This window comes from Callithrix jacchus, chromosome 4, assembly GCF_049354715.1.
Source record: "Callithrix jacchus isolate 240 chromosome 4, calJac240_pri, whole genome shotgun sequence".
In the NCBI taxonomy this organism is placed as follows: Eukaryota; Metazoa; Chordata; class Mammalia; order Primates; family Cebidae; genus Callithrix; species Callithrix jacchus.
In genome coordinates, this window is record NC_133505.1 from 175,806,383 (window position 1) to 175,878,471 (window position 72,089).

The 72,089-nt window shown below is 50.9% G+C and overlaps 1 protein-coding gene and 1 long non-coding RNA gene across 3 annotated transcripts; both read right to left on the minus strand.

Moving 5' to 3' along the window:
- Positions 1–1,237: 1,237 nt before the first annotated feature.
- On the minus strand, positions 1,238–44,020 carry THBS2 (thrombospondin 2). Of its 2 annotated transcripts, none has more exons than XM_035297220.3 (22): positions 43,926–44,020; positions 41,220–41,293; positions 39,088–39,644; positions 35,709–35,793; positions 33,503–33,699; positions 32,039–32,179; positions 31,221–31,317; positions 28,316–28,483; positions 27,866–28,042; positions 24,044–24,217; positions 19,946–20,073; positions 19,720–19,872; positions 19,076–19,294; positions 16,713–16,820; positions 15,515–15,674; positions 11,403–11,521; positions 10,393–10,627; positions 8,550–8,777; positions 7,560–7,831; positions 6,228–6,325; positions 4,978–5,117; positions 1,238–2,964 (listed from the first exon to the last, which is right to left on the minus strand). In XM_035297220.3, exons 2-22 carry the CDS (start codon positions 41,269–41,271, stop codon positions 2,957–2,959), a joined length of 3,516 nt encoding a protein of 1,171 aa, XP_035153111.3. In that variant the 5' UTR covers positions 41,272–41,293; positions 43,926–44,020; the 3' UTR covers positions 1,238–2,956. The 2 variants fall into 2 exon arrangements, with proteins under 2 accessions (XP_035153111.3, XP_035153110.3); XM_035297219.3 differs by having other exon boundaries at positions 28,316–28,486.
- Positions 44,021–46,149: 2,129 nt separating this feature from the next.
- On the minus strand, positions 46,150–51,796 carry LOC144582378 (uncharacterized). The gene is made up of 3 exons (XR_013534980.1): positions 51,128–51,796; positions 49,818–49,909; positions 46,150–46,947 (listed from the first exon to the last, which is right to left on the minus strand). It is a non-coding gene; the product is annotated as an uncharacterized LOC144582378 (long non-coding RNA).
- Between the last annotated feature and the right edge of the window lie 20,293 nt (positions 51,797–72,089).

Sequence of the window (72,089 nt, forward strand, 5' to 3'; positions counted from 1 at the left end):
TCTGTCTCCCCATCCCTCTCTTCCCCTCCTGCCCTCCTCTGTCTCTCTGTGTCTTTCTCTCTCCCCATCCCTCCCTGTCTTCCCCTCCTTCCCTCCTCTGTCTCTCTGCCTCTTTCTCTCTCCCCATCCGTCCCTGTCTTCCCCTCCTTCCCTCCTCTGTCTGCCTCTTTCTCTCTCCCCATCCCTCTCTTCCCCTCCTTCCCTCCTCTGTCTCTCTGCCTCTTTCTCTCTCCCCATCCCTCTCTTCCCCTCCTTCCCTCCTCTGTCTCTCTGTGTCTTTCTCTCTCCCCATCCCTCCCTGTCTTCCCCTTCCTCTCTGGACCCCTTCTTTCCCTGTTGTTCTTCTCTTTGTCTTTCCTGTGTCTGTGGTTCCATTACTCAGAAATCCCAGCAAGAGCAGCTGGAGATTGGAAAGAAACCCCAGCGTCCTGTGCTGCTGCCCTTGCCTCCTCCAGCTGGTGAGCCTGATGTGCCCATTTTTAGGCAGCACTGTGGCTGGGAACTGGCCTTTCCTCTGGAGTCGGCTGCTTCCCTCCCCCTGACTCAGAAGAATGAGTCAGGTGGGAAGAGCAGCTCGAGTTAGGGACGGGGTCCCTTGGGCTGTTGCCTTTTTCTGAATCACTTCTATCATGTTTGCCAAATTCCCTACGAAGTTCTAGTCCCTTGTTTGACACCAAGCGGAGGCAGGAGGGATTAATTGCGAAATGGTCGGATCCAGCAGGGCTGGGAGGCTCAGCAGAAGGAGACCTGTGTCAAGCAGGGCTTCCTTCCCCACCAGGCCCTTCAGCCTGCATTTTATGCCACAGGCCTACTTATGTTACAGGAAGCAAAATGCCAATTCAAGCAAAATGCCAATTCCTCCTACCCCTCCCCCACCCCCACCCCCTGGCATAAACCCTGCTAATTCTTTTTAAAAAAGGGAGAGAGATCATGTGTAGAAAACCTTTTTTTTGTTTTTTTTTTTTTTACAATTTATTTCCTGTTGTTAATCTTTAAAAGTGAGCTTCTGGCTAAGTGCAGGGTTTCAGTGGTGAAACTTTGCCCATGCGAACACATAAATAAATAGTTACAGTCTTTGGCAAAACACATGACGTTTCATCAACCTATAGAGAAATTCGTTTAGAAAAACATAAATAACTTACAAAAAATATGGTACATTGTAACTATTCACATCATCGTCATTCCCACACCCTTCGCGGTCGGCCCCGCAGCCCGGAAACAGAAAACCTGCACGCTGTTGACAGTCGCTACATTTAATGAAGGCTCCAACGCTTCGTTGGTCTTGGGAATACAGCGCCACACAAAAAAGTAAAAAGTGCAGCAAAACAACAACGCAACAACGAACCTCAAGGGAAACAACAAAAATAATTTTATCAAAATGCAAAGTGTACATTAGGACTAAAGTTACTATTTGGCATAGAAATGTGAACACTAACAGAAAGGGGAGAGCGACTTGCCCGCTATTGGGCAGGCAGACTTCTCTTACCAAACCCTTTATGTGGAGTGGGACTATTTCCTGCAGAAAGTTCATGCGACTTAAAGCAAACAAACAACAAACAGACACGAACACAACAAAACTTGTGCATATTACACATGACTGGTTACTGGGTGTGTCCGGCAAGAATCAATGCCGATTGCTTTTCAGCGTTTGAATTGAAAGAATTCCATATACAGCAGATAGATAACAGTAACAAATATTGGATTAAAATCACTGGCGACATTATATATTAAGGTTCCATTATCAACTCCTCATTATTCTCTACTGATTCTGTTACAGCTCATAGCATGCTTCATTGTGGCAACCTGATCGCATAAAGCCTCATGTTTTCACAGGATTATATACTTGTTATATGTTTGTTCCTAGAAATTATACTACATATGTGTTACTAGGCATATTTAAAATAAGTTATCGGTAAATGGTGCTGCATTCTGTATTCATTTAATAAATATTAACAAAACATTTATAACTGGAACCTTAATGAAATGTATTATCAAATTACATAAAAGCAATTCTTCTGCAGTTACCAAAGCCTAGTTGTGAGTTTGATGCCAAGCGCCTTTTCCGGCTTGTGCGTCTGCTTTGCCTCCTCTGGGGCAGCAAAGCTGGGGAAGGAAACTCAGGCAGGAGGCCCCACCCCGGACACCGCGGCAGCTGAAGCGCAGCACACTTTGCTCTGCTAACCTTTCACTTAACTGAGGTTTTGCCAAATCCACATCTGGAACCGCGTCACACCCATTTTGCAAGGATATTTTTTCTTTGATGAAACTGCATGTCTACTGCACGAGGGCTTTTATTGTCGGATAAGAGAAGAGTGGGGAAGGGGTGTTCGTCTATTTCTGTAACTGTTTTACAGGTTCCCACTAGTTAGTTGGCAGCTTATGTCATTCGCTACGCCTCTTGTCTTCTAATCTCTCCTTATTATACCATCACTTCAAATTTGAACTGAACCTTCTTTATAATTGATTTAACAGGATTCGCGTGTCATTGTAGAGCAGCTCTAATTCAAGAAGAGTGACAACTTTAAGCAGCAAAAGTAGTTCAGCAATATTTTCCATGCTTAATTTCTCATAATGGCTTATGCACAATATTCCCTTCAACTCCATATACACATAAATACAATAAGTAATTACATTTTATATGTAAACGTCATTCTTTTTAAACAAACAAGAAAAAGCAATGGAATAGCATGCCCAATTTTCACTCCACATAAAGTCTTATATGTCACCAAACTGGATTCCTCTAGTGGGTTAGATGTTCATTTCTGAGTTCCATTGATATTTATCCTCTGAAGGCACTTGGGTCTGGGGCTGCTGACAGGAGGTGAAGAACCATCAGAGTTAAGGTCAAGGGACAGGAGGTGCTGCTGGAGAGAGAAGCCACAAGGACCACGATGAACTGAGGTGTCTAGGGACCACGGCATGCACAGGGCATTGCTGGAAATGCAGCAAATCTTGTTTAGACATCTACAAAAAAAAGGAATAAATAAACAGAATTAGGATAACTGGACCATCTGTAGTGTTTTATTTTACCTAGAACCTGAAATACAATTACTTTAATTAAAAATGAGATCTACAATATGGATCAATGAATGGATGGATAGATGGATGAGATAGGTGGATGGATGGATGGATGGATGGATGGATGAGTGGGTGGGTGAGTGGATGAGATAGATGGATGGATTGATGGGTGGGTGGGTGGATGAGATGGATGGATGAGTGGGTGATGGATGAGATGATAGATTAATAGATAAGATAGATAAGTGGGTAGAGGTGGATGAAAGGATGGGTGTAGTGGGTGGGTGGATGGATGGATGGATGAGATAGATGGGTGGGTGGGTGGATGAATTAGATGGATATGTAGATGGGTGGGTGAATGGATGGATGGATGAGTGGATGGGTGGGCGGGTGGACGGATGGATGGGTGGATGGATGGTTGGATGAGAAAGGTGGGTGAATGGATGGGTAGATGGATTGGGTGAATGGATGAGATGGTTGGCAGATGGGTGGATGGATGGATGGATGGGTGGATGGATGGGTGGGTGGATGGATGAGATTAGGTAGGTGGATGGGTAGATGGATGGGTGGATGGATTGGGTGAATGGATGAGATGGTTGGCAGATGGGTGGATGGATGGATGAGATGGATGGATGGATGGGTGGATGGGTGGATGGGTGGGTGGTTGGATGAGATGGGTGGATGAATGGGTAGATGGATTGGGTGAATGGATAAGATGGTTGGTAGATGGGTGGATGGATGAATGGGTGGATGGATTGATGAGTGGATGGATGGGTGGGTGGATGGATAAGTGGATGGGTGGGTGGGTGGGAGGATGGATGAGATGGTTGGCAGATGGGTGAATGGATGGATGGATGGATGAGATGGATGGATGTGTGGATGGATAGATGGATGAGTGGATGGGTGGGTGGGTGGGTGGATGGGTCGATGGATTGGGTGAATGGATGAGGTGGTTGGCAGATGAGTGGATGGATGAATGTGTTGGATGGGTGGGAGGAAATCAGATGCCTTAAAAGGCATCCTAACATAAGAAGAAAGTCTCCACAGAAGCAAGCAGAGAAATCAAGGTTCTTGTCTTATTCTCTTTACTTCGTACATGATTTTCCTTTTTTTATGGAGGATGTCTCACTCTGTTGCCCAAGCTGGAGTGCAGTGGCACAATCTTGGCTCACTGCAACCTCCACTTCCTGAGTTCAAGTGATTCTCCTGCCTCAGACTCCTGAGTAGCTGGGATTACAGGTATATGCCACCACACTCAGCTAATTTTTTTTGTATTTTTATTTGTATTTTAGTAGAGACAGGGTTTTGCCCTGTTGGTCAGGCTGGTCTCGAACTACTAACCTCAGGGGATCCACCTGTCTTGGCCTCCCAAAGTGCTGGGGTTACAGGCATGAGTCACTAACTGGCCCAATACGTGATTTTCATCGTGTGATTTTCAAGAAGCATCCTGAGCTTTATTTACTGAATCTGTGAAGGGAATGTTTCCATATCCACTTGAAGGTGTGGAATTAAGCAGACAGATTCAAGTTCTTTTCCAGGTCTGTAATATTTTGATTCTAATATACTTATAGGGAGATAACTGTGGAGAAGCCCTTCCTTCTTCCCTTCCTGCCTGGCTGCCTGCCATTGCTAACACAAGAGGACCAATCAAAAATGGTTTCAGGAGTCTGGAAGGTGGAGAAAATCGGAGAAGATCTAGAATATGGCACAATGAGGATGGGTGGGATTGCTGATCATTGGAAACTGTCCAACCAGAGGCATCCGAATGCAATTAACAACCAGAAACAATCCAGGCTGAGCAAATGAAACGGCTGCTTGGAATGTGCAGGGTGCCCTGCGTGTTACTGCAATCAGGTTTTTCCTCTGAGGTCCAGTTTTTGTAATCGGAAAAGCACACTGTGTACCCCTTCCCTTTCTGGGTGCTGCACGCCCTCCCCACTGGCCGGAGGCGCTGACACTCACCTCTGCATTCGTACTTGAGGTCTGAGAAATAGACCATTTCTTGAGAGAAGACAAACAGACCCAGGCGCCCGCCTGCGTAGGTTTGGTCATAGATAGGTCCTGAGTCTGCCATGACCTGTTTTCCTTCATGCACTAAGACTCTAAAAGTGGTTTTGAAAAAGAAGAAGAGGAAAGAAAGAGAACATGAACTCTGAAGGCTTCACCAGTGGTGGAAGGTCGGCTCCAGACGCAGGTTGCCGATCTGGGGACACAGCCCTCTGCCTGGTACTTCAGTACCCAGGGGGGCATTGCTGGCTGTTCCTTTCAAACTGCAGCCACCCCTGGTGCAGAACTGAACCAGGGCATGCCTTCCTGCAACCGCACCATTGTCACAATCTGTTAGTTCACTTACAGTCACCTGGGCAAGGGCTTGAAAGGAGATTCAGCCTTTGGTGGGGTGAGAGGGAGCTTCCCGCTTCCTGGGAAGCTGCACCAGACTCTCCCCACTTCACCCTGTGCTGAAACCATGAGGTCACCGGCTTTCCTCCCCACTTTGGAAGCTGCCTGGGGGCAGGGCCTGATGCACCACACCCTCAGTGGGAGGATGGAGCATAAGTGTGAATACACAGGAGAACCCCCAGGAAAGCGTCCGGCCAGGCCACCAGCCTGTACGTCACCCACACAGATCTGCCCACCGCTGCTCGGGACTCACACACTCCTGGCATCCGTGCAGAGTCAGCCTGATCTTGGTGCTTATTAACTTTGCAAAAAAAAAAAAAAACTAACTTGATTTTAAATTGTCCACATTTTGTTTCAGTAAAAGTCGATTACAAAGGCTGTTAAGCCAGGAGAGAAGATTCTGTTAGGCTAACGGGGCCAAAACTTCGTACAACCGTGTTTTACATTCAGCCATCGACATGAACAGAAACGGATACAAATCCAGTCTCCAATAAAGCACCAGCTCACTCTGCAAAGATGCAGTTATTTTCATCGCAGGTGTTCTCCCTGCCTCGGGTATTCATGGGAGAAAATACAGTCATCATCCCAAAGGTATTTTAAAAATAAAGCAGATTGTTCTCCTTTTCAACCATTTTTTAAAAACAAGTAATATGTAGTACAGACGCAGCGCAGAAAAGAGGAGGCAGCTAATGCGGAAGACTCCAGAGAAAAACAGGTTAGAATTCACTTGAGCGGATTGGTCTGCTAATGTTCCCACCAGCATCCGACAATCCGACAGGAAGCCACGCGGAGAACCGCCGCACCCAGCTCACCTCATGTAGCCGGTCTTGGGCCTGTGGGTCAGGTGCCACCTGTAGGCCGTGTAGTCCTTCCAGCCAATGTTCCTGGGGTCGTGCCATAGGGTCCGCACCTGAGGGAGAACACAGCCACTGGCAGCCAGGGTCCTGACCACTGCTCCTTAACACCATGCAGGAAGCAAAACATGACTCTGCAAGTTCACTCTTAAGGCTCGTGGTGCTCCATCTCTCTCTGATGTGTTTATCTTAAAAACCTCTATCGTGGATCAAAGTCCATGGACAGGGGGTGTGACTCGGGGCTGAGACCCTCACATTCCCGGACTGGAGAGCAGAGGAACCTGATCCTCAGATTCCCAGATTTGAGACCACAGGCACCTGACCCTCAGATTCCCGGATTTGAGACCACAGGCGCCTGACCCTCAGATTCCCGGATTTGAGACCACAGGCGCCTGACCCTCAGATTCCCGGATTTGAGACCACAGGCGCCTGACCCTCAGATTCCCGGATTTGAGACCACAGGCACCTGACCCTCGGATTCCAGGATTTGAGACCACAGGCGCCTGACCCTCAGATTCCAGGATTTGAGACCACAGGCACCTGACCCTCAGATTCCCAGATTTGAGATCACAGGAACCTGACCCTCAGATTCCTGGGTTCAGGTCTGGATCTTCTCTTTCCTTGATACAGGACCTTGGGCAAAATACCTAAAGTTTTGGATATTCGGTTCTTCCTATCTCTAATTAAAAAAAATTTTTGGCCGGGCACGGTGGCTCAAGCCTGTAATCCCAGCACTTTGGGAGGCCGAGGCAGGTGGATCATGAGGTCAACACATCGAGACCATCCTGGTCAACATGGTGAAACCCCGTCTCTACTAAAAATTACAAAAAATTAGCTGGGCATGGTGGCGCCTGCCTGTAATCCCAGCTACTCAGGAGGCTGAGGCAGGAGAATTGCCTGAACCCAGGGGGCGGAGGTTGCGGTGAGCCGAGATCGCGCCATTGCACTCCAGCCTGGGTAACAGGAGCGAAACTCCGTCTCAAAAAAAAAAAAAAAATTTTTTTTAATTATATATTTGATTGTTATGTTCTAGGCTCACTGCCTATCTCCAGAAGACGGTAAAACAGGTTTAATCTGCAGGAGAATTAGCAACTGTGTTTCATGCTATTAGCAACCGCTCAGTGGTAGCCCCAGGCATGCTGTCTATAACAATGTACAATTATTAAAGTGAGCCTGGAGTTGAAATTAATCAAAACCAAAGTGGGGTCTCCAGGATGGGCTAGTCCCACTGAAACACCCCATGGCGCAGTGGTACCGAGGACACACATGGGCCGGGCTGGCCGTGCTCACCTGTCCCGCCGTGTTCCCCGTGTGCCACAGGGCATTCCTGAGGTGCTCGCCAGTCCCTGTGGTGGAGTTCACCACCTTGAGGGACACACCGGAGTAGCCGTAGGCCCGTGTGGGCTGGTCCTCCCAGTAGGTCTGCGTGACCTGCTTCCACATCACCACGTAGAAGCGGCTGCTCGACTGGTAGCCAAAGACGAAGCCAGCATAGTCGTCATCCCGGTCAGTGTTTACATAGAACGTGCCACTGAAGTCCACAGACCCAAACTCGTCAAAACCTGGGTGGAACACCATAACTTTTTGTTAGAAACACCTTTCAGGTGGCCAGGCACAGTGGCTCACGCCTGTAACCCCAGCACTTTGGGAGGCTAAGGCGGGCAGATCACTTGAGGTCAAGAGTTCGAGACCAGGCTGACCAACAGGGTGAAACCTTGTCTCTACTAAAAATACAAACATTAGCCAGGTATGGTGATGGGCGTCTGTAATCCCAGCTACCCGGGAGGCTGAGGCAGGAGAATCACTTGAATCCAGGAGCAGAGGTTGCAGTGAGCCAAGACTGTGCCACTGTACTCTAGCCTGGGTGACAGTGAGACTCCTTCTCAAAAAAAAAAAAAAAAGGAAACACATTTCAGGGAATCTCCAGCTTGACCATCGGACAGTGGATGCCCAGTGGGCAGGGCGGCTCTCCTCTTCACCCCACTGGGCTCTTTTACCAGGAGATTAGTGTAATTGAAGAGACATTTTTTAGATCCAACTTATGAGAGTTCTGAGGTCCATTTCATAGACCAAGTCTATAAGATAAAATGGTTTACTGAAATTTCAGAGACTTCAGAGAGGCAGGTGCATGCGCCTGTCAAGATTATTTAGGCAGACAGCTTCACAGACCATCGAAGGATGGGGGCTTCAGAAAGACCACACTGCATCATCCCACCTGCGTGATCTGCGGGCACCTCCCCAGAGCAATGCCGGCACCATCGCCGTATCTCAGAGACTCACCTACGGCGATGCCGGGGTCCGAGTTGGCTGTCTGAACCAGCTCCTTGCCTTGATGGCGAATGACCCAGTTGGGATCGATCTGGGTGGTCCCTTTGGGATCCAAGGGCACCATCTGGAAGTTTCTGAAGTCCGTCTCACTGATGGCATTGTTCTCAGGACACACGTCATCGATATCTGGGACGTTGTCATTGTCAAAATCATCTTTACAAATATCACCCCGGCCATCACCTATTCACCAGGAACAAACAAAAAGAAAAAAAGAAGCAGCAGAGTCGGTGGTTTGCCATGAGCTCTTCTATGTCTGAGAAACGTGAGTGCCTCGTGGTCTGAGCATCTGAGACTGAGTGCCCTGCAATCCCCAGAACATCTGACTTCGCCAAGAGGAGCCTCCACATTTTCACAACGTTTTTGTGGTAAATATGCAGCAAGGCCAGCACGGCAAGTTCACAGACAGCCGTTTCTCACCGTGTTCAAACCCAGGGCTGAGGGATAAACCGCAATGGCTGTCAAGCAGTGTCAACCCGCATTCCCAGCTGGGTTTGTGAATATTTTCTGAATGTTCGTTATGATTTTTCTTAATTATCTTTGCCTCTTACAGTCTATCTGGCTTTAAAGCGGGACTCACACTAAAATGGCTTCTCCTGGGAAGACATGGACGTCGCTGTCTAGGGGTCCTTGTGGTCAGGTTTTCAGTGGGGTTGTGACATGGCGGGGAGTGGGGGTGAGGTGGGCGTGGTGCTGACGGGGGGACCACGAATTTGCCACACGTGTCCGGTCTATCAGTCTACGGCGATGATGATAACCTGACAGGCAGATTGCAATGTACTGAATTAGCTATCACATGGCCTATTGTTTTAGAAGGAGAAAAGGCAGTTGGACTGAATATCTCATATTCTTCCACTAGTTTTCTGTTCAAGAGCGTACTCCACCTGCTGTGTGGCAGGCACGAAGCTGATATCAGGGCATTCTGAAATGCTGTTCTGCCTGTCGGCTTCTCCCTGTCCCAGCCCCTCCTTGGGGGAACGCTGCCTGGGGAACGAGTCCCCGCCCGTCCAAGCGTGGAGTCCAGATGAGGCCTCCTGTGCTGGCTCCATCCCTTCACGCTGCTCAGGGAGGGCCCGGGAGCTGCCCTTCTGATCCCAGCGTCTCCCACGTGCTTCTGAGTCATGCTGGCTCTGACACCCCTTCTGTCCTTATCTCCATCTGTCCAAGATGCGCCTTCCAAAGGCAGCCTGCATAGCCTGGACCCATCCGAGGGCCACTTTCTCACAGCCTCCCTCCCCGGAAGCCCTGGAGCACAGCTGTGCCTGTGTTTATTACTCGGGGATGCTGGCTTAGAGGACTGCAGCCCACCCAGCACCTTCCTCGGCGGCCGTGACTACCAGCCACCTATCCAGGCTCCCCACTGAGCAAAGCAGCTCTTCCTCTTCCGCTTCACACTCCTGCCATTCTTGTTTGCTTTGCCCTTAAAAAAGTCCTCCCTGTCCCCTGCCTGGCCCCATACACCGAATCCCTGACTCATCCTCCATTTATAACCAGCATTCTTTCCAGGAGGTCATCAACATTCTGGAAGTAACTCGGAGGCAGGGATCTCTCCTCCGCCTGACGCGCACATACGCTTGGGGCAGCACACCTGCTGAGGGCAGGCACACAGCCAAGAACGTGCAGAGCCGTCCGGGCGAGAAACTCACTGCACGGCCCCACGGGCAGCTGAATTTGCCCAAAGTGACCGCACTTTTTCCAGCAGGAGACTTAAGACCATCCCCACACATACATATCTCTGCCCTGGCCGGCTGCTCGGAAGCCGTTTTCCTCCACGCCCGGGAGTGGAGGCAGCACCCACCGTCCAGGTCCTCCTGGTCCGGGTTGAACACCAGCCGGCAGTTGTCCCTGTCGTCGGGGACGCCATCGTTGTCATCATCGGGGTCGCAGGCATCGCCCTTGCCGTCGCCGTCGTGGTCGGCCTGGTTGGCGTTGGAGATGTAGGGGCAGTTGTCCTGGTTGTTCTGGTGGCCGTCCTCATCTATGTCCTCGTTGTTGTCACACTGGTCCCCGACGAGGTCATTGTCCATGTCGGTCTGGGGGAGAGGGCGTGAGGGAGACAGCAGAGGAGCCCCGATTGGAGGAGGCGGAGAGGAACCGGCAGGATGTGAGCCTGAGAGCCGTCTCCTCGTCCTGCGGCAGCGCTGGCCCGAGGTCACACCGACCCCGACGTCAGGACCGGCGCTGGGCCCAGGACCCTCGGTCCGGGAACCTCTCCACCCTCTGCCACCTCTCTCACTGCAGGGATTCACTTCACTAAAGGAAGATGCTTGAGCTTCTCCACTGGAAAACCATCAAGTACCGGGTGATTAAGTCTCTTTCCTACACCATTTGCTGTAATATATCCCATGTTGGCATCAGGAAAATGAGGAGAGAATCCTGTCAGGCACAGCCTCACTCCAGCTGATGAGATGAAGCATCTATTCATGTGGCCTGTGGCCCCTGAGATCAATTGATTTCAGCTAAAATCATTGAAAACTCCATGTTGTCCTGCCTTGGCGGAGCTCATGGAAAAGGGCCAAGGCCCCATGCAGGGGGCTGATGAGGATGCCCCACCCTGCTGCCTGCGGCTGCCCTCACCTAGTCAGGCTTATGCACCAGGGGGCAGTTGTCACAATGATACCCACACCATCACTGTGCATATCCCCCTGATGAGGACCCCCAACCCCACCCCCCTGCCCATGGCTGCCCTCACCTGGTTGGGGTTGTGCACCAGGGTGCAGTTGTCACAGTGATCCCCCACACCATCACTGTGCATATCCCCCTGATGAGGAACCCCAACCCCACCCCCCTGCCCATGGCTGCCCTCACCTGGTCAGGGTTGTGTACCAGGGGGCAGTTGTCACAGTGATCCCCCACACCGTCACCATCCGTGTCCCTCTGGTCAGTGTTGTAGACATAGGGACAATTGTCTCGTTCATTGAAGACATCTGTTGGTGTTGAAAAGGAAAAAAAAACAGAAGGAAGGACAGGTGAGCTTAGAAAAAGCACATGCTTTTCCTATGACATTAAATTGTTTACAACCACACTTTTATTTAATGATAATAAAAAGCCTAAGAATATAGGAAAATATAAAGACTAACTAGATTCTCGAAGAACATATGACATATTTTATTACAATTCAAATTCCCTTCATTTGAAATAGAACCAACTTTTGAAGATTTCTGGGCAGTGTGGCAGGAGGAGTAAACGTGCTGTCGCCGTGTAAATCTGAGCTTGCTCAGCTGCTTATTTCTCCCAAATATCCACTCAGAAAGCACTCGTGGAGTTCCTAGGAGCGTATCATCCATGTACACAGTGGGAAAATAACAATGGCAGAGATCGGCAGGGTTTTTAGATGTAATGTTTTAAGAAATCTGAGGGATGAATTGCGCTGATATTAAAGCTATAAAAATATGAACTGAACTAACAGCACCATCAGTAACAGCGCCACAGATGACGAAGCAAAGCATTGCATGTCAGCGAGTCCACATGAACTGAACAGCACCATCAGTAACGGCGCCACAGATGACTCAGCAAACCATTACATGTCAGCGAGTCCACATGAACTGAACTAACAGCACCATCAGTAATGAAGCCACAGATGACTCAGCAAAGCATTATGTCAGCGAGTCCACATGAACTGAACAGCACCATCAGTAACGGCGCCACAGATGACTCAGCAAAGCATTATGTCAGTGAGTCCACATGAACGGAACCATCAGTAACAGCGCCACAGATGACTCAGCAAAGCATTACATGTCACCGAGTCCACATGAACTGAACTAACAGCACATCAGTAACAGTGCCACAGATGACTCAGGAAAGCATTGCATGTCAGCGAGTCCACATGAACTGAACCATCAGTAACAGCGCCACAGATGACTCAGCAAAGCATTCCATGTCACTGAGTCCACATGAACTGAACTAATAGCCCCATCAGTAACAGCACCACAGATGACTCAGCAAAGCATTGCATGTCAGCGAGTCCACATGAACTGAACTAATAGCCCCATCAGTAACAGCGCCACAGATGACTCAGCAAAGCATTACATGTCAGCGAGTCCACATGAACTGAACCATCAGTAACAGCGCCACAGATGACTCACCAAAGCATTACATGTCAGCGAGTCCACATGAACTGAACCATCAGTAACAGCGCCACAGATGACTCAGCAAAGCATTACATGTCAGCGAGTCCACATGAACTGAACCATCAGTAACAGCGCCACAGATGACTCAGCAAAGCATTACATGTCACTGAGTCCACATGAACTGAACTAACAGCACCATCAGTAACGAAGCCACAGATGACTCAGCAAAGCATTGCATGTCAGTGAGTCCACAGGAACTGAACTAACAGCACATCAGTAACAGCGCCACAGATGACTCAGTAAAGCATTACATGTCACTGAGTCCACATGAACTGAACTAACAGCACATCAGTAATAGCACCACAGATGACTCAGCAAAGCATTACATGTCAGCGAGTCCACATGAACTGAACCATCAGTAACAGCACCACAGATGACTCAGCAAAGCATTATGTCAGCGAGTCCACATGAACTGAACCATGAGTAACAGCGCCACAGATGACTCAGCAAAGCATTACATGTCACTGAGTCCACATGAACTGAACTAACAGCACATCAGTAACAGTGCCACAGATGACTCAGGAAAGCATTGCATGTCAGCGAGTCCACATGAACTGAACCATCAGTAACAGCGCCACAGATGACTCAGCAAAGCATTACATGTCACTGAGTCCACATGAACTGAACTAACAGCACATCAGTAATAGCACCACAGATGACTCAGCAAAGCATTACATGTCAGCGAGTCCACATGAACTGAACCATCAGTAACAGCACCACAGATGACTCAGCAAAGCATTATGTCAGCGAGTCCACATGAACTGAACCATGAGTAACAGCGCCACAGATGACTCAGCAAAGCATTACATGTCACTGAGTCCACATGAACTGAACTAACAGCACCATCAGTAACAGCGCCACAGATGACTCAGCAAAGCATTATGTCAGTGAGTCCACATGAACTGAACCATCAGTAACAGCGCCACAGATGACTCAGCAAAGCATTACATGTCACTGAGTCCACAGGAACTGGACTAACAGCACATCAGTAACAGCGCCACAGATGACTCAGCAAAGCATTATGTCAGCGAGTCCACATGAACTGAACTAACAGCACATCAGTAACAGCACCACAGATGACGAAGCAAAGCATTACATGACAGCGAGTCCACAGGGAGAGCCAGAGCTGAGCTGAGATGCTTGCCTTGCTTTGCTCAGGTGGCATCTCGGGAAGTAAGGAGGTCCTAAAACATAAAAAAGGAAGGGACTGGGAGCTTGAGATCTGCGTCTAGCACATCACAGGCACCACCCAGATGAGAAGCAGAGGAGCCTCCTGGCCACAGTGAGCCCTTAGACGGCAGTTCACCACGTTTCCCAAGACCACGATGAGGGTAGAAGCAGAAATCAGTGGAAAAGGTTAGACACAGGTTGGGGAGGCTCAGAAGGGGTGAGGCTGGTGCCGGGCTGGGAAGAGGACCCCACGAGGCGCAGTGTGTGGGGAGCTGGGGCTGAGCCCAAGCATGCACTTGAGCCTGCCCCGAGGTCCTGCTGCTCCAGGCACCCCGAGAGAAGGAACAGCCATGTGGTGATGGTGGCACTGGGCTGCAGGGCTCGTCCAGGTAAAGCATCCACTGGGAACAGTGGCAGAGGCAACCACGATACACCCATGTTATTCTGAGCCCTGCGGGAGGAGTTTCCAATACATGGGTAGAAATAAGGGTGCAGAGGCGGATATCCCAGGACCGGGACACAGGACAGACCTATGGCTCCTAGAAACTCCATTTGATGAAAACACATCGTGGCTTCTTGGAACTTTTGGATAAAGAGTAAGCATAGGAGAAGACACCATGAAGAAGCACAAGGCCCAGGACTGCAAGGCTGGGGGCGGAAAGAGGAGGGCGCCAAGTTCGCAGCTTTCCACAGGGCTGGCCTGTGGCCGGGGACCCCTGACCCGTGGGAAAAGGCGAGGCAGAATAAGCATGGGCCCCACGGGAATAACTGAATGAGCCATTTAATCTTACAGTAGTGTAAAGATGAAAGGAGCTTATCCAAGAGGTTAAGGCAGCAGAATTGCCTGAACCCAGGAGGCGGAGGTTGCAGCAAGCCGAGATTGTGCCATTTCCCTCCAGCCTGGGCAACAAGAACAAAACTGTGTCTCAAAAAAAAAAAAGAAAAGAAATAAATAAAAATACAAAAAAATAGCTGGGCATGGTGGCAGGCACAACAGGAATAATCCCAGCTACTCGGGAGGCTGAGGCAGGAGAATCGCTTGAACCCAGGAAGCAGAGGTTGTGGTGAGCTGAGATCACGCCACTGCACTCCAGCCTGGGCAAGGAGAGCAAAACTCCATCTCAAAAAAAAGAGAAAGGGATTATACTTCAAGAATCAAGCTAGATAATCCATAGATGAACACAGTAAAAACTCACTGCACTGTCTAACACCTACTGAGCATTCAACGTGTTTCTTACTGTTAATATTATTGCCAACCATTCAGAAGAAAACATGAAGCTTGCAAATGCCTCCAATGGTGACCCTTTCAACGCACGCATCGGGCCAGTTGGCTCACACTGTAATACTATCCCTTCAGAGGCCGAGGCAGGTGGATCAAGACCAGCCTGACCAACATGGTGAAACCACATCTCTACTAAAAATACAAAATTAGCTGGGTGTGGTGGCGTGCACTTGTAATCCCAGCTATGGAGGCCGAGGCAGGAGAATCACTTGAACCTGGGAAGTGGAGGTGGCAGTGAACCAAGATGACACCATTGCACTCCAGCCTGGGCAACAGAGCAACAGTGCATCTCAAAAAAAAAAACAAAGAGCACGTGTGGGAGGGAGCAGAAGCCTCACCGTCCCCGTCGATGTCCACGGAGCAGGCGTCCCCCTCTCCATTGTTGTCAGTGTCGATCTGGGCGGGGTTGTGCACATACGGGCAGTTGTCACAGCGGTCCCCAACCTCATCCTTGTCATAGTCAGCCTGGCGGGGGTTGAAGAGCAGCTGGCAGTTGTCCTGGGAAACCAAGAAAGGAAAGACTTCAGCAAAGATCAGAGGAATGTGTGTCGGGCCCTTGAGCACTTACAAGTTACGTACTCAGAGTTCATCAAAATCAATGTGGAAATCAGACAAACAAAGACGCCAGTCAGGGCTGGGCCCGGTGGCTCACACCTGTAATCCCAGCACTTCGGGATGGGCAGATCACCGGAGATCAGGAGTTCGAGACCAGCCTGGCCGACATGGTGAAACCCTGTCTCTACTAAAGCTACAAAAATTAGCCGGGCGTGGTGGTGCTTGCCTGTAATCCCAGTTACTCAGGAGACTGAGGCAGGGGAGTCACTTGAACCCAGAAGGTGGAGATTGCAGTGAGCCAAGATCGTGCCACTGCACTCCAGCCCGGGGAACAAGACTGAAACTCCGTCTAAAGAAAAAAAATGCCAGTTAAATACTTTTTCAATATCAAATCATTTTATCGTTATTTATGCATCGTCTTTTGTTGAAAATTTGGAGACTGCTAAGGCAAAAACGGCATACCAGACACTTCATGGTGAGGAGAGATATGTGCACATCAGATAAATGGATGGATTAGCGAGTCAGGGCCTCCAGCAAAGTCAGGTGTAAGAAGGCAGCAAGTAAAATTCATCCATTCGCGCTACAGCTGTTTTGTGTAGAAACACGTTACAGCCTTTGTGTTTGCAGCGGTTTTCTCAGAAGTATGGTCATGTTTGAAATGTTGCCATAAAGGCAAGTTTATCACCCACGGTGGTACCAGCCTTGCCCACCACTGGCTCCTCGGCAGAAGGAGGGGAGGTCTTCTATTTTTGCGCAGTGAGAGTAGATAAAATTATTCAAAACATTCCCAGCTGCACACTCCAGGTAGCCCCATGCCCTGAGGAAATCTGCTTTAGAAACGACTGACTTCACAGTGGCCGTTGGGAGCTGCTCGTGCACAGACACTTGGAAGACGGTTGACCAGGACCCTTTGGTATGAAGGGGCCTCTGCGGACCCCGCTGCTCCCGGTACCCAGGGTGTGCGGCACGAGCCACTCCTACCTTCTCGTCGGTCACCCCGTCATTGTCATCGTCGTCATCACAAGCGTCACCAATCCCGTCCTTGTCGAAGTCTTCCTGCCCAGAATTAGGCAGATGGGGGCAGTTATCCTGCAATGGAGAAGGAAGAATGCTTGGGAAAGCATTTTGGAAAGCGTCTCTTTCAGGAATGCAGGTGAAACGAGACGGAAGCGTGCCCCGTCTGCCCCGGGTCGGACTGCACGCTCCCGGGAGCTCAAGGAGGCGGCCAGGAGGCCAGAGGCGAGGCGTTTCTTCTCAATTCCTGCCCTGGAAATTATGTCACCGCCACTCGTGAGGGAGACAGAAGCAACTAGTGTTCGGAGCCCAGAATCCCAGTGAGGTTTTGCCAAACAGCTGCAGACACAGGAGTATGACAAGGTTTTGCTCCGAGAGAACGTGGGAGAGAAAAGAGGCTTTGGTGATCCTTTCCTCCCCACAGACTTCCACTCATAAATCAAACGCCAAAGCTTACGAACGTCTCACCCTCAGCACCTACAGATCTCCACGAAGAGTCTTTTGAAAGTGTGTGTGACACGTTCAGAAACCAGGGCCGAGGCCTTGAAATTCTCCGCTAACTTGGCCTTCACGGTGAGTGTGTAATGCGTGTAACCGGGAAAAACTCATTTCGTTTCAGTCCAGTTACACCACAATTTAGAGCTGAGCTGTGTGGACACTAACTGGAGGGAACTGCAGACCCGGGAGAAGGCAGAGCGCCCGTGTCAGCTTCATGAACACGCCTACGAGACCTGCAAGGGGCGTCTCCTCCCGTGGCTCAAAGCGCGTCACTGGTTCCGTCAGAAGGCAGCTCCCGGGGTCACGTCCTGGAGGCCAGAGTCTCAGCACTCACAGATGAAGAAAGGAGAGCATGTCGCTGGTCAGGGAGGACCCAGGTCCCCGAGAGGGGCCCTTGGCAACGGGGAGGATTCAGCGCCTGTGTGTCTCGTGAACATGGGAACGGGCGCAGGGGACGTTCGTCACGTCTCACTTTTAAATCCTTTTGTTCTCATAAATTATATATTTACATATGTAACCTTGTAAATCATGTACCATTTTTGAAGTCATTAAATTTTCATCTAAAATTCCACCGTAATGAAAAGAATAATCAGGATGTCTCCCAGCAGCATGGACTCAGCTGCAGCTGACCTGCAGTGAGGAGCTGGGGGAAGGGTAGGCTGGGTGGCCACGGGTGCGACATAGCTGGGGTCAGTGCCTCACTGATTTTAAAGGGTATTCGTGTTTTCTTTCAGTCAGTATTTGCCATCTTTAATGAAGAGGGACTGAAAGAAAAATTAACACAAAATTCACGAGAATGACTAAATATTAAATACATGAATCTCTTTATACTTTGAAATGACATTCGTGTCGGTTTGTGGCATTAACATGTCTGGCTTTCTTCAGGCATAAAACTGCACTGAAACATCTTGGAACGCCCTGTGCGGTGGACTGAGTGGCAGTCCCCACAGGGGATGTCCACGACCTGGTGTCTGGAGCCCGGGAGTGTCACCTGATATGGCCAAAGTGAATTTTATCTATATGGTGACAAGGGCAATCAGGTCAAGGACCTTGAGGAGCCTCCTCCTGGATTATCTGGGTGGGGCCTAGATACAACCACAGGTGTCCGTCTAAGAGACAGGCAGGTGAAGTTTCCGGAGAGAGAGGCACCGGCGAGAGCGGGATGAAGACGGGGCAGGGGTCTGGGTGACCAGCCACCAGCCCCAGAAGCCCAGAGACTGCCACTCTGGAGAAGCTGCGGGAGGCAGAGGGAATGCCCCGCTAGCACCTGGCCGTTGTGTTTCTGGCCTCTGGAGCTGGGAGATAACAGATTCCTCTTGTTCTAAGCCTCCTGGACGTGGCACTCATGAAAGCCATCCAGCCTGTGATGGGCCGTGACGGAGCTCTTCCTCCCCGCCAGCTGAGCTGCTCCCTTACTGCTTGGCTTTGGGGAGAAAACCATGTCCTGAGTCTTTCCCAGCCAGTCCCCAGCTGCCTGAGACACCACAGCCTCTGCACAGCCTGGAGCTGAGTGTGGAGCCGGCCGCCTCTCCTGCTGCTCACGACTTCAGGTGTGGTGACACACACAGTTGGGAATAGTGGCAGACACGCCTGCTGTTCCCAGGCGCCCAGCAGCGGGCAGCACCAAGATGTGGCCGCGTCCAGAAAGGACCCCAAGAAAGGGGACCAACAGGGGTGCCTTCAACCTGGTGATCGTGACCTTTAGGCAGGAGGCCCGCGAAACGCTCCCTCCAAATTCACCATGCTTCCGAATTCGCTGTGCTCCCCGCCCCCGGACGCAGCATCCCTGGCACCTGAAGGAGGGCTGACCCCGTGGCCCCAGGTACCCTCACCTTGATGCAGTGGTAGGTGGCGTTGGTGGCGCAGACCAGGTTGAGGTTGGGCCAGCCGTCCAGGTCCGAGTCCTCCCCGCAGATGAGCCCGTCGCCCGCGTAGCCCGTCCGGCACTCGCACTTGTACATGGGGTCACTGAAGTGGCCCAGGTAGATGCACTCCGCGTGCTTGTGGCAATTGTGTGTCTTGTCCTTGCACGGGTTTTCGGGCTCACACATCTGCAGGAGAAGGGCTGTGTGGTCAGCAACAGGCAGGACGGTGGCTCTGGAGGCGTCGGGGTGGGTAGTCGGGCACGAGGTCCCCAGCAGGCCCCATCCCAAGCAGGGAGTCCTGAACTGGGAGGGGCTTTCTGCACATGCACTGAGGTGCCGGTAGTTCCTGAGGCTCTGAGCGTCTGCTGCGGCTCACCGAGGATGCCACTGACCGCTGAGAGGCGGTGGGCTGACACTCACAGGCACCTGGGTGAGCGCTCAACCCTGCAGCCACGTGAGAGATGCAGCCGAGCCTGGCAGGTGCTCTGCTTCCCAGCCAGCCCCTCCCACATCCCTCCCGGCCACGCCACCCCTTCCTCTTCTTTCTCCTGCGTCTTTTCTGGGCTCATCTGGTTTTTCCAAAGACTTTCACAGAAGGAAGGCCGGCGTACTTGCTTTTCCGTCTTGGCAGCCTCCAGGCCGACCCCGGTGGGCTGGCTCCCTCTGTAGCGGGGCGGACAGGGCAGGCAGTGGAAGCCGGGCTGAGTGTTGACACAGCGGGGCACCTTACTGGTGGAGAAGCAGACGTCGGGCACCAGGGCACACTGTGGGACAAGCAGATGTGAGAGGCCACTCCCAACCTCCACGGCACCCACAGCCCGGGGCGGGGTCACCCACCTCATCCAGGTCCTCACAGTGGGTGCCATTGCCCAAGAAGCCCACGGGGCAGGAGCCGCAGGACCAGGACCCATCCGGGAAGCTGCTACACTGGGCTCCCGGGAAGCAGGGGTTGGATAAACACCCATCTGGGTGGGAGAAGGCAAAGCAGAGTTAACCACACAGCCTGCTCAGCACAAAAGGAAGCTAGCCCTGTGTGCCACCAAACACTCCGGGATGTCCTTGTCTTAAAACTGTGTAGTCAGGAGTGCTCTGGTGTGATACTGCACCATCATCAAGAGGCGTCATCTCCAAGAATGGATTGCTCAGGAGCACGCAGTGCAGAGGGTGACAGGAGCATGTGTACATTATGACTACTCATGTGCCATGCCGCATGACTACCACCTTCCCCAACATACAACTCCACACCACATGCCACACCGCACAACTAACACCTTCCACAACACACACCTACACACCACGTGCCACACCACACAACTACCACCTTCCACATCACACACCTACACACCACATGCCATATCGCATGACTACCACCTTCCCCAACACACAACTCCACACCACATGCCACACCGCACAACTAACACCTTCCACAACACACACCTACACACCATGTGCCACACCACACAACTACCACCTTCCACACACAGCTCCATGCCATGTGCCACACTGCACAACTACCACCTTCCACAACACACAACTACATGGCATGTGCCACACCACACAACTACCACCTTCCCCAACACACAACTCCACACCACATGCCACACCGCACAACTAACACCTTCCACAACACACACCTACACACCACGTGCCACACCACACAACTACCAGCTTCCACACACAACTCCATGCCACATGCCACACTGCACAATTACCACCTTCCACAACACACTACACGCCACGTGCCACACCACACAACTACCACCTTCCACAACACACAACTACATGGCATGTGCCACACCGCACAACCACCTTCCACAATACACAACTACACGCCACGTGCCATGCCACACAACTGTCACCTTCCACACACAACTACATGCCACATGCCACACTGCACAACTACCTATATGCCACATTCCAGACTACATGGCTACACACCACATGCCACACTGCACAACTACCTTCCACAACACACAACCACACGCCACGTGTCACACTGCACAACTACCACCTTCCACAACACACAACTACATGCCATGTGCTACACCGCACAACTACCTACACAACTACACAACTACCTACATGCCACATGCCACAGCACACAACTACAACCTCACAGAACTACAAGCCATGTGCCACACCACACAACTATGTGTCATGTTCCAGACCACAAAACTATCCATGCACCACCTTCCACAACACACTACACCTTCCACGCTGCACAACTCCCTACGCACCACGTTCCAGACTATACAACTACCCACTCCTCACCTTCCACAACACACAACTACACACCAGGTGCCACACCACACAACTACCTATGTGCCATGCTCCAGACCACACAAGTACTCACATGCCACCTTCCACATCACACCTATGTGCCATGCTCCAGACCACATAACTACCTACACACCACCTTCTACAATACACAACTGCCTACACACCATGTTCCACAACACACAATTACACCCCAGGTTCCACACCACACTACCTATGCACCACATTCCAACCCACACAACTACACATACACCACCTTCCACAACACACAACTACATGCCAGGTGCCACACTGCACAACTACCTACATGCCAGGTTCCAGACCACACAACTACCCATGTTCCACCTTCCACAACACAAAACTAGCGTGTGTCCCCTTGCACACCACACAACTGCCCACACACCATGTTCCAGACCACAACACATAACTACACGCCAGCTGACACACCACACAGCTACCTATGTACCACATTCCAGACCTCACAGCTGCCCACGCACCACGTTCCAGACCACACAATTGCCCACGTGCCACTTTCCACACCACACAACTACCTACACGCCATGTTTCACAGCACACTACCCACGTGCCACTTTCCACACCACACAATTGCCCACGTGCCACTTTCCACACCACACAACTACCTACACGCCATGTTTCACAGCACACTACCCACATGCCAGATTTCACAGTACACAACTACCCATGTGCCATGTTCCCACCACACCATGTTCTAGACCACACATCTGCCCATGTGCCATGTTTCACACTGCAGCTACCCACATGCCATGTTTTGCACTGTACACCCTACATGCCATGCTCCAGTCCTCACAACTATTTACATGCCATGTTTCACACCTCACAACTACTCACATGCCACTTTCCACACTACAAACCACCTACGTGCCACACCAGACCATACAACTACCCATGTGCCACATTTCAGACTGCACAGATAACCACATGCCACATTCCACACCACACAACTACCCACACTCCACATGCCACACCACACAACTGCCCACACTCCACATTCCACACCACACAACTGCCCACACACCATGTTGCAGACCACAACACATAACTACACGCCAGCTGACACACCACACAACTACCTATGTACCACATTCCAGACCTCACAGCTGCCCACGCACCACGTTCCAGACCACACAGTTGCCCACGCGCCACTTTCCACACCACACAACTACCTATGTACCACATTCCAGACCTCACAGCTGCCCATGCACCACGTTCCAGACCACACAATTGCCCACGTGCCACTTTCCACACCACACAACTACCTACACGCCATGTTTCACAGCACACTACCCACATGCCACATTCCACACCACACAACTGCCCACGTGCCACTTTCCACACCACACAACTGCCCACACTCCACTTTCCACACCACACAACTACCTACACGCCATGTTTCACAGCACACTACCCACGTGCCACATTCCACACCACACAACTGCCCACACTCCACATTCCACACCACACAACTGCCCACACTCCACTTTCCACACCACACAACTACCTACACGCCATGTTTCACAGCACACTACCCACATGCCACATTCCACACCACACAACTGCCCACACTCCACATTCCACACCACACAACTGCCCACACTCCACTTTCCACACCACACAACTACCTACACGCCATGTTTCACAGCACACTACCCACATGCCACATTCCACACCACACAACTGCCCACACTCCACATTCCACACCACACAACTGCCCACACTCCACTTTCCACACCACACAACTACCTACACGCCATGTTTCACAGCACACTACCCACGTGCCACTTTCCACACCACACAACTACCTACACGCCATGTTTCACAGCACACTACCCACATGCCAGATTTCACAGTACACAACTACCCATGTACCATGTTCCCACCACACATCTGCCCATGTGCCATGTTCCCACCACACATCTGCCCATGTGCCATGTTTCACACTGCACAGCTACCCACATGCCATGTTTTGCACTGTACACCCTACATGCCATGCTCCAGTCCTCACAACTATTTACATGCCGTTTCACACCACACAACTACCCACATGCCACTTTCCACACTACAAACCACCTACGTGCCACACCAGACCATAAAACTACCCGTGTGCCACATTTCAGACTGCAGAGATAACCACATGCCACATTCCACACCACACAACTACCCACACTCCACATTCCACACCACACAACTGCCCACACTCCACATTCCACACCACACAACTACCCACACTCCACATTCCACACCACACAACTGCCCACACTCCACATTCCACACCACACAACTACCCACACTCCACATTCCACACCACACAACTACCCACACTCCACATTCCACACCACACAACTGCCCACACTCCACATTCCACACCACACAACTACCCACACTCCACATTCCACACCACACAAATAGCCACATTCCACAGGCCACACCACAAGGGATCTTTTTGTTTCTACATGAGAAATACAGCAGGACTGAAACAGATGTGAAAAGAAGTTATCTTTGCGTGTGAAACTAAAATGGATTTTTCTTGTCTGTGTTTTTCATATAGTTTCCCAGCACCTGTGTGCTTTTCATAAGAACGAAGCCCGGGGTTCGGCACCCGCTGCGCCCCTCACTCACCCACGGGGCAGCTCCTCTTGTTGCACATCTGGCGCTCCTGCACGTCCCCCACGCAGGCCTTCCCTCCGTGCTGAGGCTCCGGACTGTTGCAGACCCGCGTGCGCTCCCGGATGCCTCCAGCACAGGTGACGGTGCAGGCTGACCACGGGGACCAGGGGCTCCAACGGCCGTCGACTGTGGGGAGAGCCAACCAGGGGTAGCTCAGAGCAAGGCCCGGGGCGGAGAACGCCAGCTGGCTGAGCCAGGGAAGAGCAGGTGGGATCTGCTGTTCCCTGCGCAGCCGCACGAACTGGTTTCTCCCCAGGATGGCCGACTGAGGTGGAGATGGTCATCACACCACTAAGCCTGTTAAGATTTGGTGGATCTGGGGACTGCTGCAGATGACAGCACTTATAGCAGCTTTGCTGCCACGTCTTGGCCTCTAGAAGAAAAATCATAAAACCTCTTCTTTTTAATAAAATGATTTTTTTAATACAGAGGTCTCACTGTGTTGTCCAGGCTGCTCTCAAACTCCTGGCCTCAAGCAATCCTCCTGCCTCAGCCTCCCACAGCCTTGGTATCACAGGCACAGTGAGGCGCCGTGCTCAGCCCCCATCACCTTTTATCCCGAGAAGCTCAGAACTCCCCACCAAGGTGTCCCTCAGTCATGGAGGGTGGCTTCCACTCAGAAGCCTGCTGTGACACCGAACGTCACCATAAGCAGTTTCCAAGAGGCGTGGGCAGAGCTCAAAGCAGCCGCTGCACACGCTCTTCCTCCTGGCACGTTCACGCACGTCCCGAGCCAGGTCTTCTTGGGGAAGCCCTGACGCTATGGGCCAAGTGCTCTGTAACTCCGACCCTGGGGTGCCCAGACTCAGGGAAAGGTCACTCCAGGACACACGGTTCAGTGCATCTGCGGTGTCCCCTGTCCACACTCACTCCCCGTCCCCACTCACTCCCATCCACTCACCCCATTCACACTCACTCCCACCCACAATCACTCCCACCCACACTCACCCCATCCACGCTCACTCCTACCCACACTCATTCCCACCCACAATCACTCCCACCCACACTCACCCCATCCACGCTCACTCCTACCCACTCACTCCCATCCACACTCACCCCATCCACGCTCACTCCTACCCACACTCATTCCCACCCACAATCACTCACACCCACACTCACCCCATCCACGCTCACTCCTACCCACACTCACTCCCACCCACACTCACCCCATCCACGCTCACTCCTACCCACACTCACTTCCACCCACACTCACTCCCACCCACACTCACCCCATCCACACTCACTCCTACCCACACTCACTCCCACCCACACTCACCCCATCCACGCTCACTCCTACCCACACTCACTTCCACCCACACTCACTCCCACCCACGCTCACCCCATCCACGCTCACTCCTACCCACACTCACTCCCACCCACACTCACCCCATCTACACTCACTCCTACCCACACTCACTCCCACCCACACTCACCCCATCCACGCTCACTCCTACCCACACTCACTTCCACCCACACTCACTCCCACCCACACTCACCCCATCCATGCTCACTCCTACCCACACTCACTCCCACCCACACTCACCCCATCCATGCTCACTCCTACCCACACTCACTCCCACCCACACTCACCCCATCCACGCTCACTCCTACCCACAATCACTCCCACCCACACTCACCCCATCCACGCTCACTCCTACCCACACTCATTCCCACCCACAATCACTCACACCCACACTGACCCCATCCACGCTCACTCCTACCCACAATCACTCACACCCACACTCACCCCATCCACGCTCCTACCCACAATCACTCACACCCACACTCACCCCATCCACGCTCACTCCTACCCACAATCACTCACACCCACACTCACCCCATCCACGCTCACTCCTACCCACACTCACTCCCACCCACAATCACTCTCACCACACTCACCCCATCCACGCTCACTGATACCCCCAATCACTCCCACCCACACTCACCCCATCCACACTCACTCCATCCACGCTCACTCCTACCCCCAATCACTCACACCCACACTCACCCCATCCACGCTCACTCCTACCCACACTCACTCCCACCCACAATCACTCCCACCACACTCACCCCATCCACGCTCACTCCTACCCCCAATCACTCCCACCCACACTCACCCCATCCACGCTCACTCCATCCACGCTCACTCCTACCCCAATCACTCCCACCACACTCACCCCATCCATGCTCACTCCTACCCACACTCACTCCCACCCACAATCACTCCCACCCACACTCACCCCATCCACGCTCACTCCTACCCCAATCACTCCCACCACACTCACCCCATCCACGCTCACTCCTACCCACACTCACTCCCACCCACAATCACTCCCACCCACACTCACCCCATCCACGCTCACTCCTACCCCCAATCACTCACACCCACACTCACCCCATCCACGCTCACTCCTACCCACAGTCATTCACACCCACACTCACCCCATCCATGCTCACTCCTACCCACAATCACTCACACCCACAATCACTCACACTCACATTCACCCCTACCCACACTCATTTCCACCCACACTCACTCCCACCCACACCCACTCCCCATCCACACTCCTACCCACATTCACTCCCACCCACTCACTCCCCATCCACACTAACTCCCACCCACACTCACTCCCACCCATACTCCTATCACTCTCATCCACACTCACCCCACCCACACTCACCCCACCCACACCCACTCCCCATCCACACTAACTCCCACCCACTCACTCCCACCCACACTCACTCACTCCCACTCACTCCCGTTCACACTCACTCCCACCCAAACTCACTGCCATCCACACTCCAACTCACATTCAGTCCCATCCACACTCACTCCCATTCACACTCCGACTCAGACTCACTCCAACCCACACTCACCCCCATCCACACTATCACTCTCAACACTCACCCCACCCACACTCCCACCCACACTCACTCCCATCCACACTCACTCCCACCGACTCACACTCCCACCCACACTCACTCCCATCCACACTTCTATCACTCTCATCCACACTCACCCCACCCACACTCACCCCACCCACACTCACTCCCACCCACACTCACTCCCACCGACTCACACTCCCACCCACACTCACTCCCATCCACACTTCTATCACTCTCATCCACACTCACCCCACCCACACTCACCCCACCCACACTCACTCCCACCAACTCACACTCCCACCCACACTCACTCCCATCCACACTTCATCACTCTCATCCACACTCACCCCACCCACACTCACCCCACCCACACTCACTCCCACCCACACTCACCCCACCCACACTCACTCCCATCCACACTCCTATCACTCTCAACACTCACCCCACCCACACTCACTCCCACCCACACTCACTCCCATTTACACTCCTACTCAGACTCACTCCCACCCACACTCACTCCCATCCACACTCCTATCACTCTCATCCACACTCACCCCACCCACACTCACCCCACCCACACTCCACACTCCCACCCACACTCACTCCCATGACACAGCTGCAGTGCTGCCTCATTCGTCTTTTAGTCTGTCCTGAGCAGGGATGAAATGGGGTATCTCAGAGGAGGTTTGTGCTCAGCACAGATGAGCAGAATCAGTCACAAAGGATGGGTCCATAAGGGAGCCAGGCCCTGGGTGCAGCCTCCTGTGCTGCTTGGCTTGGGTGGGCTGGAAGAGGCCGTGGCCCCTGGATCCCGGCTCCAGCTGAGGCTGCTCACACTGAGCCACCTGCAAACCTGCCTACCCAGAGGCCCGCCTTCCCCACGCTTACCTGGGCATGGGACACCCTCGCAGGCTTTGGTCTCCCGGCCACTCCCTCTGCAGTTCCTGCCCCCCATCTGGGGCACTGGGGAGTTGCACAGACGGATACGTGTGACGTTGCCAACTCCACAGGTCACAGAGCATGAAGACCAAGGTGACCAGTGGCTCCAGCCGCCATCCTGCCGGACTAACACAAGAAGCACAGAGGATCAGGCTGCGCCACTCACAGGGGTGTGCACCCATCAGCCCGTGCCTTACCAACAGGAGCATCTCACAGCTGCCGAGGAGAGGGAAGGAGCCCCGGTACCAACAGCCGGGAGAAAAAGCCTCGCCTGGCCAGAATCCCCGCAAAAGCCGAGCACCTCCAGAGGCAGCTCTGTCCTTTGCAAAGGTCTGAGGTGACTGAGAGAAGCCCGGCTCCCCCCCACAGGCAAGCGGGCGTCACCCACCCGACACTCACTGCGGGTGTCGCACTTGCTCAGGCTGCAAGCCCGTGTCTGGATGGAGGGCCCCAAGCAGGTGTTGCTGGTGACGTCACAGGACCGTCCTCTCTGCTGGGTCCCAGAGCCACAGGTCACGGAGCACTCGGTCCACTCTGCCCACGGAGACCAGCCCTCCTCACTGTCCACTGCTGCCGGAGGAAGCAAACAGTGGCTCAGGCCCTGCCTGACAGATGTGCCACGGAACAGAGCAGGCACAGGGCAGCTAGCGTGGGCCACGGTTTGTGCGTTCAGGCGTCTGAGGAGCCAGTGCCTGGCTGGGCAGCTGGACACTCCTGTGGCTGGCCCGTGGCTCACTGTGACCCAAGTTCATGACCTGCACAGGCGCTCAGGGGCTGCCATTCCAGGGAAGAGCAAACACACATTTCTGGGTCTACTGGTGGGTGCTGAGGGGAGCTAAGCCCATGTGTCCGGGAAACTCTTTCAATCGATTTTATAAACAAGCTTGCCAAAGACAGCGCTTGATCTTGTCTACATGAAGTTGCATCAGTTATAAAGATTTAATGCATTTCCATTTAACCTCTGTCCGCTGATTTACACACTGTAGTGAAATATTCAGTTATTGGTGAAAGTTACAGCTCACTTATTTCCAAATAAAGTGAAACAGGCGAATCAAAAGGAGATTCCCTGTAGAGAAATTATCGGTAATTACAGCCCCTAAATGGGAGGAAAGACAGTAACTTAATGCCAGAAGTCACTCCCTGAGGAGCCAAACCCAATGAATGTGCCATGACTGAACGTTCTAGAGAGCAGGGGAAAAAGGAAAGAAAAGGTCAATGCTCAAGAAGGCCTTTTTCTGGTTGTGAGGCTTTTGATAACATACATTTTTGCAATCTACCCATCTGACAAAGGACTAATATCCAGAATCTACAGACAACTTAAACAAATTTACAAGAAAAAAACCACTCCATCAAAAAGTGAGCAAAGAATATGAACTTCTTTGAGTTTTCAAAAGAAGACATTTATGCAGCCAACAAACATGGAAAAAGCTCCTCATCACTGGTCATTAGAGAGATGCAAATCAAAACCACGTTGAGATACCATCTTACGCCAGTTAGAATGGCGATCATTAAAAAATCAGAAGATAACAGATGCTGGAGAGGATGTGAAGAAATAGGAACGTTTTTACACTGTTGGTGGGAGTGTAAATTAGTTCAATCATTGTGGAAGACAGTGTGGCGATTCCTCAAGGATCTAAAAATAGAAATTCCATTTGACCCAGCAATCCCATTACTGAGGATATACCCAAAGGCTTATAAATCATTCCATTATAAAGACGCATGCACACATATGTTTACTGTGGCACTGTTCACACTAGCAAAGACTTGGAACAAACCCAAATGTCCATCAGTGATAGACTGGATAAAGAAATGTGGCACATAAACACCATGGAATACTATGCAGCCATAAAAAAGAATGAGTTCATGTCCTTTGCAGGGACATGGATGAAACTGGAAACCATCATTCTCAGCAAACTGACACAAGAACAGAAAACCAAATACCTCATGTTCTCACTCATAAGTGGGTGTTGAACAATGAGAACACAGGGACGCAGGGAGGGGAGCATCACACACTGGGGCCAGAGGGTGGGGGGCCTCGGGGAGGAATAGCAAGGGATGGGTATATTGGAGAGCTATAGCATTAGGAGAAATTCCTAATGTAGATGCCGGGGCGATGGATGCAGCAAAGCACCACCACGGCACGTGTACACCTGTGTAACAAACCTGCCCGACCTGCACATGTGCCCCAGAACTTAAAGTATAATAAATAAATAATGAAAAATATAAACCATCTTCTTTGAGTCTAATGTGGGCCCTTTGAGCATCAAGTATATTTTCATGCTGTGCCAGGAGCGATCTGACTTTGTGAATATCTAACAGGTGTTTTCACAAATACCGAATTGTTGATTTTAATTGTAAGACTAACTGTTTAGGGGATGACATTTTTGCATTTTACCGGTAACAAATCTGAAGCGCAGAAAAATCCCATCTTATTCAAAATCAGAATGGCGGAGCATGAGCTCTGAGCCCTGCTTTCTCTGTCCAGGTGTCCCGAGGAGGACATGGCTCTGGGGCCAGAGGGAAATTCTGGGAATGTTTGGGAGATGGTGACTACTTTCATTTGGGAGAAGCGCTGCCTGATCTTAGTGCAGCATCGACTCAGGGTGTGGACCCAAAGCACCTTCCCAATGGCATGGCACTGGGGAGCTACTGATGGTTCAGGAGCTCTGGGTGCGGTCAGCAGAGCCAACCCGGGAAGGGAACTCAGCGCAGAGGTGGGAGGCAGCACAGACCTGAGGGCAGCGCTGGGGCCACCCCAGACTCTGAAAATGCACTGAGGTTTCAGGGTGGCTAGGGACCCCCAGGGTGTCCCTGTGTGGTTCCCCTCTGTCTCCGTTTCTGTTCCTTGGAACACATTTCTGTCACTTAGTGCATAGTCCTTGGGTAAGAATCATTGGTTTTTGTTTGTCTGATTTTGTATTGTTCTTTTCCACGAGTGTGAGTCTAGGGATCACTCGTGGTGGCAACTCGGTCACAGATTTGGGTGTGTTCTCTGACTCTCAGCTGGGGCTCCATCGGGGCCTGCTCTGGGCTCTCCTGTGTGACATCTGGGCTCAGCTTCTCGTCTGAGAAGCGGCAGGACAGGCCTTCCCTCCCCTGGGTTCCCAGGGCTTCCACATTCATTTCTGGCCACGAGTCAGTCCACAGTGGATCACCAGTGGCTGGGGTGGCCCATTGATTCCCTCACCTGTCCTCACGGGGCTAATCCTCACTCTTGTCCTCCAAAACTAACCAACTAATAATTAAACACATAAGCATGGAACTCCTAAAAATGCAGATGCGCTCGCGGGCTGGTGATACTCACCGTGGAGGCAGGAGGGGCAGCATTCACCTTCAATGAATGACGGGCTGGCACAGGTCGCAGGCGGGCAGGTGATTTGGTGGCAGATGGTTTTAAATTTCTACAAGTAAAGAACATGCATGGAACTCTCATTTGAGAGCAGGGGACACTGGCGCAGGGCTGAGACTGGAAGGGTGGATGGGACGGCTGAAAGTCTTCCATCCCGTGGACCGTACATTAGAAACAGAGGTGTGGACATAACGGCGTCTTGTTCTCCCATTAGTGCTCAGAGCCTAATAAGAGCCGGGCCCCAGATGGCTCCTTGCATCCCTTCTGTTCCTTTCTCCCTTCACTGAGCAGCAAAGGTGCAACAGGGAGTGCCACGTTTCCTGGAGGAGGGAAGAAAGGACGGGCAGCGGGAGCTCCTGTGACCTGAGGCTGAGGCCACGTCAGCAGAAGCAGAGTCACATTAACTATGGAGAGAAACTGAATTGTCTGTAACACTTTGGGCAGTGACTTCTATTTCCCCAAATGTTTCTGCTGAGCCTCAGGGCTCCACCGGAGCCACACCTGGCTTCCCATTCCTCCTGTTTGTAACTGACTGGTGGACGCTGGCCGGGTCACTCCCTCACTCTGGGATCTGGTTCTTTGTGTGCAAAGAACAGGTTGATTCAAGTCATAGTTACGGTTCTGGCCCTTCCATGGCTCTCACCCTCGGATCTCCTCACAGAGCGTAACACCTTTTACACCTCGGCATTGAACGCTGGCATTTCCCGGCGGGCCAGCTGCGCCAAGTGTCCAGCGGGGCCTCTTCCGCCACGAGCCACGCTCTGGGGCCTCACCTTGCAGGTACACGAGGTGCAGCTGTCCACCACCCATGTCTCGTTTTCCGCAAAGAACCGGCCATCCTGCCAACAAGCTGACATGTTCCTCGTCTTAGGAGGGCCACCAATGAGCTCCCAGAGAAACTGGTTATCATTCGACTGGAAAATGAAGTGGAACATTTAAGCACAGACGGTAACACAACACATTTCGTCATCACGCTTGAGGATGAAAATAAAGTTCCTTCTTCATTAAAATCCTCTGAAGTCAAGCGGGACTTGACCTGACTCATCCCTGGGAGGACGATCCAGAAGCTGCCCTCCTTCATCACGCAGCATTCGCACCCTGTGCCACAGCTTAGCACTGCGTGGGCTTCTGGGACGCCCCATCCTCCTGCCTTCCAGGGGAGAGGAAATTGCGTGGATCACAGCACGCCTTGGCCAGTGGGAGCGGCACTGGGGCTCCTTTAGCTGGGGACACAAGGTGGGACTGCTGGGGGGGGGAATGAGGTCCCCAGGCAGCAGCCACAGGACTGGCAGGGACACAGCCAGACTCCCGGCCTTGCCGCCCTCCCTGCCCCCGGCTCCAACTCCTGGCATCATTTACTTCGTGTCCTCTGGGTGCGAGGTACAGTCAGCATTCCTGCAGCCTGGTTAGCCATGGGGATATCGCAGGCCACTGTGGCCCTGAGCACCTCGTCACGTTCAGTCCCTTTCTCTAAACTGCAAGCTGCCCATCCTGAACTCCCGCAGGCATCCCTCTCTCTTCTCCGACACGCTGGGCTACTCAAACCCACTTCACGAATGTCAGCCTCACAGGAACTGTGCATCTCTCCTTAAATGAAAGACTTTTCCTCTGCAGGGGTGTGTGTGTGTGTGTGTGTGTGTGTGTGTTTGTGTGTGTGTACACTCACATGTGTATGTTTACTGAAAAGGTAAATTTTGGCTCACGCCCATAATCCCAGCACTTTTGGAGGCCAAGGCAGGCAGATCACGAGGTCAGGAGATTGAGACCACCCTGGCCAACATTGGGAAACCCCATCTCTATTAAAAATACAAAAATTAGCTGGGTGTGCTGGTGGGCAGCTCTAATCCCAGCTCCTTGAGAGGCTGAGGCAGGAGAATCGCTTGAACAATTGGGAGTTGGAAGTTGCAGTGAGCTGAGATCGTGTCACTGCACTCAAGCCTGGTGACTGAGAGAGACTCCCTCTCAAAAATAAAAAAAGAAAGACTTTATTTTGGAGCCTGTGCCCAGGACAGTTTTCCTTGAGAATACTGCCCGAAGGACCCAACTTCCCTCTCAGAACGCTGAGTACTGAGCAAGGATCCCGAGGAGCCCAGCATCAACCTTCCCTGTGAACTGTGGGTTCTTACATGCAGCATGAGGCACTGCCAGGCCAGGGAGTGTTGAGACCCGCTGAGAGGGGCCAGTGGCGGCGCTGCCCGTGCCCTGTGACCCCCGGTGGTCCCCAGGAGGACACCTACCACTCTCTTGAGGTTCTCGCTGAGCTGGTTCACAAGGACGTGGAGCCCGGACAGCTCCTGGACCATGTTTCCCAGCTCCTCGCAGGAGTGCTCGCACACCTCCGGCCTCCTCTCCGAGCTGGGGCCCACGTACTCAGTGGTGACATGAGGGCCAAGGTGCAGCGTCTCCGTGTTCTCGCTGATGGCATTAATCTCAGCTGAGGGGAAGGAAGCACAGAAGGACGGTGAGCATCATGGGGGACTGGGCCAGAAGCAGGGGCCGGGACCACAGGGAGGACCACAGTGGGGGACCACAGGGAGGCTCACAGGGAGGATCACAGGAGGGACCACAAGGAGGACCACAGGGGGGGACCACAGGGAGGCTCAGAGGGAGGAACACAGGGGCGGCCACAGGGAGGAACACAGGGAGGCCCACAGAGAGGACCACAGTGGGGACCACAGAGAGGACCACAGGGGGGATCTTAGGGAGGACCACAGAGAGGAACACAGGGAGGAACACCGGGAGGCCCACAGAGAGGACCACAGGGGGGACCACAGAGAGGACCACAGGGAGGATCTTAGGGAGGATCACAGGGGGACCACAGGGAGGACCACCTGCCCTGGCTCCCAGAGAGGCCTCGTGCTGGGTGACACCAGGAAGAGCAAGGACAGAAGACAGCAGTGTATGCTGACACACACACACACACACAGACACACACACAGTGTTTGCCTAGAGTTGTAAGTCGTGTTTGTCACAGTGGGTTCGTTTTACTCACTAAGCATTATGACAACTGACCTAACATGCCATTGACGACCTCGGCTCTAGTTTAACTGACCCCGTGTCAAATTATGTACTTAAAAGTGTGACTAGGAACACTGCTGAGGGTGTATTTTCTTTTATACAAACAGTATGTGCATATACGATTTGCTTATAAAAACCGTAGTTGCCTCCATTAGTGAAAATACACACACGCACATGCGCACACACACACACGTGCACGCGCGCACACACACACACACACACACACACATGTATCAGACTGAGAAACATTATTGCAAAATAAAACTACCCAGAAGCTGAGGCCCTGGCACTCGGAGTGCTGGGCCAAGGTAACTCCGCCTGTGCAGCAAGTTACCCCTCAGGGAACAGGCACGGCCAGCGTCATGCTGGGGTGAGAGTCAGAGCTGGGATGCGGGCTGGACTTACAGCGCCTTTCTCCCTGCACTGATGAGCAAATGTCTCCTCGTTCTCTTTCCTCACAGGACGGGCACCATGATGAGGACAGGCAAAGTATGACTGGAGAGTGGGCTACGCACCCCAGATCTGAGGTAGGAGGTGCGGTCACAGAGTCATTGTGCATCAGAGGTACCAAATTCCACGTATTCCTGATGTGCAGATCCACACAACTACAATTTACACGTGTCATCATCTGGAACTGAGATGGCGTGGCCTCCATGCGCACACAGCCACCATGTAGCAGACGCCAGCCCGCCGTGAGGCTGTCAGACCCAGGCAGCCCTGCTCCCTGCTCACCGGGAGCTGAACGCAGCAGCCACACAGAACCCCCCGTGGGCACCAGCCTTCGTTTTTGTAAAACGAGGAAAGTGAAAGTGCCCACCTCACATAGTCACCCTGAAGATTAAATCATGTACGGCGTTTAATGAACCTGTCACAGTGACCTTCATAATTAAATACTCAGTACTGGAAAGTATGCTTGGAAACATAATTCACAATTGTAACTTTTAGAAAAGGTGACGTCATCTGTCAGTGATTTGAGAAGCACAGATTCCCGTAATACGACGGAGTCAACCACTGTGGACCTGTAAGGAAAGTCCCGTCGGTCAAGTCCGACGAATCTGTGCTGTTTCCTCAGGCAGGCGATCGTCACACGTTAACACGCTGGAGCCGATGCCTGTATCTGAAGTCATGTTAAAGAACCAGCTATTTATTTTCAGTCTTGTATAACAAAATATTTTTGGATTATTAAAATCTACTCAAAATTAATTGTTTAATCAATTTATTTTTTCAAATATCAACATGTCTCAGTTGACCAGCTAACTCACTCAGACAATAGTGGTAGGTAAACCAAATATTTTACTTAAATTTTTACAAGCATGCACGCATGCACACACACACACACACACACACACACACACAGAGACATGTCACAACAGAAAGCCATCCAAGACAGTAAACAATGAAATCAATTTTTAAAAACACACCTACCTCCCTGGCCATGCTGACAACCCTTCTTGCTTAGAATATCTTCCACGGAGTTTTCAAAAACCAGGTGAACATTCTGAAGCAAACCCTGTAAATATATACAAGGTGAAAAATAGAGCAACAGATAAACATCCAATGTCTGATGCCAAGCTAGCTGACATTCTAAAAACACAAATTGGAATCTTCAGGTAGTGAGACTGTGTCCTTCTATGTAGCAGGTTTGTAACGTCTTTATAATCAGCTTTTCTATATACTACTTTTGAAATTTTGTTTTTAAGCATGACACAAGAAATGGAAGTGGAATGCAAGAAATCTACAAACTAGAAGAAGGAAATGTTGCATCAATAAGAGTGAGGATGGCCCTTGGAGGAGCGTGGCCCGCTGCATCTCTGGGCAGTTCCCAGGGACAGTGAAGGCCATGCTTTCCATGCAAGTCACTCATGATCAGTGAGCTCCTGCGTTTGGCCAAGAGGCTCACGGAGGCCCACTGGTCCACTCAGAGACAGACCTTGGCCTATAGAAGCGCCTTCCAGCTGGGCGCAGTGGCTCAAGCCTGTAATCCCAGCACTTTGGGAGGCCAAAGTGGGTAGATCACGAGGTCAAGAGATTGAGACCATCCTGGTCAACATGGTGAAACCCCGTCTCTACTAAAAATACAAAAAAATAGCTGGGCATGGTGGCGCGTGCCTGTAATCCCAGCTACTCAGGAGGCTGAGGCAGGAGAATTGCCTGAACCCAGGAGGCGGAGGTTGCGGTGAGCCGAGATCGCGCCATTGCACTCCAGCCTGGGTAACAAGAGCGAAACTCCATCTCAAAAAAAAAAAAAAAAAAAGAAGCACCTTCCACAGCTGAGTCACAGTGGGGCTGGGCCAATCCTGTACCGTGTGGAACTCCCTGACGCCCACGAGAGATTAACTCAACAGCAATCGACACATCTCTAGGCCTTTGACTCAAATTACTGAGTTTAACCTTGTATTTCTTTCTTTCCAAGACCTCGACGTTCAGGAGAGAGCAATGTGATTCTAAACGCTTGCGATTTAGGGAAGATTCATTTCCAAACATGTTTGCACTAAAATGGACATGAGACTATTCCCTCATGAATCAGTCGCCCTGTCCCCTGGAATAGGACCCTTGCTACTTTGCTCTCCCATCATTTTGCCACTAAAGCAAATATTTAGAAGTGGTTTCAGTTGTGATCTCAAGAGTCTGAGGTTGCTGGAAACATTCGAATGGGGCTGATTCCTTGATCATCATGTGTGAATGTGTGAATGTGCCATGTGCTTCTCCAAGCCCTCAGTCTCAGCTGATGATTATCAGCCCAGTCAGGAAAGCACACCCGGGCAACTCTCTCTGATTAATCATGGCTTAGAAAGGGGAGCGTCGTTGTGTCTGTGTGTGTGCTGTGTGTGTTGTCTGCATGTGGGGGTGAGTGTATGTGTGAAAGTATGTATGTGCTTGCAATTGCAGGTGGCTCTGCGTGCGTGGTGCATGCACGGGTGCCTGTGTGTGTACGCATGTGTGCTGGAGCTATGTGTATGCATGCGTTCACATGTGGTGGTTGTGTATGTGTGTACGGGCATGTGTGTGTGCATGTGTATATGTGCATGCACATGTGTTGTTCTGTGTCTGCATCTATATGATGTTTGTGTGTTTGTATGTGTGTGATGTGAATGAATGCAAGTGTATGTATGGTGTTTATGTGTATATGTATGTGCGTGTGTGACTGTACAGTGCTTATGTGTGCATGCGTGTACACATGTGTGTAGTGTGTGCACCTATTTGTGCGTGCATATGTATAAGTGCCTATATGTGGTGTTTGTGTGCACATGTGAATGTGTGAGTGTGTTCACATGTATGTGTGTGTGGTGTGTGCCTGTGGTATGTGCACACATGAGTGAATGTGAGTGTATGTATGGTGTTTATGTGTGTGTATGTGTGCCCATGTCAGGTGTTTGTGTGCACATGGGTGTGGCTGTGTGTGGTGTGTATTGTGTACGTGTTGTATGCACACACACGTGTGGATGTGAGTGTATGCATGGTGTTTGTGTGTAAATATGTGTGCATGTGTTCCCGTGTGTGCGTGCATGGCTGTGTGTGGTGTGCATGTGTGCACATGACTGTGTGCCTGGTGTTTATGCAGGTGTATGTGTGTGCCCATCCATGGTGTTTGTGTGTAAATATGTGTGCATGTGTTCCCATGTGTGCGTGCATGGCTGTGTGTGGGTGCATGTGTGCACATGACTGTGTGCCTGGTGTTTAGGCAGGTGTATGTGTGTGCCCATCCATGGTGTTTGTGTGTAAATATGTGTGCATGTGTTCCCATGTGTGCGTGCATGGCTGTGTGTGGTGTGCATGTGTGCACATGACTGTATGCCTGCTGTTTATGCAGGTGTATGTGTGTGCCCATCTATGGTGTTTGTGTGTAAATATGTGTGCATGTGTTCCCATGTGTGCGTGCATGGCTGTGTGTGGGTGCATGTGTGCACATGACTGTGTGCCTGGTGTTTAGGCAGGTGTATGTGTGTGCCCATCTATGGTGTTTGTGTGTAAATATGTGTGCATGTGTTCCCATGTGTGCGTGCATGGCTGTGTGTGGGGTGCATGTGTGCACATGACTGTGTGCCTGGTGTTTAGGCAGGTGTATGTGTGTGCCCATCCATGGTGTTTGTGTGTAAATATGTGTGCATGTGTTCCCATGTGTGCGTGCATGGCTGTGTGTGGGTGCATGTGTGCACATGACTGTGTGCCTGGTGTTTAGGCAGGTGTATGTGTGTGCCCATCTATGGTGTTTGTGTGTAAATATGTGTGCATGTGTTCTCATGTGTGCGTGCATGGCTGTGTGTGGTGTGCATGTGTGCACATTACTGTATGCCTGCTGTTTATGCAGGTGTATGTGTGTGCCCATCTATGGTGTTTGTGTGTAAATATGTGTGCATATGTTCCCGTGTGTGCGTGCATGGCTGTGTGTGGGTGCATGTGTGCACATGACTGTGTGCCTGGTGTTTAGGCAGGTGTATGTGTGTGCCCATATATGGTGTTTGTGTGTACATGCGCATGCCTATGTGAGGGTGTGCTCACATGTATGTGGTGTGATGTGTATATGTGTGTGGTGTACATACACATGAGTGTGTGCATATGCAGTGTTTGTGTATATCTTTGAACGTGTGTGTCCGTGTGTGTTCACATGTGTTGTGTGCTGTGTGTGCATGTGTGCACATGCCCGTGGCTGTGTGTGGTGTGCATGTGTGAATGTGCCGTGTGCTTCTCCAAGGCCAGGCTTTGCCTGCTCAAGCCCAACATTGCATCACCAGCTGCGCTCACGGGTCAGTTCCCAGCAAAGCTCTCTCCTCCCTCCCAGCGGCTGCCTCCCCACAGGGCGTACCCTGAAGTGACTGTCTCTGGCAGCGCCTTTGGCCACATACATCCGGCTCTTTTCTGCCTGCAGGTGCTCGTAGAAGGGCTCATCCAGTGTGAAACTGTCTATGAGGTCACAGCCCACGTGCAGGCTGTAGGTCTCTCCAGCCACCTGCACGGTGACGTTCTTCCACTGGGAGTCAGCCAGGCCCACGTCCTCCAGGGAGACCACATGCCGGGTGCCATCCACCCAATAGATGAGGTCCAGCGTGTCCGCAGGGCCGTTGGAGACGATCTCGAACTGCCTCTGGGACAGCCCAGGGCCCTCCAGAGCCAGCAGCGTGCCCCGGGACCTCCCGTCCTGCTTCAGCTGGGCGCTGAGGAAGAAGCCGTCCTTCTGCCGCATGAGCTTGGTGATCCTGCCGAGGTCCTCGGCGCTCACAGGCGGGATATAGTCGAAGCGCACGAAGCGGTAAGCCGGCACGCCGGGCTCGGGCCCTCGGAACTGCTTGGCGCCGATGGTCTTGCGGTTGATGTTGCTGACAGTGAAGAGGTCGAAGGACATCTCTTTGTCCTGGTGACCAGCTGCAAAGGAACCGCAGGAGAGAAGGGTGACGTAGGGAAGAGGGCAAGGCTCACTCCAGCCAGGGTGACAAACCAGAGCCTGGCCTGTGAGGAAATGAATGAGGCCACCCATATTCCGCAGTGTCTCCCCCTTTGACGGCAAGGCCTCCGTGCAGGTCCGTGGGTCAGATTCTGTCCCTGGCTGTCAAGGAGCGTGTGCCAGGAGGTAAATCGGTGGAGCCAGGCAGTGCCCTGCCTGCCTATTCCACGGGCCTTTGCACAGCACGCCCTTCTTGGCCAGGGAAGCCATGCCCCGACTGACATTCTGGCGCACGTCCCAGGTCTTGACTTTGAGCCAGCGCTCGGTCTGGCTCTCGCATCTGAGATCTGAGGCTGAAAAGCAGCCTTCCTCTCTACCAGTCAATGGCTCCAGAAAACATTCAATAAATGAATAAACTAGGAAAGGCATGGATCTTCAGCCTTCCTACTGACAGAGGGTCAGAAAGCAGCCAAATCGGATGTTGCTTTCTTGAGATCAACTGCCTTAACCCACTTATGTCAGCGTCTTGTTATTTCTTAAAAACGAATTCTCCAACTCATAATGCACCCTGTGGGTGAGGATCCGAAACCGTGATGGGTCTCAAGAGGATAACAAATGCTTTTCAGTCACCACCTAAACTGTTGGCGAGAAAGTGGTCAGACCTCACCAAAATCCTAACAGTTCAGACAATTCAAAGTAATAACTGGGTGGAAAGTTTAAACAAAGCCTTCCTTTCCATCTAATGTCTGGCAAATTACAACAGTGTAATACAGTGTTGCTGATAGAAACGGGCATTACCACGATCCACGTAGCTATTTGGCAATAATTTAAAAAATTAAAAGCTGGGCCTGGCGCAGTGGCTCACGCCTATAATCCCAGCACTTTGGGAGGCCGAGGCGGGTGGATCACGAGGTCAAGAGATCGAGACCATCCTAGTCAACATGGTGAAACCCTGTCTCTACTAAAAAAATACAAAAATTAGCTGGGCATGGTGGTGCGTGCCTGTAATCCCAGCTACTTGGGAGGCTGAGGCAGGAGAATTGCCTGAACCCAGGAGGCGGAGGTTGCGGTGAGCCGAGATCGCGCCATTGTACTCCAGCCTGGGTAACAAGAGCGAAACTCCGTCTCAAAAAAAAAAAAATATTAAAAGCTTTGATTCAGCAATTCCTATTTTGTAACCTACCCAAAGGATAAAATCACACTTGTTTTGTGCCATCATTTGTGCTAATGAAAATAAGCCAATCTAAGTGGGAACTGGTTGAAAAATATGAGGCTTTCTCTGAGATGAAATATTACGCAGTCATTAAAAACCATATTGTAGAAAGGTAAACATGGGAAAATACTTAAAGGAGGAAGGAAGTGGGGTAAAAGAAGTCACCCAGCACCAAATACTTGCAGTGCTGTGAACATCGTGTACAGAAATGAGGTGAACTGCGCACAGAAAAATACCGCGGCCTTAGGTGGAATGGTGTTTTTCTCTGACACCTGAATTTTCCAAAGATAAATTATCTCATGTGATACTGCCTCAAAAGAAAGTTACCCGTGCAGACACTCACCTTGCGTGCTGGGCCACACCCACAAAGCCAGCAGGACCAGCCCCCAGACCATCCTGCCTCCTGCAGTTTGCCTTCTGGGAATACAAGAAACCCTTGTTAGTGACCGGCCCACAGCAGTTATCCTGCCTGTGAGAGACCCTGGCCGCGGTGCCTCACAGGACCATTGAAAAACAGTTTGCATCTAAAACTCAGCACCAACTGGATTCGTGGGAAGCTCAGAGCTAAGGAGAGATTTGCTTTTCAAGCAGGATTCTTCTAACTGAAACTAAGACGTGTTGGGCTAGCACCTGCTGGCAAGCACCGCACTCATCAGGTTTGAAATATTCCTGTAGTTTCATCTTCTCGGTGGCCTGGGAGGCAAGCGGTGCTCTAATCGTCCTCATTTTACAGATGGCAAGAGGAAGAGGGCAAGCTCAGCGCGTGCCTGGAGTCATTCTGCTCATAGGACGCGTGGCCAAGACTTAAATCTAGAAAGTTTGAATTTAGAAAAATATCCAGCCTGACAAAAATAATCTGTGAAAGCATTTTGTGTAAATATCCAGGAAAAAATCGGTTATGCATAACCTAATTAAATAAATATCAACTGCATGAAAAGTTAGAAATAAACTTAATTTGGTGAATTATACTCACAAAAACACTGAACACGTAACTAAGCCATCGTTTTGACCCTGGCTGTTCAGTTTCCTGCAGGCCTGTTTTTCCATTCTTGGGGATTGTAAGTTGGCACAGCTCAGGGGAGGCTGGACCCGAAGTCAGGAGGCCTGGCCTGAAGCCCGGCTGCAGATTAACCCCGTGGGTCTAAGTTTCTCCTTTCCCGACCGTGACCGGGCGTGTGGGTCCCACAGCTCCCCAAGCCCCTTCCAGCAACCAGTCACACCCTGCTCTAGGATGGAGCTAAGACGGAGACCCCCCATTCTTCCCATATTTAGAATATCAAAGGCCATTAACTTCTCATTGTCAATCCAAGGACTTTCCAGAAACAGCATTTGGTAACTGGAAAAGCTCACCTTCCAGCAAAGACGAGCATTCCCCAGAAGGAGAGAAATGCCAGGCAGCCCCTCCAGACCCTCCCCCACACATCTGCTCCCCCCAGTGCTGTCCCTGGGGTCCTTAGTGATTGGGGCACCCATCCCGGTTCCAGAAGCATCACCGGCCCACGGCGGCTGCCAGCACCAGGCCAAGGAATGCTGAGTACCAGCTGCGCCACTTAAGGCAACTGTCTTAACTTCTCGGTCCCGGTTTCCTCATCTATAGAATAAAGCCCATAGTCATGTAAAACGTCCACCTCATCAGGTGGTTATGAGATGAGTTCAGCAAACAAATCTTTGCCCGGGGCTGACTCAGCCCAGCAAGCCACAGGCACAGGTTACCAGAGAAGAGCACACCTCTGGGTCTGGGACGCTTTCTGCTCTGACTACCGGAGGCAGCCACAGTCACAACAGTGGTGCTGATAGGGCCTTTCTGTGGAGCTGTCCTGAGGGTTTGATGACAGGGTGAGCACTCGGCCGTGAACTTGCGGGCAGTGAGCAGCACAGATAACAGGGGTTGGAATCAGCAGGGCAGGCACCGCCTTGGCAGGCTCTTCCCACCTCTCCGGCTCTGGCCGGACTGGCATCGCGCATCCGCCCACCCTGCTGGGCACATCCCGGGCCCTACGACACCTGTGTGGGGCTGGCTCTGCAGAGACCAGCCAAGACTGGTAAATTCGAAAGTTCTGGACACCCAGTTTCATAAGGACAGTTCAGGAAAAGTAAATCAAACTCCTTGGACAAAACCAGATCCTACTGTGTCTGCCTTGAGGTGGATTCTTACAACAGCAGGAGCCTAGGAAAGCCTCCCCACTGCCGACGGTCAAAGGACTGCGAGGCTCCCATCCAGCAGGAAGGACCAGCGGCCAAGCTACCTGGCCTCAGTGCTTCCAGCGACAGGGGCGGCGATGGAACCAGGGAGGAGCTGCCCGGTGCCCTGCCCGGCCTCTGCACGCCACACACCCACGTTCACGCTCGTGATTTCCCAAAAGAAAGATTTCAGTGCCCCCTGCAGCAGAATGTAGCTTGAATTTGCAAAGGTCTTTTCACATGAACAATGGAAGTGAAAGATAACTTTGCAGAGAGCTAATTGTTTATGAGCTGCCCCCCACCAAGGGCAGGCTAGTGAAACACAGGCTCCCGGGGACTCGGCCCCCGTCGGGGCAGCCAGAACCACTTTGCCTAAGTGGCAGCTCGCTTTTCATTTGCACCCTGCCGCAGAACTGTTAAAAGCCCCGGCCATAGACTCACCACAAACGCTCTAGTTACTATTCAAAACCGCTTTTCAGCTGCTTACGGCGTGTACAGCAGCGTCTGATCTGGGGTCACTTTTCAGATACCGGGGGGTTGTTTCTAACGCCCCGCTCACAGCCCCTCCTCTGCAGCGGAGCCTTCTCATTCTGAACACCGCAGAGCACTCACCTGGGTTCCCAGGCAGGTACATGCATGACAACGGCAGCAGCCACCGCCCCCCAGGGGGAAGGGGCGGCCGGGGGGGGGGGGAGCGCCCGGGGGAAAGGCTTAGGAGGGGCCGCGCGCCTGCGACCTTTAGGGTCCCGGACACACCACGCACCCTAACTCCAGAATCTCGGTGGCCCTTTGTCCTTCTCTCCTTCTCAGGATTTGTTAAAACTAGAGGCCGAGGAAACGGTGGAGTGAACCTGAGAAACAGTCTCACCTGGTCTGCCGAGGAGACGCGGGGACGGCCACTCCAGCGCTGCAGCCCCGGTGGGCAGGGCCGGCTGTGCCGCGCTGGACTCTCCCGCGGACGTGGCCGCGCGGCTCCCGGGCCGCCCGCTTTATACGCGGCGTGTCCCGCGCGGCGCTGTCAATCACACCCGCGGGGAAGCGCGCGCGATTCATGCCCTCGGAGGGATGACGTCGCGCCCCTTCTGATCTCACCATTTGCTCCCGGTACCTGCTGCGGGGGTCCAAGCCCGGCCCCCGCGAGCCCGACGCCGCCTCCTCCTCCGCCTGCGCCCCGGCCCCGGCCAGACGGGCCTGGGAGGAGCCAGACACAGGGAGGGGAGGCAGGGACTCACTTTTCCTGTCTTCTCTTAGGAAATAAGATGCTATAAATAACGCGGGCGAGACTGGCCACAGCTCCTCATCTTGCTCCAGAGGAAGAAACGCAAGTTCTGTGCCTTCAATATGTTTCCAGTTACTCAGGTGATGCTGGTCCTTCCACACACGAGTGGCCCTCGGTAGCACAGGAAATACGTCGGGGGTCTAAGGAGTCTGTGTATTAATGAAGTCCTTCCTTGTGGCCGATAATCAGGTTAAATTTAAAGTTGAAGGAAGTTGCCGGCGTTGATCCCAGTCAGTCAGAGGACGGAAAGCTGTACAGCAGCTTCGGCGAAACTGATTTTAACCCCCATCCTCTTTCATCTGCTCAGTGAGGAGCCCCAGAAGGACGTCTCCCAGTGGACGTGCGAACCCGGCCAAGTCCTCGGTGCCCAGGTTCAGGGACCTCCTCCAGAGGGACAGCCTGATGTGTAGGACCCCGGAGAGCCACAGGCAGGGGCAGCACTGACCTTGCCTCACACACCTCATGCATCTCCCAAAATCAGGGTGCTCTCTGCACAGGGGTGCGGGGTGCTGCTTCTCAGAGGTCAGGATGGACGATGAATGGGAGGATGCAGCTTCTCCGAGGTCAGGATGGACAGTGGAAAGGGGAACTGCTGCTCTAAGGCTGGGGTGGATGGTGGATGGGGGAGCTGAGTCTCCCAGGTAAGGGTGGATGTTACATAGGGGAGGACTCGCTTCTCCCAGATAAGTGTGGATGGTGGATGTGGGGGGTGGCTTCTTCCAGGTAAGGGTGGATGGTGGATGGGGGAGCTGAGTCTCCCAGGTGAGGGTGGACGTTGGATGGGGGAGGATTCGCTTCTCCCGGGTAAGTGTGGATGGTGGATGGGGGGTGGCTTCTTCCAGGTAAGGTTGGATGGTGGATGGGGGAGTCACTTCTCCCACGTAAGGGTGGATGGTGGATGGGGGATGGGGGAGTCACTTCTCTCAGGTAAGGGTGGATGGTGGATTGGGGGGGTCACTTCTCCCAGGTAAGGGTGGATGGTGGATGGGGGGGTCACTTCTCTCAGGTAAGGGTGGATGGTGGAGGGGGGAGGAGCCACTTCTCCTAGGTAAGGGTGGATGGTTGATGGGTGGGCTTCACTTGTCCCAGGTAAGGGTGGATGGTGAATGGGTGGGCTCCACTTCTCCCAGGTAAGGCTGTAAGGGTGGATGGTGTACGGGGAGCTGCTGCTTCTCCTAGGCTAGGGTAGATGGTAAGTGGGGGAAGTGCTGTTTCTCCCAGGCCAGGGTTAATGATGGACATGGAAGTCAGAGTGAAAGGTGGATGGCAGAGGGGCTGATTCTCCCAGGTCAGGGTTAATGGTGGACAGGGGTTGGGCTGCTCTTCCCAGGTCAGGGTGGGCCTTGGATGGGGAGGTTCTTCTCCCGCCAGCTGGGGTGGATGGTGAGTGGGGGAGGGGCCGCTTCTCCCAGGTCATGGTGGGCCTTGGATGGGGAGGTTCTTCTCCCCCCAGCTGGGGTGGGTGGTGAGTGGAGGAAGGGCTGCTTTGCCAGAGCCCCCTGCATGTGCTTCCTGAGGGCACCTGCCTGTCAGGTTCCTTCTCATTTGTGTGGAGTTGTTAGCCCAGCCATGGACCCCCCCCGCGTCTTAGTTAGAGAACATGAGAGTGAATTTTTGTGGACACAGCCCTTATCCCCGTGTCTGTGGCAGGGTGCATCTCTCAGGCCTCCTGTCATTACCCCACAGGGCTCCAGTGCTGCAGAGAGTGGCTGGCACCACAGAGAGCCAGCCTCACTTCCCGGCCTCTGTCTTCAGGGGGGTATGCAAGCGGGCTGTGGGAGAGGGAGGGAGCTTTCAATCTGGAAAACCTCTATTTTTCCTGATGGCGCCTGTTTATTGGCAAACATCAATTTCAGAGAACAGACTAGACTTCAGGAGTGTGTGTGTGGTGTTCAAGCTCGTTGTTTGCCTTTTAAGCTATTGGTGACAAAGCCATCATTTGAATTAAAAAACAATTTCAATAGATTGACCTCAAATTCAAAACAGTATAACCCAGTTCCCCTTCGAGAATGTTCGGTGGATAACTGTCCATTCGTCAATTTGGCTTTTTCTGCCTCCAGGTTACTTTTTCCTGGGGTTGGAATGTGGAGGGCGGCCTCCCCGCTCCACCGTGCTGTGGCCTCCCCGTTCCTTCATCTGCAGAACACGTGTTTCCTGATTAAAGGTGAAGACATGCAGCTCTGCTGCTCAGCACGTAGGAGCATGCAGTGAAGACCGTGGCACTGACAGGGTGGGGAAGGAACATAGCCATGACCTCCACGTTCAGATGGGTGGGTGCAGAGGTGACAGGCCTCCTTCCTTAAGACCTGGCAGCCAGAATCAGGAGGGCTCTTTAGAGGGGGCAGAAGGAAGCCGATTGGAACATGGCCCGTGGACGGGGCATCCCCAGGTGAGAAAGGATTTCAGTCAGAGACGGTGGATGAGTGTTCATAGTGCAGAAGACAGCAGGTTCCCGGTGCAGAGCCCAGGTCCGGGTGCGTGGAATGGGCTTCACAGGTGGTGGGCGTCACGAGGTTCCCAGCAGGATGAGGTGGGTCTTCTCAGCTCCGATGTGCAGGAGGCCAGAGGGGGAGTAGAGGACAGCTCCTGGTCAGCGTCTTCCCCGTGCCCCCTGGGAGTGAGGAGGAAGGGAGATGTGAGGCTGAAGCAAAAAGCAGCCAGAGGCCTGGGCGGGAAAGCCAGTGAGGCTGAGGGAGGCATCGGCGCAGTTGAGTGCAGGAGGACCAGGCACAGACACACAGCAGGTGGAATCCTGCCCCACAAGTTCATGCCCACCCTAAACCTGTGAATGAACTTACTGGAAATACCAACACCTTCATGGGTGAAATCAGGTTAAAATGAACTGAAGTAGGGCAGGCCCGAGTCTAGTGGCTGGTGTTCTAAAGAGAACAGAGAATGTGAACACAGACACAGGGCAAGCACTGTTTGATGGAGGCAGAGACCACAGTAACACAGCCACCAGCAAAGGTCACTGAGGACTGCCAGAAACACTAGAAGCTGCGGGAGACAGGGAGGAGCCTCTGCCGAGCATCCCAAGGACGAGTAGCCCTGCCACCCCATGCGTTTAAAACTGCTGGACTCCAGAACCGCAGGGCAATGCAGGTGCGTTGTGATGCCATCATCATCGCAGCAGGGCAGGCCCAGGAGACTGAGACGGGTACCCCTTGGAGACACCACAGGCTCAGCTCCACACCACTGCCATCAAGGGAGTTGCACAGATTTGTGGTTTCGCATGCCTGTAAAAGTGATGCTTACACTCTACTCTAGTCTAGTTGTAATAGCAGGATGCCTAAAAGAGCAACGTGCATGTCTTAATTCTAAAACACTTCATTGCTCAAAACTACCAACCTGCAATGAATCGTGATCTTCTTGCTGGGGAGAGCCTTGCGTGAGTGCCGACGGCTACCGGCTGATCAGGGCGGCGGCTGTCGCAGGTTGGCAAGTGTCAAGCTCTTCAAGGGAGACCACAGTGAAGTTTGCTGCCTCCATGACTGCGTTTTATAACAAGTTTCTCTGTAGCATGTCATCCTTTTAGGTAGCAGTTTATCCACACAGGAACTTCTTTCAAAATTGATGTCAACTCTCTGAAACCCTGCTGCTGCATTATCAACTCAGCTTATGTAGCATTCCAAATTCCTTGTTGTCACCTCTGCATCTTCCCCAGGAGTGAAGCATTTCACACCTTCACTGGGAGGACACGTCATCTGAACATATCATTTGCTTTGCTCATCCACAATAAGAAACACCTGATCCATTCCAGTTTTATCACGAGAGTACAGCAGTTCAGTCCCATCCTCAGGCCTGGCTTCGAATTCTATCATTCTGTTGCTCATTCCATCATATCTTCAGTGACTTCCCCCACCAAAGCCTGGAGCCTTCAGGGCCATCCCTCACAGTGGGAATCAGCTGCTTCCAAACTCCTGTCAGTGTTGACATTTTTCCTTCTCCCATGAACCATGAACGTTCTAGTGGCATCTAGAATGGTGAATCCTTTCCAGAAGGTTTTCAGTTGACTTTGCCCAGGTTCATCAGAGGAATCACTCTCCATGGCAGCTATGGCCTCATGAAATGTGTTTGTTGAATACTAGGATTGAAAGTCCAAATCACTCCTTGATCCATTGGCTGCAGAATGGATACTGTGTTGGCAGGTGTGAAAACAACATTCTTCGCACTGAGCATCTGCATCAGAGCTCTGGGGTGACCGAGTGCATTGACAAAGAGCAGTCACATTCTAAAACAGATCTTCTTTTGTGCAGCAGGTCTCAACAGTGGGCTTAAAATATTTAGCAAACCATGCTGAGAACAGATTTGCTGTCACCTAGACTTTTTTGATGCATTTAAAGGGCACAAGAATAACAGATTTAGGATAGTTCTTAAGGGCCTGAAGATTTTCAGACAGGTACATGAGCATAAGCTTCAGCTTTGAGTCACCAGCTGCATTAGCCTCTAATAAAAGTGACAGCCTGGCCTTTGAATATTTGAAGCCCGGCATTGACCCCTCTCTACTGTGACAGCTGCAGACGGCCTCTTCTGATAGAAGACAAGTTCCCCTTCATGGAAATTCGGTTGTTGAGTGTAGCAGTCGTTTTTTAGCCGAATCGCTTGCTGCAGCCTCTCCGTCAGCACCTGCCGCCTCACCTTGCGCTTCCATCTTACAGAGACGGCTTCTTCCCTGAACTCCGAGAATCAATCTCTGCCAGCTTGGAGCTTTTCTTCTGCAGCTTCCTATTCTCTCTCAGCCCTCGCGGAGTTCAAGAGATTAGAGCCTTGCTTCAGATTAAGCTTCGGCTTCAGAGAATGTTGTGGCTGGTTTGATTTTCTCTTCAGGACACTCAAACTTTCTCCCTGCCAGCGACGAGGCTGTTCTGCTTTCTTATCATCTGTGTGCTCACTGGAGGAGGACTTTCCATTTCAGAACTTTTCCTTTGCATTTGCAACGTGGCTAACTGGCACAAGAGGCCACGCTTTCAGCCTGCCTCAGCGTGGACGTGCCTTCGTCACTAAGCTCAGTCATGTCTAGCTTTTGATTTGAAGCAAGAAATCAAAACTCTTAAACTCTTCCTTTCACTTGAACTCTTAGAGGCCACAGTAGGTGATTCGTTGGCTTAATTTCAATATTGTTGCTCTCAGGGAATAGGGAGGCCCAAACAGAGAGGGAAAGACGGACCCGCCGTCCTTGGGGAAGTCAGAGCACATACAATGCTCATCAATGATCTTTGCCATCTTATGTGGCTGCCACTGTGGGTGGCCCAAAACAATCAACATTTAAGGTCGCCCATCACAGATCACGATCGCAGACATAATAATCATGAAAAATGTGAAATATCGTAAGAATTGCAAAACATGACACGGAACCACAAACGAAACACTGCAGTTGGAGAAATGGCACCTGCACCCTTGCAGGACTGCCACAGACCTCCCTTTGTCACCCACAGCGTCTGTCAAGTCCAACAGATTGAATCACAATAAAATGAGCAATACCTGTGCAGACGCATGGCCTGAAACGTCCATCACTCCAGATGTTTCTAAAGCAGTCATGCAGTCCCAAAGATGCCCCGTCACAGTGGGAGTCCCTAAAAGAGGTAGATCAGAGACAGGCTCTGAGGCAGGGGAGCATGTGTGTGGTGCTGATGACTTAGGGAGGGGGAGGCAGGCAGGGCAGTAGCAATTTGAGAACCACAGGAGGAGGACTGTGGGCTCTGTGCTCAGTCCTGGCCATGAGCGTTCCCATCAGTGGCCGGTGCCTCAGAGGAGACAGCAAGCAAACTCGCACCCGTGGCAGCCCCCAAGGCAACGTCCTGTGACTAGGGAGCAAAAGATCTCGGCGGGCAGAAAGGGCAGCCCAAGCTCGTCACCCAAACGGCCCATGCCAAGCAGAGGGTAGCTTGCCTTCCAAGGGCACCAGACTGGCCAGACCAATGTCTCCATAATCTGGGAACCAAACTCCCAGAATGGAAGGCAGGTGAATGTCAGAGCTGAGATGCAAAGAGGGGAAGTGAGGGAGGCATTGAGAGCATGGAACGCCAGCACCTCCAGTCCAGCAGGGAGACAGGCGTGGACCAGGACACAGGAGGCCTTGGGACAGGGAGGACGAATTGGAGATTCAGGCAGCTCAGAGCAAGAGGATGAATGGAAACATGTCCACTTGCCCAAGCACTGTCTCCACTTAAGGCAGGGGGCAGAGGGTGGGGGCTTGGGCTGTGCCCACAGGCACAGACAAAGTAACCCTGTTCCTTTTCCTGTGTATGCTGTGAGTCAGTGCAGCTTGGGTGGAACTGAAGCAAGAGGGACTGGCCCCAGCCCTGGCCTTGGGAATTCTGGGCCCCTCTCCAGGGAAGCATCCTGGTCCCAGGGGCCCCAGGGTCAGCAAGGCAAGGCCAGAGCCAGGAGGGAGTGAGCTGGGGGTGCCCAGCACCAGCCTCACCTTCTCTGCTCTCTGCCTTGGGAGGGTCCCAGGGGAAGGAGCTGGGAGGCATAGGACACATGGTGGCCTTCCTGTCCTGGGACATATTCAGGTCTTCCGGGCACAGCAGTGGGTCCCGGTGCCCCGGAGCAGGGACAGGGAGCCAGATGCCAAGAGGTTGCTGGGGCAGGCATCTGTTTCCTCTTAGCCTGTGGGCTCAGTGACCAAGCAGCAGGTCTCACGTCCCCTCCCATCCAACAGGACAGCATGAGTGAGTCCTGGGCAAGTACGCTGCCTGGACTGGGAGCAAGAGGAAGAAAATGCCTTTGAAAAGCTCATGAGGACAGAGGCAGGGTGGGATCAGGGTTGGGGTAAACAGAGCACTCACACAGGAAGACTGCTGCTCGGCTTGGGCAGGACGGAGGCACACACGGCCCGCGGACGGGAAGGCAGATGGAGGCACCTCTCTTCCTGGGAGAGGCAGGCAAGGTGATGGGTTGAGCAGAGAGTTCAGCTCCGGCTACTGTGCCACTGTGACCGTCCCCTGGGACCTTTGCTCTCTGCTCTGTAGAATGGGTGACAACAAGCCCACCCCAGGGTGGTGGCCAGGATAAAAGTGCCCTGCTGAGTTCCAGTCACTCAAGTCTTGCTGCTCCAAGCACAATCTTGGAGTGGGGGAGCTTGTTCAAAGGCCACTGTCAGATTCTCCAACCCTCACCTCCTGAGTCAGAAGCTGCCTGTAGGCCAGGTCCAGTGTCCTGTGTGTGCACTTCAGCTGGAGCAGCTGTGCAGGGAAAGTCTGTCCGCTTGCTCTTTCCATAATTTTAGCAAGCTCTAAGCAGCACCCATCCGGTGGGCATGTATCCCCAGATCACCTTGGGCTGCGTAGGAAGCAGGTTCAGGCCACAGAGAAGAGCAGGAAGAGGTGATAGAAAAGCCTCTGAGTCAGAAGGGCTGTGACGAGTGTGCCTGGCCCCGGCCCCCGCCCGTGCTGTCTTCAGCCCAGGCCTATGCACATTCTCCGTGTCTGCTTCCTTTTCAGCCCTTGCGTCACTGTGAAAGGGACACAGCCACACCAGGATTTTCAGATTCTGATGCAGCCCATGAACACACGGACAATGGAAACCGTGGATCAGGGGCAGGAGTGTCCAGGGGAGAAGGGGGCCCTTGCCCTCACCACACCTGTGGTCCATGTGCTGGGGGCTCCGTCTGCCCCTCCCCGCTCCCTCTTTCCAGTGGCCTCACCTGTCTCCTGCCCTCTAACCAAGGATCACCCTGTCTTTAGACTCATCCATCCGGTTTCCACTGAAATATGCCCACTGGATGTAAAACTCCTCCCTATTCCCAGGAACAGACCCACCTCACCCCAACCTTCCCCAAACCAGCAAGTGTTCTGACCACCAGGCTCTGCAAGGCAAGACGTCGGAGTCACCTCTGATTCTTATCTCCCCGAACTGGGGTCCAATCCACCTGCAAGCCCCAGGGGCTCAGCCCGGCCCAGGCCCCTGCCTCACCTCCTGCCCCCACGGCAGCTACTGCAAACTCAGACTTCCACCATCTTCAGCAGGACATCCTCACTCAGAGTCCCCAGGAGCTCACTGAGCCGCCTCCTGCACCGAGATCATAATAAACTGGGGCCCTCTCCTGGGGAGCCGTGAGGCCACGTCCCACAGAGCGCTCAGAACAGGTCCCAGCCTCACAGGAGAGAGAGGTCAGCCACTCACTAGTGCCAGGCACCCCAGTCCTCTGTCCTGCTCCCATTCTCCCCCCAGCCCCTCCCCAAGTGGCGACCACAGGGACCCTGCTGGAAGAAGCCCCCATGGGCATCCCAGTGTACTTAGAGTTAAGAGCAGACTCCCACGGCTCCTCCTGGAGTCCAGCACTGCCCACTTTCCCACGCCATCCAGGCTTCCCTCCCTCCTGGCCGCCTTTCTGTGCCTCAGACGCTGTCCTTGAGCTCTCACTGCCCTTTCTCCCATCACATCCTCAGAGGCTAGGGTTTTTTTTTTTTTTGAGATGAAGTCTCACTCTGTCACCAGGCAGTGGTGCATTGATGCGATCTCAGCTCACTGCAACCTCAGCTCACTGCAACCTCCACCTCCTCGGTTAGAGCGATTCTACTGCCTCAGCCTCCCGAGTAACAAGGATTACAGGTGTGCACCACCAAGCCCAGCTAAATTTTGCATTTTTAGTAAAGATGGGGTTTCACCGTGTCGGCCAGGAGGGTCTCAATCTCTTGCCCTTGGGATCCGCCTGCCTCGGCCTCCCAAAGTGCCAGGATGACAGGTGTGAGCCACTGTGCCTGACTGAGGCTGGGTCTTTAGTCACCCAGACCCCAGGCCCAAACCCTCCTCCAAGGGTCTTCTCTGACCACTGGCACCAAATAGCCCACCCTGCATCCCAGTTCCTTTCTGGGTCCCTTCACCTCTTCTTTACCATCTGTCAGCTGGCTCAGCAGACCCCGGCCGAGGGTGTGAGCCTCTCCGCAGATGGGCACAGAGCCAGTGCCAGGCCCTGGCCAAGGGCGTGAGCATCTCCGCAGATGGGCCCACTCTTGGCTGTGAGCTGAGGTGTCGGTGTTTAGCTGGGAGAGATGCAAACTAGCCAAGCTGATCAGACCGGAAACTGACTGATGCCCACCACATGCCATCAGAAAAGAAGAAACTCTGGTTTTCGCACAGAAATGAATAAACCAGTATCTGTTCATCTGTTAAGTCAGTCACACTTTTAGTAAATACTACAAACCCAGGACTCTACTAGTCAGTGAGCATGAACTAGCTGTGAACATAACACTCAGTACCCTGAGCAGGTGCGGACTGTGAACATAGCACTTAGCCTCCTAAGAAAGTGCCAACTGTCAACACAGCACACAGCACCCTGAGCACATGCCGGCTGTGAACATAGCACACAGCACCCTGAGCACATGCCAGCTGTGAACACAGCACACAGCACCCTCAGCACATGCCCACTGTGAACATAGCACACAGCACCCTCAGCACGTGGCAGCTGTGAACACAGCACACAGCACCCTCAGCACATGCCCACTGTGAACACAGCACACAGCACCCTCAGCACATGCTGGCTGTGAACACAGCACACAGCACCCTCAGCACATGCCGGCTGTGAACACAGCACACAGCACCCTCAGCACATGCCGGCTGTGAACACAGCACACAGCACCCTCAGCACATGCCGGCTGTGAACATAGCACACAGCACCCTGAGCACGTGCCGGCTGTGAACACAGCACACAGCACCCTCAGCACGTGCCGGCTGTGAACACAGCACACAGCACCCTCAGCACGTGCCGGCTGTGAACACAGCACACAGCACCCTCAGCACATGCCCGCTGTGAACACAGCACACAGCACCCTCAGCACATGCCAGCTGTGAACACAGCACACAGCACCCTCAGCACATGCTGGCTGTGAACACAGCACACAGCACCCTCAGCACATGCCGGCTGTGAACATAGCACACAGCACCCTGAGCACGTGCCGGCTGTGAACACAGCACACAGCACCCTCAGCACATGCCGGCTGTGAACACAGCACACAGCACCCTGAGCACATGCCGGCTGTGAACACAGCACACAGCACCCTGAGCACGTGCCAACTGTGAACACAACACACAGCACCCTCAGCACATGCCGGCTGTGAACACAACACACAGCACCCTCAGCACATGCCCACTGTGAACATAGCACACAGCACCCTCAGCACGTGCCAACTGTGAACACAACACACAGCACCCTCAGCACATGCCAACTGTGAACACAACACACAGCACCCTCAGCACATGCCCACTGTGAACATAGCACACAGCACCCTCAGCACGTGCCAGCTGTGAACACAACACACAGCACCCTCAGCACATGCCCACTGTGAACATAGCACACAGCACCCTCAGCACGTGCCAGCTGTGAACACAACACACAGCACCCTCAGCACATGCCCACTGTGAACATAGCACACAGCACCCTCAGCACATGCCCACTGTGAACACAGAACACAGCACCCTCAGCACATGCCGGCTGTGAACATAGCACACAGCACCCTGAGCACGTGCCAGCTGTGAACACAGCACACAGCACCCTCAGCACATGCCCACTGTGAACATAGCACACAGCACCCTCAGCACATGCCCACTGTGAACACAGAACACAGCACCCTCAGCACATGCCGGCTGTGAACATAGCACACAGCACCCTCAGCACGTGCCAACTGTGAACACAACACACAGCACCCTGACAAGCTGCCAGCTGTGAACGTAGCACACGGCACCTTGTTTTTGTGGAGGGAGAATCCAATGCAGTGATGAGTTTCAAGGCTGCTTCTTACAGAGTTCTTTGTCCAAGACATCAATCTCAAATTGAAGGAACGGAGCTGAGCTCCAGCTTTCCAGAATTGAGGATGGCTTCTGCTTCCTTCCAGACATCTTCTGTGAACACTGCTGGCTCAGTGAAGCTTTCAGTCACAGGCGCAGAATCCCCAGAAGGCAGCTGCTCAGCATGGTCGCATAGAGTGGGGCAGGGGCTCTGAGGATGGCAGAGGGAGCAGAGGGGCTGGTCCTGTGCTGTGGACACTGAGCTGTTTCACAGAGATGGGCACGGGACACTGGTCACAGGGAGAACAAAGGGATGGACACAGGGATGGACACACGTCACAGGGATGAGCACAGGTCACAGGGATGGACACAGGGATGGACACAGGTCACAGGGATGGACACATGTCACAGGGATGAACACAAGTCACAGGGATGGACACAGGTCACAGGGATGGACACACGTCACAGGGATGGAAACAGGGATGGACACAGGTCACAGGGATGGACACAGGTCACAGGGATGGACACACATCACAGGGATGGACACAGGGATGGACACAGGTCACAGGGATGGACACAGGTCACAGGGATGGACACACATCACAGGGATGAACACAAGTCACAGGGATGGACACAGGTCACAGGGATGGACACAGGTCACAGGGATGGAAACAGGGATGGACGCAGGTCACAGGGATGGACACAGGGATGGACACATGTCACAGGGATGGACACACATCACAGGGATGGACACAGGGATGGACACAGGTCACAGGGATGGACACAGGTCACAGGGATGGACACACATCACAGGGATGAACACAAGTCACAGGGATGGACACAGGTCACAGGGATGAACACAGGGATGGACACAGGTCACAGGGATGGACACAGGTCACAGGGATGGACACACATCACAGGGATGGACACAGGGATGGACACATGTCACAGGGATGGACACAGGTCACAGGGATGGACACACGTCACAGGGATGAACACAAGTCACAGGGATGGACACAGGTCACAGGGATGGACACATGTCACAGGGATGGACACAGATCACAGGGATGGACACACATCACAGGGATGGACACAGGGATGGACACACGTCACAGGGATGAACACAAGTCACAGGGATGGACACAGGTCACAGGGATGGACACATGTCACAGGGATGGACACAGATCACAGGGATAGACACAGGGCACAGGGATGGACACAGGGATACACCCACACAAATGACTCTAGCCCTGTCTACGAAGGGGAGGGAGTCAGAGCTTTAGGTGCAGCGCCCACACAGGTGACTCTAGCCCCATCTGAGGGGAGGGGTGTTTTCCTGGCTTGGGATGGCAGCTAGGGCAGAGTGTGAAGGCACCCAAAGGAAGAGTCTTCCAGCCCAGACAGGTGTCTGGCCCTGTGAGTGCAGACAGTGGGCACATTAGCAGCAGGGACAGGGGAGCAATTCTGAAGATGGCTCGTCTGTGGGAAGGAGGGGAACAGGACTGGGTTCTCGTCAGGGACAGAACAGCCTCTCCACCCCCCGGGCCTCTCCCGGTTCCCATCTCCCATCTCTGAGCCATCGTCGCTCTGTCATGTTGTGTCACAACAGCGGGGGCTCAGGGCCACACATGAGGCCTCAGCCAAACAGGCCACGGAAGAAGGAGGAGGATGGGAGGAAGGGGAGGGGAGGAGCAGCTGGAACTGAAGAGAATGAGGCTGGAGACACTGGCCTGGTCCTGGAGACAGAAAGGCAGGTGCCCATGACCCATGCAACAGGCTTCGATGCACAGTCTTCCTGGAAGCAAAGCCTGGCGTCTGGCTCTTTAATCCCGCAAGCCTACTGGGCAGTGGAGGACGTTGGGGTCACCTGGGCCTGGCAGCCGCCTGTGGGGAGAGACCAGGAATCCAATCCCGCTCCTCCGACGAAGTGAGAGAGAAACAGGCCCGGGTGGGGACCAGGGCCTTGCGGGAGCCAGCACAGGTTCTAAAAGGGTCCGGACTTAGTGAGGAGCCAAGCCCAACAGAGAAAGCAAGGTGGGTCATGCAGGGAGTTGTGGGTGTGCAGAGACATTGCCCCCAGGACCGGGAGAGGCTGCGGCTGGGCTGCAAACCTACCCCCGGCCTGAGCAGGAGGGACCCGCGCAGAAGAGGAGGGTTGGGCTTAAGGCAGCCCATTTCTGGAAGATTCTTGGAATTGGGAGAATACAGGGAATACGGGGATGGAAGAATGAGCCGGAGGGAAACGAGATTCAGGCATTTCCCGTGACTGGATCCTAAGCTGTTAGTAAGTCCACAACCTACTACCTCATGGACAAGCAAGTACACTCTCCTCCACATCTGGAGCGTGAGTGTCCCTGGGCCCCAGTGCAGGGCAAGGATGTGTTGTCCCTGTTGTCACTCCCCGTCCACAAGCGTCGGCTGAGAGATCCTTTGGGGGTTGCTGTCTCTGTCTGGGAGGGCGGTCTCTGCTCACGTCCACGCGGAAGCTGGGAGGGTGGTCTCTGCTCACGTCCAAGTAAAACCAGGCGAGGTGGTCTCTGCCGACACTCACGGCATCTCATGGGCTGTTGACCCTCACAGCAGAGCCTGGCTCCGTGGGAAGAAAGGGTTGGCATCACATCTTCCATAACAGTCCAGCTGCTGGCATTCATGGTGTTTAAGGTGGTAGAGATTCGTGGCGCTTTTATTGTTTTCAAGTCCCAGAGGCTGGCACCCATTATCCATTATATAGAGAAAACCAGGGTCTGCCACACCGACCGGAACTGGGCAGGGGGATGGCTGCTTTAGACACACATGGGCTTCTTTCCTCCCCTCATATGTGATTAAGAAACGTTGACATCCACGTACCATTTCAGTGGGACTGCGCCCTCATTTGCTGAGCTTCAGGGGTGTTTTGCTCAGTACTCGTCTTCTGCAGGGAAGCACGTTGGTCCTGAGTCACCCTCTGTGTGGTGTCCTGGGAGAATGCACACATGGCCGTGGGTTTCCACAAACAAATTCATGTGACTGACAATCTTTTTGTAATTAGGCAGGAATTTGAGCGTGGAGACCAAGTTGAGGACGCTCAGCCGTCACCCACGTGCTCCCCGCTCACTTGCTGTGTGCATGTGCGCACCTTATTATTGTGGAATTTATTATTTAGTCAAAAAGGGCAGAAGAATTCCAGTGATTATAAAATACTCCAGCTAGCATGACAGTGTAAATATGCCTCCCAAAATTGAGCAAGCTTAACATTTTTCAAAAGGCAATCATGGAAAGAGTTTAGTGTCCTTTCTTCTCAACGTCACTGCAAGTGAGTGATAAGGCGAAATTTTGCAAGATGCCCTAAGCTGTATGACCTCAGAAAGAGGCCTCATGCCCTTCACTTTCTACTCAGTTTTGAAAAGTGCTTGGCAAACCTTGTGTGTTACTCAGGGCTCTCCAGAGAAACAGAACCAGTAGGATGTGTGTGTGGAGAGAGAGAAAGAGATCTGTTATGAAGAATCAGATCATGTGATTAGGGAGGCTGACCAGACCCTAAGATCCACAGTCAGCAAAGTGTCCCCCCAGGGGAGCTGGTGGTGTCGTTCTTGTCTGGAGACTGGCAGGCTAATGCCCAGGAGGAACCAATGCTTTGGTTCCAGCCCCAAAGAAGGAAAAAGGCTAATGTCTCAGCTCAAAGGCAGTCAGGCAGGAGGAGTTCTCTTATCTGGAAGCCTTCAGCTGATTGGACAGGGCCCACCCCTGCTGGGGAGGATTATCTGCTCTACTCAGTGTTCCAATTGGAACATAATGTTCACCTTATTCAAAGTACCCTCTCAGATACCCCAGAAGTCACATTCAACCAAATATCTGGGCACTCCATGGCCCAGTCCAGTTGACACATAAAATTAACCTTCATACCTTACATGAGCAAAAATTAAAAGCCAAAAGAAGAGAAAGTAGAGGGACTTCCTTTGAGTGGAGTTTCCCAGTGGGCAGAGGTGGGCCATGAGCCATGCAGTGACACTCACTGAGAGCACGTGCAATTCTCCAGCCAACAACCTTAAAGCTTCAGGGAAGGGGGTGGATCAAAAGCCAGCCAGGGCAGGAGGGGGTTAAAAGGAACCCTTTCGGTTTAGATCTTCCTAGTGTATGCATTTTGTTGTGCTTCTAATTTTTGAAGACATTGAAAAATGGAAAAGATGGAAATTTCTCTGATGGTCATTTTATAAAGTATTTCATTTCACTCATTCAGAAGAGCAGATAGATGCTGAGAGGCCTTTAGGGCAGAATCAGTGTTGGAACTAAAACTGCTGAGATTAAATGAAAATGCAGGTGTGGGTGTATGGATGTCTTTCTGGGGGGAAGGTCTATGGCTTTCAGTCATATAGTAGAGAGACCCTGGCTCTCACTGGATTATCGTTACCCAGAGCTTTGGAGTTTGTAAGGAACTGCCGCGCTAGAAAGAAATCTTCACAGGAACACAGAGTTTCAGTCTCTTTTCTTCCAGGGCCTAAAACAGTGTCCGGCATGGAGTAAGTGCCAGCGAGGAGTTTCCCGTGACCTTCTTATTCTGCTCTTTGCATCTGCCCTGTCTGGTAGGTGATTAACGCCAGGAGAAAAATCGCAGGAGCCCGGGCATTGGAATGCCCTATGCAGATGAGCCCGGAAGGCCAGAATCTTGCTGCCGTTCTCACTGCAAGTCCAGGCTCAACTCCTCAACCAGAGGCCAAGACCTGCTGGTGCAGGAACCAAGGGTGGAAGAGACGGGTTGTGGGGTCCTGACCCTGCGTGGAGCCACGCACCCCGTTGCTGTCATTCTCGAGAGTAAAGTTCGTTTCATCACCTGCCGTAGAAGTAGAGATAAAGTTTAACAAAATAAGTGAATTCCGAGATTTGCTCATACATGTTTCAGCTCAGTTGTTTTGCAGTGACAGAGGCAGGTGGGGCTCTGGCCCCTGTTTACTATAATAAGTTTAAGCTGGACGAGAGAAAGTCAGCTGGAGAAGAAGTTGGAAAGAGCCTTTTGCTCGTGATGTGGGAGTTGACAGAGACAGAGAAATCCCAGAATAAGTAGCCGAACTGAGAAAAGAAGCTAAAATTTGGAAACTGCTGTGGTTGTAAGAGATGAAATTGGAAGCAAAACTTATGAGTCAGTTTCTCATTCAAACATTCAGACCGTGTGCCCTCAGACAAGGGGTTCAGTCTCCCTAAACCCTGTCTTATCTGCACTGTCCCAGAAGCAGTCCAAGGTCTCACAGGAAATTACCGAACAGTACAGGTTCATGTGTAAATTGAATAATAAAATGTTACCTGCCTTTACTAGCCTACATATCACTTGCATCAGACTCGTCTGTACAAGACACTGAGGACTAACTCTGGTGTTTTTATCTTGCCCAAATTCCTATCTAAGGGGACTGGGACTCATGCCCTCTGACGAGTTTCACTTTCTAACCCGACTCAGGCATAACATTATAAAACAAAGAAGAAAATCAAAATATTTTAACCCCAAACATGTTCCTTTGTCGTATTCTGAAATGACCCTGCGAAGCTGTTCTTTGTGGGGAGAAATTTGCATGTGTAGAGAATCTCTATTAACATCAAGGGAGCTTTTCCTTCCAGACCCTCCCAATTCTAAAGAGATTAACTAAGATCTGAATGGAAAACGTTTGTCACCTATTGTCTCTAAGGGCAGGCAGTATAAAGCTTCCAACTCATTTTGGTCTCCACAATCTTCAGCTTAACCTCAATGTTCCCTTTCTATCTATCCCAGGTCTTTAAACAGACTCAGCCAATTGTCAACCAGAAAATGTTTACAGTCACCTGCAGCCTGGAAGCCCTAGCTTTGAGTTGTTCTCCCTTTCTGGGCCAAGCCAATGTATTTCTTAAACGGATTTGATGGATGGCTCCTGCCTCCCTACAATGCGTAAAACCAAGCTGCGTCCCGAACACCTTGGGCACATGTTCTCAGGACCTCCTGAGGGGCTGTGTCATAGGCCATGGTCGTTCATATTTGGCTCACAATAAATCTCTTCAAATATTTCACAGTGTTCAACGAAATGCCTTTCAAAGTACTTTATAATCATTAGCTCATTCAACTTTATGACACTGTATATGCAAAAAGAATCATTTTGGGCCTGGTGCAGTGGTTAACGCCTATAATCCCAGCACTCTGGGAGGCTGAGGTGGGCGGATCATGAGATCAAGAGATTGAAACCATCCTGGCCAAAACAGTGAAATCCTGTCTCTACTAAAACATACAAAAATTAGCCAGGCATGGTGGTACACACCTGTAGTCCCAGCTAGTCAGGAGGCAGAGGCAGAATTGCTTGAACCTGGGAGGTGGAGGTTGCAGTGAGCCGAGATGGCACCACTGCACTCCAGCCTGGTGCTTGGCGACAGAGCAAGACTCTATCTCAAAAAAAAAAAAGAAAGAATCATTTTCTCAATAGATTTGTTCCTCTTAAATCTGTGCAAAATTCCATCCCGTGTTTCCTGGCTGGGATAAAAACAGTTACTGTTAGGCAATTCCTAAGCGGTAGAACATGTAGTCAGGCCACTGGAATACGCATCCCAACTCCTCTGAGTCTAGGTGGACTAGAAAAACATGTACCAAAACTGTTAACCCAAGCAGGACAAAAATTAATTAAAGCTTTTTTTTTTCTCTGACACATGGTCAGACTGCAAATTTTCCAAATATTTATACTCTGCTTCCATTTTAAAAGTAAGTTTCAGCTTCAAGTCGTTTCTCTGTTCCTGCATCTGAACCATTAGAAACAGCCAGATCATATATGAATGCTTTGGTACTTAGCAAATGTCCTCCAGCAGATACTCCAAACCATCACTCTCAAGTTCAGAGACATCTTTGGGCATGAACAGAATGTAGCCAAGTCCATGGAAATAGTTCATGGAAACTATACCAATGAAATAGTTCACTAGGTTTTTATGCTGAAATTAAGATATGCAATTTGAATGACCTCCATGGTCCAAGTCAAATTACCTAAGAAACTCATTTAATAAAGAGTGCTATGCACCTGATATAGTTTGGCTATTTGTCCCCACCCAAATCATGTTGAAATCTAATCCCCAGTGTTGGAGGTGGGGATTTGTTGGGGGGGGTGTTTGTTTGGGTCACGGGGTCAGATACTTCATGGCTTGGTGCTGTTCTCACCATAGTGAGTCTCACAAGATCTGGTTGGTTAAGTGCATGGCCCCTCCCCCACCCCTTGCTCTTGCTCCTGCTCCTGACATGTGAAACACCTGCTCCCCCAGAGCCTTCTGCAGTGACTGTAAGCTTTCCGAATGTGAAACACCTGCTCCCCGAGAGCCTTCTGCAGTGACTGTAAGCTTTCCGAATGTGAAACACCTGCTCTCCCTCAGCCTTCTGCCGTGACTGTAAGCTTTCCCAGGCCTCCCCAGAAGCAGATGCTGGTGCTATACTTCCTATGCATCCTGAAGAACCATGAGTCAATTAAACTTCTTTTCTTATAAATTACCCAGTCTCACATGTTTATTTAGCAATGTGAGAAGGGGCTAAGGCAGAAAATTGGAACTGAGGATGGGGCATTGCTGTAAAGATACCTGAAAATGTGGAAGGAACTTTGGAACTGGAAGAAATCGGAAGAGTTTGGAGGCTCAGAAGGAGACAGGCAAATGAGAGACAGTTTGGAATTTCTTAGAGATTTGCTGAACTGCTGTGATGGAAGTGCTCTTAGTGATGTGGATGACTGAGGCCAGTCTGACGAGGCCTCAGGTGGAAACGAGGAACTACCTGGGAACTAGAGCAAGGATCGGCCTTGTTATTCTCTAGCAAAGAACTTGGCTGTATTCTGTTCATGCCCAAAGATCTCTCTGAACTTGAGAGTGATGGCTTGGAGTACCTGGTGGAGGACATGTTCTAAGTAGCAAAGCATTCAAGATATGATCTGGCTGTTTCTAACAGCTCAGATGTAGGAACAGAGACATGACTAGAAGCTGAAATTTACATTTAAAATGTAAGCAGAGTATAAATATTTGGAAGATTTGCAGGCTGACCACGTGTCAGAGAAAAAAAAAAAGCTTTTTCAAGAAAGGAATTCAAGCAAGCCAGGAAGCAACCACTTGCTAGAGATATTTGCATAATTAAAATGGAGCCAAGACAATGGAATAAAGGCCTCTATGGCATTTTAGAGATTACTCATGCAGCCCCTCCAATCACAGGCCCGGAGGCCTAGGAGGACTGATTGGGTTCAAGGTCCAGCCCCAGGGAGCCCCTGCTGTGCATTGCTGCAGGAGGCTGCATCTCACATCCCAGCCACTCCAGCTCCAGCCTCCACTTAAAGGGGCCCAGATACAGCTCAGTTCTCACCTTCAGACGGAACAAGCCGTGAGCCTTGGAAGCTTCCACATGGTGTTTAGCATGTGACTGCATGAGTAAATCAGGCTTGGCATTCTCAGCCTAGATTTCAGAGGATGTATATAAAAGCCTGGGTGTCCAGGCAGAAGCCTGCTGCAGGGGCAGAGCTTCACAGAGAACCCCAACTAGAGGAGTGCAGAAAGGATATGTGGGGTTGGAGCCCCCACACAGAGTCCTCACTGTGGCACTGCCTAGCGGAGCTGTGAAAAAAGGGCCACTGCCCTCTAGACCCCAGAAAGGTAGAGAGACACCAGCAACCTGCACCCTGTCCATGGAAAAGCCACAGGCACTCAGCCACCTGTGAGAACAGCTGCAGTGGCTGACCCCTGCAAAGCCACAGGGACAGAGCTTTCCAAGGCCTTGGAAGCTCACTCCTTGCACCAGCATGCCCTGGATGTGAAACATGGAGTCAAAGGTGATTAATTTGGGGCTTTAAGATTTAATGACTGCCCTGCTGGGTTTCAGAACATGAATGGGGCCTGTAGCACCCCCCGCCTTTTTTTTTTTTTTTGGCTGACTTATGCATTTTGGAATGGGAATGTTTACTAAATGCCTATACCCATGTGTATCTTGAGAGTAAATAACTTGCTTAATCTTACACATTCATAGGTGGAAGGGACTCATCTCTGGATGAGACTTTGCACTAGAACTTGGGACATAAGACTTTCAAATTAATGCTGTAATAAGTTAAGAGTTTAATGGACTATTAGCAAGGCATGATTTTATTTTGCAATGGAAGAGGCACATGAGATTTAGGGGGCCCAGAGACAGGATAATATAGTTTGAATATCTGTCCCCACAGAAATCGCATGTTGAAATGTAATGCCCAGTTTTGGTGGTGGGACCTTGCAGGCCGTGTTTGGCTCATGGGAGTGAACCTTCATGTCATGGTGCTGTCCTTATCACAGCAAGTGAGTTCTTGTAAGCTCTCGTCATTTAAAGGTATGTGGCACGTCCCCCCCACTTGTCTTCTCCCACCACCTGGTCCCACTTGCCTTCTGCCATGACTGAAAGCTTCCTGAGGCCTCCCCAGAATCAGATGCTGGCACTACGCTTCCTATACAGCTTGCAAGACTGTAAGCCATTAAACCTTCTTTAAAAAAAATTACCCGGTCCCAGGCATTTCTTTATAGCAATGCAACAATGGCCTAATACAGCACCTAAACTGGAGAAACAAAATTTTTCTTTCAGAGAATGTAAATTCAATGCTAACCATGGTCTAATGGAGAGTCTGGGCAGCCGCCTAGCCCTTGCTGAGTGCTTAAACTTTCCATTTTAAAAGCTCTGCGCTCTTTGACTCATCGTGGAAAAGAAGAACTGATCCAAATTACGTGTGTCTATCTCTAAGTAGGTATAGATATATTTGTGGGTGGTGACTATTCTCAACTGCTAAAATGAACATCACGACTGACGTCAGGCTGGTCAAACCCGTAATCCTGGAAATCCAATGAAAACTTCAGGTACGTTTCTGCAACCTGATAGGCCATTTAAACATTTATAAAGAGATTTCATTTAAAATTCACTTTCAGTGTGCGTTTTCTGGTTGTTTAGAGGCTTCCCCATGTCAGAAGGCTGCTGCCATTACAGTAGCTAAAAGGTTATTAGTGAACATGTCTCCTTCGTGGGGCATTCCAGGGGAACTCTCCGGTGATGGAGGCACTCATTTCACTGGACAAGCTGTAAAACAATTAACGTACCACCGATGAAACAGCATTAGGCAAGGCTAAATGAGGAGACTGGATGTACTCATGTACATCACTCGTGTACATTACTTGTGTATATTACTCGTGTACATCACTCATGGACATCACTTGTGTACATCACTCGTGTACATTACTTGTGTATATTACTCATGTACATCACTCGTGTACATCACTCGTGTACATTACTTGTGTACATTATTCGTGTATATTACTCATGTACATCACTCGTGTACATTACTTGTGTATATCACTCATGTACATCACTCATGTATATTACTCATGTACATCACTCATGTACATTACTCGTGTATATTACTCATGTACATCACTCATGTACATTACTTGTGTATATTACTCATGTACATTACATTACTCATGTACATTACTTGTGTACATCACTCGTGTACATTACTCATGTATATTACTCGTGTACATCACTCATGTACATTACTCGTGTATATTACTCATGTGCGTTACTCGTGTACATCACTCGTGTACATTACTTATGTATATTACTCATGTACATTACTCGTGTATATTACTCGTGTACATTACTCGTGCACATCACTCATGTACATTACTTGTGTATATTACTCGTGTACATTACTTGTGTATATCACTCATGTACATTACTCGTGTACATTACTCATGTACATTATTGTGTATATTACTCGTGTACATCACTCGTGTATATTACTTGTGTACATCACTCATGTACATCACTCGTGTACATCATTCGTGTACATCACTCGTGTACATTACTTGTGTATATTACTCATGTACATTACTTGTGTACATCACTCGTGTACATACTTGTGTATATTACTCGTGTACATCACTCGTGTACATTACTTGTGTATATTACTCGTGTACATTACTCGTGTACATCACTTGTGTACATTATTCGTGTATATTACTCATGTACATTACTCGTGTACATTACTTGTATACATTACTCGTGTATATCACTCATGTACATTACTCGTGTATATTACTCATGTACATCACTCGTGTACATTACTCATGTATATTACTCATGTACATTACATTACTCGTGTACATTACTTGTGTACATCACTCGTGTACATTACTCGTGTATATTACTCGTGTACATCACTCATGTACATTACTCGTGTATATTACTCATGTACATTACTCATGTACATCACTCGTGTACATTACTTATGTATATTACTCATGTACATTACTCGTGTATATTACTCGTGTACATTACTCATGTACATTACTTGTGTATATTACTCGTGTACATTACTCGTGTACATCACTCGTGTGCATCACTTGTGTATATTACTCGTGTACATCACTCGTGTACATCACTCGTGTACATCATTCATGTACATCACTCGTGTACATTACTTGTGTATATTACTCATGTACATTACTTGTGTATATTACTCATGTACATTACTTGTGTACATCACTTGTGTACATTACTTGTGTATATTACTCGTGTAGATCACTCATGTACATCACTCTTGTACATTACTTGTGTATATTACTCGTGTACATCACTCGTGTACATTACTCGTGTACATCACTCGTGTACATTACTCGTGTACATCACTCATGTACATCACTCGTGTACATTACTTTCCTTTTTCCATCCATACAATCATGTGGCAGCCCTGCAGTCACTCTGATCCGATTCTCCTTCTAAGGGCTGCTGGATTCATGAATTGTCCTTTGCTCAACTAAACTGTTAGATTTAATCTAAACTTTCCTGTTAACATAGTACAGGTTCTGTTATTATTTGTTTTATTTTATTTTATTTTTGAGATGGAGTCTTGCTCTGCCACCCAGGCTGGAGTGCAGAGGTACAATCCCAGCTCACCACAATCTCCTCCTGCGTTCAAGCAATTCTCCCAAGTAGCTGGGATTACAGGCGTGTGTCACCACACTTGGCTAAGTTTTTGTATTTATAGTAGAGACAGGGTTTTGTCATGTTGGCCAGGCTGGTCTCAAACTCCTGACCTCAGGTGATCTGCCCACCTCAGCCTCCCAAAGCGCAGGGATTACAGGCTTGAGCCACTGCACCTGTTACTGTTTTATATGAGCAAAATAGATAAGTAACCAGTAAATAAATTACTATGTACAAAATTTGAGATGAGTTTGGGAAAGTATTTTTAATTTTTGCTGTTTAAATTTCTTTTTGTTAACATTGGTGTTAATACGTAAAAGAAAAATGATTCGTTCTCTGTTTCCTAGAGTTGATGGCAGGTTGATTTTTGAATGTACCAAGCAACATTTGTAAAAGCAAGCACACTTTCCTTGGTCTTAAAGAAGTCATTTTCTTTGTAACTGCAGGATAAAGTAGGCATAAACCTGTAACATGAAGATTTTATAGGATGCACTACTTCCCTTCTGTTTCTGTTCATTTTCTGTAGGTATTTTTTTTTTTTTTTTTTTTTTTTTGAGACAGAGTTTCGCTCTTGTTGCCCAGGCTGGAGTGCAATGGCGCGATCTCGGCTCACCGCAACTTCTGCCTCCTGGGATCAGGCAGTTCTCCTGCCTCAGCCTCCTGAGTAGCTGGGATTACAGGCAGGCGCCACCATGCCCAGCTTAATTTTTTGTATTTTTAGTAGAGATGGGGTTTCGCCATGTTGACCAGGATGGTCTCAATCTCTTGACCTCGTGATCCACCCGTCTCGGCCTCCCAAAGTGCTGGGATTACAGGCTTGAGCCACCGCGCCCGGCTGGTATGTTTTTTTAATGGTGTAGCTTATGCTGGTTTCTTTTTATTACTGTCAATTCTCATTTGAAAATCATTAGTATTTCCAGCTTAAAATGTTTATATAGTATTAGAAGGTTTAGTTGAACATAAACATAAGAAGGCTTGTGATCATTTGCATGTAATGGGAAACATGTCCAAGACACTTAGTTTCCAACAGTAAAACAACATTGGTCTGCTGGGGAAGAGTAAAGCTGTGTCTCAGTTGTAAGAGAAGTTTAGGTGTCCACAAACATTTTCTTAGCTTTAAACAGAGCAAAAGTGTGCCTCAAATGATAGCAACCCAATCTGCACAAAGTTAAGCCTCCATAAAGCTCAGCATTCGGTAAACGGAGGAGAAAATACGCTTGTGGGGATCTGAGGACATTTGCTGTCTTGAATATGCACCGTCTTTTCTCATGGCCGGCTGTGGAGGTTTCACTTGGTGAAGAGGCACAAAGGTGGGAGACCTGGATTCAGGCTCACCTTCACCATCTTCAGTAAAGTCGTAACCTTTCCATGTCTTTCCTTCCCCTTCTGCAAAACAGACGTAATTAGAATGTTTATCTCGTTAGATCTTTCCGAGGATCAAGGACACAGTGCACATGAAGCGCTAAATGCTGCCTGGTCAGTAATCCCGGGTACACAGTAGTGACCGTGACCGTCATTACTGCCTGATACACAGGGCCGGAAACACACATTCCTTTTCAAGTCCCTCTAATTAGTAAAGGCTTTACACAATGTTGTTCTTAAAATCTTGCAAGGAAAGCAGAGGCCGGTGCTGTGACGGTGACTGAATGAAGGACAAGGACCGGATTTGCAGACGTTTGAATCCTCGCTTCCTAGTCATGATTTATCACCCAGATCAGAACTTAGTTTCAATTCTCTTGGGAAAACATTAGTTTTATAGTTGGTTTCATGAATTTTATTTATTGGCTGAATGAAGCTTGCTTTTTTTTTTTTTTTTTCAATTGAGATGGAGTTTCACTCTTGTTACCCAGGCTGGAGTGCAATGGCGCGATCTCGGCTCACTGCAACCTCCGCCTCCTGGGTTCAGGCAATTCTCCTGCCTCAGTCTTGAATGAAGCTTTCTAATAGTCGTTTACTATTTCCTTGTAACATTAGCAAAGCCCCCAGCCCACTCCTACACACGTAGAACACATCTCATTTCCTTGGAGATGTATTTACTGAGGGTCCAGCTGGCTTAGGCCACAATGCCACCAAATGTCAAACATTGAGGCCTGAGATGCAGGTCCAGAGATGGGGAGAAGTCCGTCAGGCACATCACTGCATAATTACACAGACCTCAAAGCTGGGTGCCACCATTTTCTCAGTGTCAAAACAAAACCCATTTTCCTGCTCATGCTGGACTTACCTGAAGTATTGAGTTGTGCTGTTAAATTTCACAGCTTTCATGCTGAAGTCCACGTCCTTATTCAGTGTCTTACAATAACACCGACCAGGGAGGAATGGAAAGACAGAAGCCCAGTTCTCCCCTCAGCTCCGCGTATCACTGTCAGGAGCTTCTTCCTTGGTATCTTTGGAAGGCTAAATTCTCATTCAAGTCTACTAAAAAAAGTATTACAACAGGGTAGGGTTGTCACTAATAATCCTGTGATAAATGGGATGTAGGTCAGTGTCACGAAACCATGTTTCTGAGATATTAACAGACATTCTTTGAGAAAAGTGGTGCTAAGAATCTCTTTTCTTCTAAGATGTGCTGTGAGATACGGTGGATGCGCTTGTAGCTGTTCCGGTGATTGTGTGATGGTCTCTCTGCAGGACGACTTCTGTGGATGAATGCATGACCTGAGCAGTATCTGGAAACCACCTTTCTCCAGAGATGAGTGCAGGGGAGCTGGCAAGATGCTTGCCTGGAGATGTGGTTCATGGGCGGTGTCAAGATACTCCCAGAATGCACAGTAACATGGAAAGTGGAATACTGGTTGAAAAGATTTCTGTGGTGACCTTCTTAGAGCTTGCCGTAAAACCCAAGGGAATGCTTCACATGACAGAGTTGGTACCAAAATGGTCTTTTGGATAAAAGTAGATTGGTTAAATAGTCACAGTTTTTTGCTAAGTAGGGTACATTAGGATGGGATTACTGCTCAACCTCAAAACGGTATGGCCTATGACCAAGGACAGCCACCCTCCCTTGGGTCTGCCAGCTCAGTGGGGGCTGGTCAGGTTGGGTTTCAGGAGGTTGGGTTCATGTCTGTCTCTTGGACCTGTACCTTCCACACTCCCGAGGCCTCACCCTAAACCAACCAGTGTCATTTCTGCTCACATTCTGAAACCGAGCAAGTCTCCTGGCCTCACCCAGCATCCCCAGCACAGGGAAGCACACCCCCTGCACCTTCATGGGTGTGTCGGAAGCCATGTGGGAATTGGCGTGCTGGGAAGAACAGTGCACTTAACCACCAGATGCAGGAACTGGGAGGGCTCTCACTCCGTCTCCACGCCACACCCAGCTTCTCTACAGCTGGGCAAAAATTGGAAGGTTAATCTGAATCATTTATCAAATGATGGAGATCAGCAGACATGGTGAGATTAAAACATTCCTAGCATAACTGACTAAATAGTGAAAGACACCTTGAAATACAAAACCTGCTGAGCTACCCAGTCATTCTTCTGAAAAAGATTAGGGTTACTGCATGCAAACCCTTGACCAATGTCTCAGTTATTTACATTATGGTTACTATAGAAAACTGGGAAAACAGAAGAAATAATTAAAACCTCGATAAATAATTGGCGGCCCCTCCATCCAGAGATCCCCTCTGTTCGCATTTTCAAATATTCCTCCTGTTTCTTTTGCTGTGCATATTGCTATACGTGATTCTCACCATATTTCAAAAATAATTCAGTAGTCAACATTGACTGAAAGCTGTAGACATTAACTTTATTATGAACCAGTTCTCCCCAAATAAAAGATAACTTCTTGACATAGCACCTTGGGAAGATAATGTGTTATTTTTACTAAAAATAATATAATTGCTAAGAAAATACAGAAAATAATTGAGTATAACCTGCCTTAGTCGTTGACACGTTTATGTGGTGTTGTCCCCAGCTTCCTCTGTAAAAGTGATTCCCAGGGCAGCCCACCCTCATCGGGGATGGTCAGGAAGGACCGAGCCTGAGGTATTCGAGTATTCCACACACCAGGGAGAGAACATCCTGACTGCAAGTCTCGTGGAAGAAAATTTCTGTATCTACCACACACGTGTAGAGGTCCTCTAGCTCTTATTTACATATGCTACTCCCTGAAGATGAAAACCTATTAGATTCATTAACTAATTACTGTCTACTACGTGCGTGATATGCTGTGTTAGAAGTTAAAAGCATGAATATTTTAATTTATATTTTTAAACATAATACTGAAAACGTGTTGTACTGCGGGAGTGCAGGAACACTACTGATAATTAGAAAAAGTGAAGGAATGAAGTCTTTGTGGCAGGAGGCCAGCAAGGCTTCAAACACTTCACAACGGGAAACAACCTTTAAAGGTGGTGACGTCCTCCCCAGACGAAACAATGGGAGGAGAAAAATGCGTGAGTCACGGGGTGAGAGACAGGTGTGCATGACACATCCAGGCAACGGGGATGCTCAGGTGTCCCCAGGACACAGGCGCACAAGACGGCATGAGGAGATGAGGCTGTGGCCACGAGGGCGGGCATCAAAGGTCCTTGTACTTAGAGGAGCTGAGGCTTGACCATGTCACCCATGGGTTCTGGGGTTTGCTTATCTGTTTTAATATTTTCAGGTTTTTTTCAGATGTGTAATACATGCTCGTAGTAAAAAATTAAAAGCAAATCCTAAAGGTATGTTTGTGAATGTAAGAAGGTCAGAAGGTCAGCCTCTCTCTCAGTATGCACTCCTGACTGTGAGTTCCTCACAGTCACTCTTTCTTTCTCCAGGAAGGAATTACTACTACCAATGTCTGGTATGCGTCCTCTCAGAGGCGATGCACACACACACACACACACACACAAACAAACACACACATACATATACAAACACAAACATAAACACAGGAAGCAACTACTACTACCAGTGTCCGGTATGTGTCCTCTCAGAGGTGATGCGCACATACACACAGAAACACACACATGCACAAACACACACATACATATACAAGCACAAATATACACATACACAAACACAAACAACACAAGCACACACATACATACACAAAGACAAACATACATGCACGGCACATGAACACAAATGCACAAACACAT

What these genes read in the sequence shown, in the direction of transcription:
- THBS2 (XM_035297219.3), bottom strand. Translation starts at nt 41,271, where the DNA reads ATGGTCTGGGGGCTGGTCCTGCTGGCTTTGTGGGTGTGGCCCAGCACG. An exon ending in GCACCTCGTGTACCTGCAAG is followed by an intron (nt 31,318 to 32,038) that starts GTGAGGCCCCAG and finishes CTTTACTTGTAG; the next exon opens with AAATTTAAAACCATCTGCCA. An exon ending in ACGGGGTGACCGACGAGAAG is followed by an intron (nt 15,675 to 16,712) that starts GTAGGAGTGGCT and finishes TTGGTTTCCCAG; the next exon opens with GACAACTGCCAGCTGCTCTT.